The sequence below is a fragment of the Carcharhinus amblyrhynchos genome, chromosome 33, assembly GCF_965287045.1.
Source record: "Carcharhinus amblyrhynchos chromosome 33, sCarAmb.v2.hapA, whole genome shotgun sequence".
In the NCBI taxonomy this organism is placed as follows: Eukaryota; Metazoa; Chordata; class Chondrichthyes; order Carcharhiniformes; family Carcharhinidae; genus Carcharhinus; species Carcharhinus amblyrhynchos.
This window is the reverse complement of record NC_137356.1, coordinates 3,901,198-3,959,397: the sequence shown is the minus strand read 5'-3', so window position 1 is coordinate 3,959,397 and position 58,200 is coordinate 3,901,198. Positions and strand designations below refer to the sequence as shown.

At 47.5% G+C, this 58,200-nt stretch overlaps 3 protein-coding genes across 3 annotated transcripts in view; all 3 read left to right on the top strand.

Moving 5' to 3' along the window:
• Window positions 1–6,702: 6,702 nt before the first annotated feature.
• On the top strand, window positions 6,703–17,153 carry LOC145360881 (hepatic lectin-like). Its single transcript, XM_080216381.1, has 6 exons — window positions 6,703–6,843; window positions 7,727–7,840; window positions 10,474–10,548; window positions 11,727–11,878; window positions 15,540–15,649; window positions 16,616–17,153. Exons 1-6 carry the CDS (start codon window positions 6,753–6,755, stop codon window positions 16,755–16,757), a joined length of 684 nt encoding a protein of 227 aa, XP_080072507.1. The 5' UTR covers window positions 6,703–6,752; the 3' UTR covers window positions 16,758–17,153.
• A 5,619-nt stretch (window positions 17,154–22,772) lies between these two features.
• Window positions 22,773–41,102, top strand: LOC145361056 (uncharacterized). Its single transcript, XM_080216615.1, has 8 exons — window positions 22,773–22,898; window positions 26,260–26,361; window positions 27,403–27,477; window positions 30,022–30,093; window positions 32,517–32,594; window positions 34,935–35,086; window positions 36,734–36,846; window positions 40,647–41,102. Exons 1-8 carry the CDS (start codon window positions 22,793–22,795, stop codon window positions 40,783–40,785), a joined length of 837 nt encoding a protein of 278 aa, XP_080072741.1. The 5' UTR covers window positions 22,773–22,792; the 3' UTR covers window positions 40,786–41,102.
• A 7,444-nt stretch (window positions 41,103–48,546) lies between these two features.
• The window catches only part of LOC145360971 (C-type lectin domain family 4 member G-like), a 25,279-nt gene continuing 15,625 nt past the window's right edge, over window positions 48,547–58,200 (top strand). The window contains exons 1-4 of the mRNA XM_080216478.1: window positions 48,547–48,719; window positions 53,721–53,822; window positions 56,064–56,138; window positions 56,700–56,771. Coding sequence (XP_080072604.1) covers window positions 48,635–48,719; window positions 53,721–53,822; window positions 56,064–56,138; window positions 56,700–56,771 — 334 coding nt within the window. The 5' untranslated portion in view covers window positions 48,547–48,634. The remainder of the gene's footprint in view (window positions 48,720–53,720; window positions 53,823–56,063; window positions 56,139–56,699; window positions 56,772–58,200) is intronic.

Here is a 58,200-nt window from a genome sequence, read left to right as displayed (position 1 = left end):
TGGACGGCACGGTGGCTCAGTGGTTAGCACTGCTGCCTCACAGCTCCAGGTTCGATTCCCAGCCTTGGGTCGCTGCCTGTGTGGACTCTGCACATTCTCCCTGTGTCTGCATGGGTTTCCTCTGGGTGCTCCGGTTTCCTCCCACAGTCTGAAAGACGTGCAGGTTAGGGTGCATTAGGTGCATAAATTCTCCCTCAGTGTACCCAATGAAGTGCCAGAGTGTGGCGACCAGGGGAATTTCACAGTAACTCCATTGCAATGTTAATATAAGCCCACTTGTGATTAATAAATAAACTTGAACTTTAAAAATTAAGGATACACTATAAATGCTAGCCAGTGACACCCACATCCTATGTATAACTAAATTTAAACAATTATATTTTGATGCACTTGAGTTCAAAGATGTTTAATGGGCTCAGGAATGACTGAGGAAGACATAATCATGGCCCACCAATCTCCCATGGTGCTTAGAGTTGGGTAATAAACATCAGCATCAACCACACTTGGGAGCGAGTAATAGGGTGGGCAATGCCCATAAATCTAAAGCCCTTTGGGTGTCAACGTTAACAGAATACAAACACTTGGTGACGTCAAAATCAAGGCACTGGGTGAGATTTTCCAGCCGTGCTCAGCCCGAAACCAAAAAATCCCACGTCAGGTCAACAGACCTTTCCGTGGTCAGCTCCTCGTTCGCTACCATTCTTACAGCCGGCAGGACGAAAAGTTTCCACCCACACAGCTTTCTTTCTTTATCAAGGGAGTTCATTAACTTGTTGAGTCACACAGCTCTCCTCCCAGTCTACCTAGTGTCCCAGATATCCCCGATTTATACGTGCTCAATGTCCTGAGTTAAACATCACCCTTCTCCTGTGTATCCAAGCAATGAAACCATTCATCCTCAGAACAACGGGAGATGTGACAGTTAAAAAAGGAAAATAGAAGGGTCAGAAATCAAAAAAATAATAATTAGGGAAGAATTCTTTTCTCTCGGCGGAGGGGTGAATCTCTGGAACTCTCTTCCTCAAAAGGCAGTGAGAGCAAAGTCTTTGAATCGCTTTAAGGCAAAGCTAGATAGATTCTTGATTAACCAGGGAGTGAAAGGTTACTGGAGGAGTTGGTGAGAATGTGGGGCTGAGGTTAAAATCAGGACTTTTGGAATGGTGGAAAAGCTTTGAGGGGCCGAATGGCCTCCTCCTGCTCCTAAAAGTTAAAATTTACTTATTATTGTTATGAGTAGGCTTACATTAATACCGCAATGGAGTTACTGTGAAAATCCCCTAGTCGCCACACTCCGGCGCCTGTTCGGGTACACTGAGGGAGAATTTAGCTCGGTCAATACACCTAATCGGCATGTCTTTGAGACAGTGGGAGGAAACTGGAGCACCTGGAGGAAACCCACACAGACACGGGGAGAATGTGCAAACTCCACACAGACGGTGACCCGAGCCAGGAATCGAACCCAGGTCCCGGCACTGTGAGGCAGCAGTGCTAACCCACTGTGCCACCCAATTCGTATGTTTGTATGAGAGGCTGATGTCAGAAGGACACAGACAGATTATAACCGAACCGAGGGTATGGAACAAGTGCAGGAAAATGGGATTAGCATGCCTTTAGTGGTAGTTATTGTTGGTGCAGACTCAATAGGCCTGTATGGTATGGCTCTGTGGCTAAGTACGCAGCACCCAATCACCCTTAGAACTTCATCATTGATCAATGGGAGCGAAGGAGGAGCTGGGGCAGGTTGAGGATTGGCAGTGGAAAGTATTGTGAGCAGTTTTGGGCCCCATCTCTAAGGCCTTGAAAAGGGAGGTTCACAAGAATGATCCCTGGAATGAAGAGCTTGTTGTGTGAGGAACAGTTGAGGACTCTGGGTCTGTACTCATTGGAGTTTAGAAGGATGAGGGGCAATCTTATTGAAACTTACGGGATACTGCGAGGCCTGGATAGAGTGGGCGTGGAGAGGATGTTTCCACTTGTAGGAAAAACTAGAACCAGAGGGAACAACCTCAGGCTAAAGGGACGATCCTTTAAAACAGAGATGAGGAGGAATCTCTTCAGCCAGAGAGTGGGGAATCTGTGGAACTCTTTGCCGCAGAAGGCTGTGGAGGCTGGGTCATTGAGTGTCTTTCAGACTGAGATAGAAAGGGTCTTGGTTAATGAGGGGATCAGGGGTTATGGGGAAAAGGCAGGCGAATGGGGATGAGAAAAATATCAGCCATGATTGAATGGTGGAGCAGACTCGATGGGCTGAATGGCCTAATTCTGCTCCTGGTCTAATGGAAAGGTGGCGGTGAATTCTGAGCCTTTCTCGACTGTTCCAGAGGGACAGGTAAGAGACAATCACATTGCTGTGAGTTGGGACTGTGCAGGTGAGGACAAAGATTGCTTTGCTAGAAAGATTGTATGGAGCAGCTGGTGTTTTGGTTACAAGTGAGTAGATTTGCCATCACCATTACCGAGACAAGCTTTTTATTGTAGATTTACCCAATTAACTGAACTTACATAGCGTAGTGGGATTTGAATTCAGGTCTCTGGGATCATTAATCGCAGTGTCTGAGTTACTAGTCCAGTTACATAACCATTCTACAATTCTCCCCCATTCTTCTCATTGGACCATGCATTCCTAATGCATCCAATTATTAACACCCAGCCAGGTTCCCCATGTGGGCAGTCCCATCAGGACATTTACCGTCTGTAACACTGATCCGACCCAGCAGACAGCTATGAACTGCTAATGTACCTTGTCCTGGACGGCAGCTCTCGCCGAGCTGGTACTAAACAGAGGCTGCTCTTAAAATAGAACTGAAATTCATGTTGCGTTGTCGCTTCCGATTCGCTGGTGACGAAGGTGTTAGAACGTATAGGAAGTGACAGAGAAGGGAGTGTGAAGTCTCCAAGCCCAGGGAGAGAACACTCAGTGGTGGGGGGTTATCACAGAGCAAAGAACATAGAACAGGACAGCACAGGAACAAGCCCTTCGGCCCACATTGCTGTGCTGAACATGACCCAAGTTAAATTAATCCCTTCCATCCTGGACACACTCCCTTCCACCTTCTTCCATTGGGAAAAAGTCAGAGGTCACGTACCAACTGTCTCAAGAACAGCTTCTTCCCTGCTGCTGTCAGACTTTTGAATGGACCTACCTTATATTAAGCTGATCTTTCTCTACACCCTCGCTATGACTGTAACATTACATTCTGCACTCTTTCCTTTCCTTCTCCCCATGTATTCTATGAATGGTATGCTTTGTCTGTATTGCGCGCAAGAAACAATACTTTTCGCTGTACCCCAATACATGTTACAATAATAAATCAAATCAAATCTATGCTTCTCATAGTTTTATAGACTTCTATCAGGTCCCCCCTCAGCCTCTGGCACTCCAGAGGAAATAGCTCTAGTTTCTGGGAAGGCGGTGGCCTGGTGGTTTTATCATTAGACTATTAATCCAGAAACTCAGCTCATGTTCTGGGGACCCGGGTTCGAATCCCACCACGGCAGATGGTGGAATTTGAATTCAATAAAATTTATCTGGAATTAAGAATCTACTGATGACCATGAAACCATTGTTGGAAACACCCATCTGGGTCAGTAATGTCTCTTTAGGGAAGGAAATCTGCCGTCCTTACCCGGTCTGGTCTATATGTGACTCCAGAGCCACAGCAATGTGGTTGACTCTCAACTGCCCTCAGGCAACTAGGGATGGGCAATAAATACTGGCCCAGCCAGCGACGACCATGTCCCACAAATAAATTTTTAAAAAGTTTGTCCAGCCTCTCCTTACAGCTCACAGTTTCTAATCCAGACAGAATCCTCTTCTGCATCATCATACAATGTTCCTGTGGGAGGTGATCTCATCATCCTTTCCCAAGAACACAGGGTGTTTCTGAGTCACATGGTGCTAAATATTCCTTCAATGTGACTATGTCCTCCTTACTCCGGTTGGGGTTGGTTTCTCATCAGCACTGGTGGGTCATCAGTTAGAAGATGAAGACGCAAAGAGCTGGAGAAAAGCTCAGCAGGTCCGGCAGCATCAATGGAGAGAGAAACAAGCATTCCAGGGGTGTGGTGGCATGGTCCCTTTAAGGGGGTCATGTGACCGAGCCAGACCCTATGGGAGAGCCAGCACAGGAAGCCGAGCCAATCAGAGCTGGGGAGGAACCTCGGTTGGAGCCGAGGAAGTGGAGAGTGTAGTCTTGTCTTTAGTTCTGTCTAACTGTTCCTTGTATGTACAGATTTATTTTGTTGGTTAAAAAACCCTTCTGAATTTGTAGTCACAAGGAGTTGCTCTTAGGTTGATATCCTTGCGGCAGAACTGGAGACAGTTAGAGATGTGACAAGCTTCAGACAAGGGCAAGAGATACAGGCTGAAAGGAGGGAAGGAGAGGAGAAAGGAGAGGTTGATGCAGGACGGGGAGATTAAATGAGGAATGGGATGATGGTGTCAGGGGAAGGGAGATGGTGATGGGTTTGGGATAGGTATAAATGGGAACAGTAAATTCATTGATGGTTAAGGTAGGCAATGAATGATCTTTATAAAGAAGCCACAAATTGACTGAAGGTATCACTAAGGAAGATGATCCATGTCTCTGTGGTTAGATTAAGCTGGAAATCCATCATCACCATGGCCATGATACCTAATGAGAGAGAGAGAGATTTGTAGAATCCCTACAGTGCACAAGAGAACATTCAACCAATCAAGGCTGCACCAACTCTCTGACAGAGTATCTTACACAAACCCTTTGCCCCACCCTCTCCCCATAATCCCCACTTAGCATGGCCAATCCACCTAACCTACACACCTTCGGACACTAAGGGGCAACTTAGCGTGACCAATCTGCCTAATCTGCACAAAGCGGTTCGCACTGCTGCTTCACAGTGCAAGGACCTGGGTTCGATTCCCAGCTCGGGTCACTGTCTGTGTGGAGTTTGCACATTCTCCCCGTGTCTACGTGGGTTTCCTCCGGGTGCTCCAGATTTCTCCCACAGTCCGAAAGACGTGCTGGTTAGAGTGCATTGGCCGTGCTAAATTCTCCCTCAGTGTACCCGAACAAGTGCCAGAGTGTGGCGACTAGGGGATTTTCACAGTAACTTCATTGTGGTGTTAATGTAAGCCTACTTGTGACTAATAATAAATAAACTAAACTTTTCTTTGGACACTATGGGGCAATTTAGTGTGGTCAATCCCCCTAACGTGCACATCTTTGGACACAAAAGAGAATTTAGCACGACCAATCCACCCAAACAGCACATCTTTCAGAATGTGGGAGGAAACCCACGCAGACACAGGGAGAACATACAGACTCTGCACCGACAGTGACCCAAATCGGGAATCGAACCCGGGTCATGGGCGTGTGAGTCAGCAGTGCTAATCACTGTGCCACCGTGCCAGTCCTTGCTTCCCCCTCCCCTCTGGCGAATCGGGTGGAGGCAGCTGTGCCAGGGTCCTGAGCCACACAAGGTGATTGCAGATTTACCAGCAGGGAACGTAAGCCATCGGGTTATGAGTCAGAAGGCTGTCGATGGTAATGGGGAGGAAGGTGATGATCTGAGTGATTCAGTTCTCGGTCTGAGGGAGTTCTCACAAACTGTTCAAATCCACAACGTCCCTTTTCTAGGGTTTGTCTTTCACCCACAACCTCCCTAACCTCAGGATTTCCCAAGCTCGAGACGGCAGAGTGAAGTGTTGTAATGCAGGAAGATCACCAGTCAATTTGTGAATAGCAAGCTCCCACAAACTGCAACTCTGTGAATGCTACACAGGTAGATGTGGCAGCTAACATTTTCCACACAGTAAGATAATGGGCAGATTGTTTGACTGTGTTTCTCACCTTTCCCCACCAATCCTGCTTCCTATTTCATAAAAATCCCTACAGTGTAGAAGGAGGCCATTCGGCCCATCAACCCTGCAGCGACTGCAATCCTGTTCCCATGACCCTGCTAATCCCCCTGTCACTAGGGTCAATTTCACACTGTCAATCAACCTAACCTGCGCATCTTTGGAGTGTGGGAGGAAACCCAGGAAGACACGGGGAGAACTGATAGGAGTCTGCAAGATTATGAGAGGCATGGACAGGGTGGATAGTCAGAAGCTTTATCCCAGGACGGAAGGGTTAATTACTAGGGGGGCACAGGTTTAAGGTGTGAGGGGTAAGGTTTAAAGGAGATGTACGAGGCAGATTTTTTACACAGAGGGTGGTGGGTGCCTGGAACTCGCTGCCAGGGGAGGGAGTGGAAGCGGATACGATAGAGACTTCTAAAGGGGCATCTGGGCAAATACATGAATAGGATGGGAATAGAGGGATACGGTCCCCAGAAGGGTAAGAGGTTTTAGTTCAGTCGGGCAGCATGGTCAGTGCAGGCTTGGAGGGCTGAAGGGTCTGTTCCTGTGCTGGAATTTTCTTTGTTCTAACGTGCAGACTCCACACAGGCGGTGACCCAAGCCGGGAATGGAACCCGGGTCCCTGGCGCTGTGAGGCAGCAGTGCCAACCACTGTGCCACCCCTGTTTGTTACCCGTTTTGTCAGATTGAGGGACATTCTCAGGACGACACCGGCACCCAGCACTCCCGACCACAAGCCGACAGCAATCAGTTTCATTTCTGCAGAAAGGAGAAATGGATGTGTGGGCACGGAACTGGCTGGCGAGGCTCCTGATTGCAACACCAGAGACAAAGAGGAAATGAGACCCGGCAGTGATCTGGCGAATGGAAGCTGCTCCAACAACACCGCATCCTAGCCGGGGACGCTGTAAACATGTCTCACCCCAGCCTGTACGAAAACGTGGATTCCATCGAAATGGTGGATCAGCAAGACCGTAAGGACAAAGAAATGGCCCAAAATAAAGGTAACTGTTGACTCAAAGGGAGACTCTTTCCCCTGGGCAACATGGTGGCTCCAGTTTCCTCCCACAGTCTGAAAGACGTGCAGGTTAGGTGGATTGGCCGTGCTAAATTGCCCTTTAGTTCAGGAGGATTAGCAGGGGAAGTATGTGGGAATACGGGGACAGGGTCTGGGCAGCACAGTGGTTAGCACGGCTGCCTCTCGCGCCAGAGACCCGGGTTCAATTCCGGCCTCGGGTCACTGTCTGTGTGGAGTCTGCATGTTCTCCCCGTGTCTACATGGGTTTCCTCCGGGTGCTCCAGTTTCCTCCCACAGTCTGAAAGACGTGCAGGTTAGTTAGGTGGATTGGCCGTGCTAAATTGACCCTATCAGGAGGATTAGCAGGGTAAATATGTGGGATTGCAGAGATAGTGCCTGGGCAGCACAGTGGGTTAGCACTGCTGCCTCACAGCGCCGGGGACCTGGGTTCAATTCTGGCCTCGGGTCACTGTCTGTGCGGAGTCTGCACATTCTCCCCGTGTCTGCGTGGGTTTCCTCCGGGTGCTCTGGTTTCCTCCCACAGTCTGAAAGACATGGAGGCCTGGGGGATTGGCCGTGCTAAAGTGCTCCTTAGAGTCCAAAGACGTGCTGTTTAGGGTGAATTGGCCGTGCTAAATTCTCCCTCAGTGTACCCGAACAGGTGCCAGAGTGTGGCGACTGGGGGATTTTCACAGTAACTTCATTGCAGTGTTAATGTAAACCTTACTTGTGACCAATAAATAAACTGAAGGGTGATGCGATTCAGGGAACTTTCATCACGTAATGCCCTTGAACTTCCCCCCTCTCCAATCCACCCCCACCCCCACCCCCACCCACACTGATCAGGATGCTGTCATCTTGTCTTTCAGCTCAGTCCGAAGAGGAAATTTCTCGAAGGAAGAATTTGATGCTGTTTATCTCTGGTTCCCTGACTTGCTGCATCTTTCTGTGCCTGGCATTACTGCTCGTGGGACTGCTCCATGGTACGTCCGGTGTTCAAACTGTCACAGTGGGGGGTTCTGTCACTGACTAAAGTTCCAGCGCTCTCCCTGCAGCCTCACTCACATTGTCTCATCTAAAGGGTGGGATGGGGGGAGGGGGGGGGCAGTCTGCTTGCATTTTGCTAGCACCTGTCACCAATTCTGGACATCACAAATCGCTTCACGGTAAAGTACTACTGAAACTGTCCAAAGATGTGTAGGTTAGGTGGATTGGCCATGCTAAATTGCCCCTTAGTGTCCAAAGATGTGTAGGTTAGGTGGATTGGCCATGCTAAATTGCCCCTTAGTGTCCAAAGATGTGCAGGTTAGGGGGGATTGGCCATGCTAAATTGCCCCTTAGTGTCCAAAGATGTGTAGGTTAGGCGGATTGGCCATGATAAATTGTCCCTTAGTGTCCAAAGATGTGTAGGTTAGGGGGATTATTAGGGTCAATGCATGGGGTTACGGGGATAGAACCTGGGTGGGATTGTTGTCGGTGGCTGAATGGCCTCTTCCTGCATGGTAGGAATTCTATGATTCTATGAAATACAGTCGCTGGTGAAATGTAGGAAATTTGGTAGACAAGGGGCAGAGTTATCCTGGCTGGGTGAATGGGGGCGGACCACCCAAAGATCCATTGATCTCAGGCAGGATTTTCCAGTCTTGGGGCGAAGGTGCTGGAAAACCCCACCCTTTGTGTTTAAAGTTTAAAAGTTTATTGATCAGTGTCACAAGTAGGCTTACATTAACACTGAATTCACAATGAAGTTATTGTGAAAAATCCCCTGATCGCACAGCAAGCTCCCACAAACAGCCATGTGGTAATGACCAGATGTTTTTGTGATGTTGATTGAGGGGTTAAATGTTATCCAGGGACACTGGGGATAAACTCCTATCCCCATCCCACCCACTCTCCAAAATCCTGGGCCCAGAACTTTATTATAACCTGATTTCATATAAACCCTACAGTGCAGAAAGAGGCCATTCAGCCCATCGAGTTTCCTCCCACAGTCTGAAAGATGTGCTGGTTAGGGTGCATTGGCCGTGCTAAATTCTCCCTCAGTGTACCCGAACAGGTGCTGGAATGCGGCAATTAGGGGAATTTCACATTAACTTCCTTGCAGTGTTAATGTAAGACTTACTTGTTACTAATAAATAAACTTTAAACCTAACCTACATATCATGGGACACTAAGGGGCAATTTAGCACAGCCAATCCACCTAACCTGCACATCTTTGGACCATGGGAGGAAACCGGAGCACCCGGAGGAAACCCACGCAGACTCGGGGAGAATGTGCAGACTCCACACAGAGAGTGACCCAAGCCTGGAAATCAAACCCAGGTCCCTGGTGCTGTGAGGCAGCAGTGCTAACCACTGTGCCAGCGTGCCACCCCAGGTGGGGATGTTCAGCTGCCCAGATGTGGAGGTGTGCTCACATTCTGCAGTGTGATAAACAAGCCACCCATTAGCTGTGACACAGGACAAGAGCCGGGTAAAGTAGCTTATCATTGGCACCCCGGGTTGAGGGTTGGGAGTTCTCAATGGCCCATTATGAGGGTGCAGCCTCAGGCGATACCATTCTACTAGAACAAAGAACAAAGAAAATTACAGACCCTTCGGCCCTCCAAGCCTGCGCTGACCATGCTACCCGTCTGAATTAAGTAGAAAGGGACAAAGTAGAAAGGGTCGAGAGCTTCAAGTTTGTAGGTGTCCAGATCATTAACAACCTGACCTGGACCCCCCATGCCAATACTATAGTTAAGAAAACCCACCAACACCTCTACTTCCTCAGGAGACTAAGGAAATTTGGCATGTCTGCTACAACTCTTACCAACTTTTACACCATAGAAAGCATTCTTTCTGGTTGTATCACAGCTTGGTATGGGCTCCTGCTCTGCCCAAGACTGCAAGGAACTACAAGAGGTCATGAATGTAGCCCAGTCCATCACACAAACCAGCCTCCCATCCATTGACTCTGTCTACACTTCCCGCTGCCCTGGCAAAGCAGCCAGCATAATTAAGGACCCAACACACCCCGGACATTCTCTCTTCCACCTTCTTCCTTTGGGAAAAAAGATACAAAAGTCTGAGGTCACGTACCAACCGACTCAAGAACAGCTTCTTCCCTGCTGCCGTCTGACTTTTGAATGGACCTATCTCGCATTAAGTTGATCTTTCTCTACACCCTAGCTACGATTGTAACACTACATTCTGCACTCACTCGTTTCCTTCTCTATGAACGGTATGCTTTGTCTGTATAACATACAAGAAACAATACATTTCGCTGTATGTTAATACATGTGACAATAATAAATCAAATCAAATCAAATTAAAACTCCTTAACCTTCCAGGAACCATAACCATCTGGTCCCATCCTATTCGTGTTTTCGTCAAGATGCCCCTTAAAACTCACTATCGTATCTGCTTCCACAATCTCCCCCGGCAGCGAGTTCCAGGTACCCACCACCCTCTGTGTAAAGAACTTACTTCGTACATCTCCTTTAAATCTTGTCCCTCGCACCTTAAACCAATGCACCCTAGTAATTGACTCTTCCATCCTGTGAAAAAGCTTCCGACTATCCAGGCGATGATCAGTTATCTATTCTGACTATAATGCTTTAACCTTGTCCCTCAGTTGCAGGGATGTGTACGAGAATGATGTTGCTGCAGGAAAATTTGCAGGCGGAATTTACTCAGTTCAAGAACGAAGGTGAGCCAGCTGCCATTTTCTGTTGAGTTCAGGAGGATCGAGCTCTCTCTCCAAAGGGGTTTGATAGAACGGCCGTGGAGATAACAGGCAGGATTTTCCAGCCCCTTCCCCATCACCGGTAAAACACCGGCCATGGCAAGGAGAGACCCTTAAGCGGCCTTATAAGGCCATTCAGCCCAAGGGTGGGTGCCAGGGTGGACCCCCCCTCCACCCCTCCACCACCCCCCACCCCCCACCCCACCCCCCCCATGAAACTGCAGGTGGGGGTGAGCATGGAGCCACTCCCTGGACTTTACAATGTTCTTCCCCTCACCTTCAAAACCCAGCCCGTCTGCCCAAGACCGCAAGGAACTACAAAAGATTGTGAATGTAGCCCAATCCATCACACAAACCATCCATGCCTTTCACGCAACCCCTCTCTCCCTCCCCTGAACCCCCCCCTACTCTCAGCCCCGGTATCAACATACGCTTTTGAAGGGGTTGTAATCTGAGTAACAGAACAAGCCCATTGTGAAGCCTGAGGCACACGTCTATTTGTACACGTCTATTTGTACACTCAGAACAGCTCATGCCCACTCTGCTCCAGGGAACAAGGGACTGTTCATATGAAGGGGAGGCAATGGCCCAGTGGTGTTATCGTTTGACTATTAATCTAGAAGCTCAATTAACGTTCTGGGGACCTGGGTTCGAATCCCACCACAGCAGATGGTGGAATTCAAGTTCAGTAGAAAATATCTGGAATTAAGAATCCACTGATGACCATGAAGCCATTGTTGAAAAAACCCATCTGGTTCACTAATGCCCTTTCTGCTCTGATGAAGGGTCATCCAGACTTGAAACGTTGGCTCTTTTCTCTCCTCCCAGATGCTGTCAGACCGATTGAGATTTTCCTGTTTTTGTTTCAGATTCCAGCATCCACAGTATTTTGCCTTTACAGACCGTCCTTACCCTGGTCTGGCCTTCATGTGACTCCAAACCCATTGCGATGTGGTTGACTCTCAACTGCCCTCCAAGGGCAACTAGAGATGGGCAATAGATGCTGGCCCAACCAGCGACGCCCGTATCCCATGAATAGAAAAGATACTCAGGCATCAGGGGAGGGTACGTTCTCCAGTCTGGTGGAGTGTTTGATATTTCCTCTGTTTAATATCGTTACTCCCCCCCCCCCACCTCTCCAGAATGCCCCAGTCGCCGATGCCCCGGTAACTGGCATCAGTTCCAACAGGCCTGTTACTACTTTTCAACGCGGAAAGGCAACTGGCACTTTGCGACGCAGCAATGCTCCTCGGAATATTCACATCTGCTGGTGATCAGCAACGCGGTGGAACGGGTAAGGAGAAGGCTTCTGGGCTCAGACAGAAAGACAACTTCCCCTTTTTATTTGTGCTTTGCCACTTTTCACTGGGCTCACACCCCAGCCTTGTTGACCCCCCTTGTCCTTTCCCTGTGGCTTGTTGTCTTCTTGCCCCCTTTTCATTCTAAAAAATGATTGGTGTTAGTTTTTTCTGGTGTGGGGTGGTGAATGGGGGGGGGTACCCTCGTGTGAGGGGGGAGGGGAAGGGGGGTTGTTGGGGGGGTTAGAGGAAGACAGGGTGATGTTCTGGTTCTGCCGTATTTTAAGTAGTTAAGGGGAGATGGTTGTTGAGGGGGTGCGTGTTAGGGGGAAGGGACTGTTCAGTTGGGGGTTTATGTGTTTCTGGGGGTTGGGATGTCCAATCGGTGTGTGTGTGTGTTGGAGAGTTTTATTGGGGATTTCTTCGCTGGGGAGCTTTTGTGTCTGTTGGTGAGTCAGTCTCCTGTTTTTCGGGGGGAGTAGCAGGTGGGTTACTGGGGGGAGGTCAGGCAGTGGGGTGGGGGGGCGCGGGAAGTGTCCTTGGGGGTTTCCTGATCGGACGTTGCTGGCTAGTTTGCGGGTTGAGTCAAATTTATTAGTCACAAGTCAGTTAACATTAACACTGCAATGAAGTTACTGTGAAAATCCCCTAGCTGCTACACTCCGGCGCCTGTTCGGAGGGAGAATTTAGCACGGCCAATGCACCCTAACCAGCATGTCTTTCAGACTGTGGGAGGAAACCAGAGCACCCGGAGGAAACCCACACAGACATGGGGAGAACATGCAGACTCCACACGGACAGTGACCCAAGTCGAGAATTCAACCTGGGTCCATATGAGGCAGCAGTACCAATCACTGTGCCACCATGCCACCCCAGAAGGGTGGTTTATTGTCTTCCCATGTCTTGGTACTTTTGCCTCCAGTTAAGGTGGGTGGGTGGGTGGGAAGGGAAGGCTGGTGGGATGAGGTGACTTTTTATCTGTGTTGTGATGGGCTGGATGGTGTGTGGATTAAGGTAGCATGTATCAGGTTGGTGTGGGGGTGCTGCGGAGCGAGTAAGGGTTAGGGTTAGGGTTCAGATAATTGATTTATATAAACCTCTGGCAAAGATGTTGGCGCCTGCCTCCCATCCCTGGGTCTCACTGGTGTCAAACCCGGTTCAGCCAGTAAGTGCTGCGATTCTTGGTCACAGGGCTGCCAGCTCAAGGCCCGCCCCACAGATCATGACTACAAAACCTGGCGTGGCATTCGCAGTGCAGCGCTGCGGGAGTGCTGCACTGCCAGAGGCATTCCAGCTGGGATCCACAACCAAGTTTTCCCCTGAGGTGGATGTAGAGGACCTCAATTCTGAAGCAGAGCAGGGGAGTTATCCCGATGGCCCACATTTACCCCTCAACCAACATCACGAGAAAAACAGGTGAACTGGTCATAGTGTCACTGCTGTTTGTGGGAGGCTTGCTGAGAATAAATTGTTGCTGCAACTCCTAGTTTCCCCTACAGATCTCAAACAACAACGAGACAGAGTACAGGAATGAGATAGAGAATCTGGTGAACTGGTGCGGCAACAATAATCTCTTCCTCAATGTCAACAAAGCAAAGGAGATTGTCATCGCCTTCAGGAACTGTAAAGGAGAACATGCCCCTGTCTACATCAATGGGGACAAAGTAGAAATGGTCAAGAGCTTCAAGTTTTTAGGTGTCCAGATCACCAACAACCTGTCCTGGTCCCCCCCATGCCGACACTATAGTTAAGAAAGCCCACGAACACCTCTACTTTCTCAGAAGACTAAGGAAATTTGGCATGTCAGCTACGACTCTCACCGACTTTTACAGATGCACCATAGAAAGCATTCTTTCTGGTTGGATCACAGTTTGGTATGGGCTCCTGTTCTGCCCAAGACCGCAAGGAACTACAAAGGGTCATGAATGTAGCCCAATCCATCACACAAACCAGCCTCCCATCCATTGACTCTGTCTACACGTCCACAGCAGCCACATAATTAAGGACCCTATGCATGCTAGACATTCTCTCTTCCATCTTCTTACAACTGGAAAAAGATGCAAAAGTCTGAGGTCATGTATCAACTGAGTCAAGAACAGCTTCTTCCCTGCTGCTATCAGACTTTTCAATGGACCTACCTTATATTAAGCTGATCTTTTTCTACACCGTAGCAATGACTGTAACACTATATTCTGCACCCTCTCCTTTCCTTCTCCCCTGTGTACTCTATGAACGGTATGCTTTGTCTGTATAGCGCGCAAGAAACAATACTTTTCACTATATGTTAATACTCGTGACAATAATAAATCAAATCAAAAAAATTAATGATGTGGAGATGCCAGTGTTGGACTGGGGTGGGCACAGTAAGAAATCTCAACACCAGGTTAAAGTCCAATAGGCTTAGATGGCATCATGAGCTTTCAGAGTGCTGCCTGTTCATCAGGTGCTGTTCCTTCCTCACCTGATGAAGAGGCAGCGCTCCACAAGCTCGCACTACCAAATAAACCTGTTGGACTTTAACCTGGTGTTGTGAGCGTTCTTACTGTGTTTTATAACAGGAGCAGACATGTGACATTGGCCTGTGGAGTGTGTTGGGAGATCCTGGGATTGTAAAAGGTTCCATACAAAACACATTGATGCCCTCCCCAGTTTCCTGGGGGAGGCAGTGTCAGCATGGAGCGGATGGGCCAAAGGGCCTATTTCCATGTTGTATTGCTCCATGTCTGCTCAAAGGCTGAGCCAGTCACGTTAGGCTCATTGGGCAACTTTTGTGGTTCAGCTTCAGCTGAGCATCCACAACAAACTGGGTATGTCGAAAAATTCTGTAACTCAGCACAGTCGGAACCTCAGCTCATTACCCTCAGCGTCGCTGCTATTTCCAGCGGTTTCTTACAGCAGAGTGGCAAAAGAGCTCGAGGAAGATTACTAAGTTCCCCTTTCAGGAATGAGTGACCTTTTTTAAAAGAATGGTAGCGTGCATGGATATTGCTGAAGTAGGGGCAATGATAACCAGTGAAAGGTTACATTGGCATATCAGAGCCTGATGGTGCATCGGATGCTGGAGAATCCTTTCAGTTCTTCAATTTGCATTTGATTAGATTTGATTTATTATTGTCACATGTATTAACATACAGTGAAAAGTATTGTTTCTTGCACGCTATACATACAAAACATACCGTTCATAGAAAAGGAAAGGATAGAGTGCAGAATGTAGTGTTACAGTCATAGCTAGGATGTAGAGAAAGATTAACTTAGTCCAAAGTATATCGGTTCAAAAGTCTGACAGCAGCAGGGAAGAAACTGTTCTTGAGCCGGTTGGTACGTGACCTCAGACTTTTGTATCTTTTTTCCCAACGGAAGAAGGCGGAAGAGAGAATGTCTGGGGCGCGTGGGGTCCTTGATTATGCTGGCTGCTTTGCCAAGGCAGCGGGAAGTGTAGACAGAGTCAATGGGTGGGAGGCTGGTTTGAGTGATGGACTGGGCTACATTCATGACCCTTTGTAGTTCCTTGTGGTCTTGGGAAGAGCAAGAGCCCATACCAAACTGTGATACAACCAGAAAGAATGGCCTCCTTCTGCACTGCGGGGATTCTAAAACTCTGAGTGTGAAAGGATTGCTCCCTTTTCTGAGGATCTTTCCAATTCAATCTTTGTACAGGATTTTATAACAAAGAAAGCAAACAATAGTCTGTATTGGATCGGACTGAGAGGTGTCGGTGAAGGGAACTGGACATGGGTCGATGGAACAGCTTGTAGACCCTCATCAACGTGAGTATCAGTACGAGGGCACCTTCTCTTTGCTCATACTAATGGAGAATGTACTGCACCCACACTGTGCAGATAGATTCACGTCAGTGTGAATTTTCCAACACAACATCCTCCCAACTGACTTCACCTCACTCCACCCTCCTACTCATTCCTTTCTCCCTCACGTGTTTACCTAGCTTCCTCATAACTACGCTAACAATCCTCACCTCAACCATTCACTGTGGGAGCCACTTCCACACCCGCACCACTCTCTGGGTGACAAAGTTTCTCCTGAATTCCCGATTGGATTTGTCCGTGACTATTTCATATTTCTGTTTTCTTCTCTACCTATCATGAACTGAAAATCTTTTAGCACATCTCCACTCAATTTTCTTTCTAGAGAAAAAAGCTCCAATTTGTTCAATCCTTTCTGCTCACTCTTAGGAGTGTATCTTCACCCTTCCCGTAGTGTCTCTATATCCCTTTTATAATTGTAGTAAGTCTTTGGAGGCAAAGGTCCCTTCACCAAAACCCCTTCATTTACAATTCCAACAGCAGTGCTCGCAGCCAGCAGTCTACCTTCGGGAGTGCCAGGGGAACTGACACTCCCGGTTAAATACAAGGAGAAGACTCCCTGATTGGCCTATCAATTGGATTCTTAATCAGGGAGTTCATATTCCAAAAGGCCAACCTCAATGGCCTGATTAAAGCCATTACAATAATGTACAGCAATTCCCATTGCCAAGTGTGTGGACATAAACTACTGACCACAACAAGGTCCACTGCCACTGTGGAAACTCTCCATAACTCATAGAGTGGAGCAGTCATCACGCGTCAAGTCCAACCACTGCTGGTGAATAGACTTCAGACTCTTGCTACAAGTTGTTATTCTTCGAGTCCAAGCAGTGAGAAGTTCCAGAGTACAATTACTCCTGGGGTAATCTGTGTCACACCTACCGTCACCTCATTGTGTTTTTCTGTTGAAAGGTTCTGGACTGTCGGAGAGCCAAATAACTGGCAGGGTCACACTGAGGATTGTGTCCACATTGAAAAGGAAGGAAGATGGAACGACAACCAGTGCTCTGCAAACCTTTCCTGGATCTGTGAGAAAAAACTAAAGTCAGCATGACATTTCTGCTCTAGAACTCAATTATACAAATAAACACAGCATTGTTAGTGCCTGAAATATACCAGGCTGAGGAACAACACACATAACTTAACGCAACTCCACTCATTTCAACTCAATTCAACTCAACTCAGGTCAACTAAACTCAACCCTATTCAACCCAACTCAACTCCTCAGGTCAACTTAACACAACTCAACCCAATTCAACTCAACACATCAAATCAACTCAACCCAGGTCAACTTAACTCAGGCCAACTCCAGTCACCTCAGGTCCACTTAACTCAACCCAAACAAATCCAACCCAACTCAATCCAACCCAACCCAACAAATTGAACACAACTCAATCCAATTCAACGCAACTCAACACAATTCAACTCAACTCAACCAACTCAATTCAACTCAACTCAACTCAGCTCAATACAACACAACTCAACTCAACACAATGTAACTCAACAGCTCAACTCAACACAACACAATTCAACCCATCTCAACTCAATTCAGCTCAAAACAACACAATACAATTCAACTCAACACAACTCAGCTCAACACAAATCAACTCTGCTCAACACAATACAACTCAACTCAACACAACTCAACTCTCAACTCAACTAAGCTCAACAAAACACAACACAGTACAACTCAACACAACACAGCTCAACACAATTCAACTCAGCTCAACACAACACAACTCAACTCAACACAAACTCAACTCAACTCAGCACAAACCAACTCAACACAACACAACTCAACACAATGCATCTCAACTCATGTCAATTCAACACAACACAACTCAACTCAACTCAGCTCAACACAACTGAGCTCATCTCAACACAAACTTAACTCAACTCAACTCAACATAATTCAACTCAACTCAACTCAACCAACTCAACTCAACCCAACTCAACTCAATCCCACCTCAGTTCATCTCAACTTAACACAACTCAGCTCAACTCAACTCAGCTCATCTCAACTCAACTCAATCCACCCAACTCAATCCCACCTCAGTTCAACTCAACACAACTCAGCTCAACTCAACTCAGCTAAACCCACCCAACTCAACGCAACTCAACGCAACGCAACGCAACACAACATAATTCAACTCAACATAACATTACTCAACTCCACTCAACACAACTCAATTCAACACAACTCAACTCAATGCAACCCAACTCAACACGCCTCAACACAACTCAACTCAACTGAATTCAGTTCAACTCAACTCAACACAACTGAACTCAATTCAACTCAAGTCAACACAACTCAATTCAGGTCAACTCAATACAACTCGACTCAACTCAACACAACTCACTTTGGGTCAACTCAACCCCACTCAACTCAACTCAGGTCAACTCAACTTGCCTGAGTTGAACTGATTTAATTCAAGTCAATTTAGCTAAAGTCAGTTGTGTCTAGATTGTTAGTAGTCTGCACTTGTTTTTATAATGTTTATCTTGTAGCAAGTACTGAATAAAGGCAAATACGTTATCATTCTTGGGTTTAAATTAATTTCTGCCTTGTCCACCATGACCGATTTACTCCTGTAGTTTTTGTCAACTTGTTGGATTTGTGAGATAATAAAACTCTGTGTGCCATTTTGAGTTGAGCAGCAGCAGAACCAGTCTGGCTAATTTTAACTTCACTCGGATCCAATATTGAATAAAGAATGAATTGGATAGAAAACCAATTGTAAAACCAGCCATCGTTCCAGCAACTTTCTGTTCTCAGGATAAAATGTTGCTGCTTTTCTCCACAGCTTTGCTATCTGATTATTAGGAATGCCTCTCTCTTTTCCTTGCACCCAAACTTTAATTTGTAAGCACAGGTTCTCTTTTATGTGGGATCTCCAATGAAACCCAGTCCCAGACAGTCCAGGGTCCCGATTCACCAACTGATGCAGGGTTTAAGTTGGCACAGATGATAGAAGATGATGGAAGATGGCCTCCTACGTGACAAAACCCAGTCACACAACAGGTGATAAACCACCAAATGTCCCTTATTTGTAAACCTCTTCTACCAAAGTTATCTTAGATCATTCGATATCCTCCCCACCAGGGACTTCAGACTGAAAGGTTGATCATCATTTCAAAATACATCAGTAATTGCAATTCAAAGAGCAATTCATTGGCTGTCAAGTTTTTTAGGCCATCCTGAGATCATGAAAGCCGCTATATAAATGTAATTCCTTTCCTGATGGAAGATTCCAGTTTGCCATTAAAAGCCTAACTGAGTCATGAGCCCCCCCCCATGAATGGCACGCTGACACAGTGGTTAGAACTGCTGCCTCACAGCGCCAGGGACCTGGGTTTGATTTCCGGCTTGGGTCACCGTCTGTGCGGGGTCTGTACATTCTCCCTGTGTCTGCGTGGGTTTCCTCCGGGTGCTCCGGTTTCCTCCCACAGTCCAAAGATGTGCGGGTTAGCTTGATTGGCCGTGGTAAATTGCCACTTAGTGTCTCAGGGTGTGTAGGTTAGAGGGATCAGTGGGGTAAATGTGTGGGGCTGTGGAAATAGGGCCTGGGTGGGATTGTTGTCAGTGCAGATTCAATGGACTGACAGGCCTCCTTCTGCATTGTAGGGTTTCTATGATTTCCATCAAGTCTTGGCCTATTCATCTTTCCAGTTAGCTCTTAGAATTAAAATCGTAGAATGCTACAGTGCGGAAGGAGGCCATTCAGCCCATCGAGTCTGCACCAACAAGCAATCCCACCCAGGCCCTATTCCTGTAACCGTATATATAAAAACCCAGCTTGCAGGTGCAGCAGGTGGTCAGGAAGGCGAATGGGATGCTGGCCTTCATAGCGAGGGGGATTGAATATAAAAGTAGGGAGGTCTTGCTGCAGCTGTATAGGGCATTGGTGAGGCCGCAGCTGGAGTACTGTGTGCAGTTTTGGGCGCTGTACTTACGCAAGGATATTTTGGCCTTGGAGGGAGTGCAGAGGAGGTTTACTAGGCTGATGCCGGAGTTGAGGGGGTTGAGCTATGAGGAGAGGCTGAATAAACTAGGCTTGTACTCGTTAGAGTTTAGAAGAATGAGGGGAGATCTCATTGAGACGTATAAGATGATGAATGGGATGGATAGGATAGAGGTGGAGAGACTCTTCCCGCTCAAAAAAGACACTAGGACTAGGGGGCACAGCCTCAAGATAAAGGGGGGGCGGTTTAGAACGGAGTTGAGGAGGAACTTCTTCACTCAAAGGGTGGTGAATCTCTGGAATTCTCTGCCCGTTGAAGTGGTGGAGGCTACCTCGCTAAATATTTTTAAGACGCGGGTTGATGGGTTTTTGATAAGAGAGAGGATTAAGGGTTATGGGGAGAGGGCGGGAATGTGGAACTGAGCCACGACAGATCAGCCATGATCTTATTGAATGGCAGGGCAGGCTCGAAGGGCTAGATGGCCTACTCCTGCTCCTATTTCTTATGTTCTGATGTTCTTATATATTTACCCTGCTAATCCCTGACAGTAAGGTCAATTTAGTATAGCCAATCAATCTGGCCTGCACAATTAAACAGGACAGGGCCCCATTTCAATAGAAAAGAGTTGGGTAAAGTTTTATAAGTTTATTTATTAGTGTCACAAGCAGACTTACATGAACACTGCAATGAAGTTACTGTGAGAATCTCCTAGTCACCACACTCCAACGCCTGTTCGGGTACACTGAGGAAGAATTTAGCACGGCCAATGCACCTAGCCAATCTTTCAAACTGTGGGAGGAAACCAGAGCATCCGGAGGAAACCCACGCAGACATGGGAGAACTCAGCACAGACAGTGACCCAAACTGGGAATCGAACCCGGGTCCCTGGTGCTGTGAGGCAGCAGTGCTAACCACTGTGCCGCAGTGCCATCCACTAGGGTGACCTGATTAAAGTTTTAAAAATGAAAGCTTTGATAGAGAAGGGTGTTTTCAATTTTTTGGGAGAAATTAGTCATCATCAATTTAAGGTAATTGGTAATAAATCCCAATGGGAATTCAGGAGAAACCTCTTGCCCAGAGAATGATGAGAATTGCGGAACTCACTTCCACCTGGAATAGTCGAGGTAAATCAACTCAAGGTTGTCTAGGATTGGAACAGGATCTTGATCAATTGGGCCAGTGGGCTGATGAATGGCAAGTGGAGTTTAATTTAGATAAATGTGAGGTGAGGCATTCTGGTAGATTGAACCAGGGCAGGATTTACTCAGTTAATGGTAGGGCGTTGGGGAGAGTTACAGAACAAAGAGATCTCGGGATGCATGTTCATAGCTCCTTGAAAGTGGAGTCACAGGTGGACAGAGTGGTGAAGAAGGCATTCAGCATGCTTGGTTTCATCGGTCAGAACTTTGAATACAGGAGTTGGGACGTCTTGTTGAAGTTGTACAAGACATTGGTGAGGCCACACTTGGAATACTGTGTACAGTTCTGGTCACCCTATTATAGAAAGGATATTATTAAACTAGAAAGAGTGCAGAAAAGATTTACCAGGATGCTACTGGGACTTGATGGTTTGAGTCATAAGGAGAGGCTGGATAGACTGGGACTTTTTCCCCTGGAGCCTAGGAGGCTGAGGGGTGATCTTATAGAGGTCTATAAAATAATGAGGGGCACAGATCAGCTAGATAGTCAATATCTTTTCCCAAAGGAGTCTAAAACTAGAGGGCACAGGTTTAAGGTGAGGGGGAGAGATAATTTTTCACACAGAGGGTGGTGAGTGTCTGGAACAAGCTGCAAAACGTAGTAGTAGAGGTGAGTACAGTTCTGTCTTTTAAAAAGGGCAGTTACATGGGTAAGTTGGGACTAGCTTAGTGGTTAAAAAAAAGGATGGGATGGACAAGTTGGGCCGAAGGGTCTGTTTCCACGCCGTAAACCTCTGTGATTCTATAACACTGGAATGAAGTTACTGTGAAAATCCCCACACTCTGACGCCTGTCCGGGTTCACTGAGGGAGAATTTAGTACGGACAAAGTGCCCTAATTAACACGTCTTTCAGACTGTGGGAGGAAACTGGAGCATCCGGAGGAAACCCACAGGGAAAACATACAGACTCTGCACAGACAGTGACCCAAGCTGGGAATTGAACCTAGGTCTCTGGTGTTGGGAGGTAGCAGTGCTAAGCATTGTGCCACCGTGCCACCCACTTCTTGTAACAAGAAGACTCTGAGTTCATTTATGAATTGAATCCAACAGGCTGATCAGCTCCACCAGGATGGGCAGGCTTTGTGTTTTTCAGGCAGTCAGCTTAGCTTGGGGAAAATCAAAGAATCATACAGCACAGAAGAGGCCATTCCGCCCATTGAGTCCACACCGACACATGCGAAACACCTGAACTCCCCTGAGTTAATTTAATTTATTGTGTAAGAGTAGTTTACTTAACTGAGGATTTTCACAGTAACTTCATTGCAGTGTGAATGTAAGCCTTCTTATGACTGATAAATAAATAAACTTTAAATAAATTCTGGAACCATCTCCCTCCCGGAACCATCTCCCTTCTAGAACCATCTTCCTTCTAGAACAATCTTCCTTCTGGAACCATCTCCCTCACAGAACCATCTCCATTCTAGAACAATCTCCTTTCTGGAACCATCTCCCTTCTAGAACAATCTCCTTTCTGGAACCATCTCCCTTCTGGAATCATCTCCCTCTCGGAACCATCTCCCTTCTGGAACCATCTCCCTTCTGGAACCATCTCCCTCCTAGAACCATCTCCCTCCCAGAACCATCTCCCTTCTGGAAGTATCAATCTTTGTGTAGAATATCCAGGAGCTGGGTTGTCTGAGATCCTTGAGTTCAAAACATGAGAAAACCTATTTTTCTGGAATGTTTTGGTTAATATTGCTGTCAGGCAGTTTAAACAATCGGAACATTTGTCACCATTTCCTTCCTGCTGCGATATTTATATCAATTCAGAAAACTCCGTGTCAGCTTTACACGTGTTGGTTTCGATTCTGCAAATGGGAACACGATGGGTGGGGTGAAAATTGGTTTGGATATTAGGATGTTTGATGTAATAGATGATATAAAGCTCTCCATTCCCGCACCAGCTCATTGTCCAGCTCTGCATCCATGTCCACACTTTCTGGCAGAATGTCTGGGGAACGAGCTTACGATGATTTGGACAATTTCAGTATTGACAATGAACCCAAACAGAAACAGGCGAGGCGGATTCCAGGTAAGTTTTCACTCAGTGAAGGTAGGAATCAGTGTGTCAGAGAGAACATCCTTCTGATTTGAGTATCTGGTTGTGTTACGAATATGAGTTTCTTGCTGTATTGAGTGAAGGAGGAATGGTGGTGAGAAATAGTTTCCACGGAGACGTTTTGTTGGTTAGGAACTCCTTTAATAACATCCTCTTGTGGTCTGGGCAATGTCCACATAAAAGTTAAGATTGCGAAGGACCATTCACTCCCTTCACAACCGATGCATAGTGGCAGCAGTGTGTACCATCTCCAAGGTTCACTGCACCAACTCACCAAGGCTCATAGAACCTTATCTGCAGAAGGAGACTGTGTGGCCCATTGAGTCTGCACCAATCACATTTCTACCCAAGCTTTATCCCCCTAAATTTGCACATTTAATCCCTGACACTAAGGGGCAATTTAGCGTGGCCAACCAACATAACCCGCATATCTTTCAACTGTGGGATGCAACCGGAGTACCTGGAGGAAACCCACACAGACATGGGGAGAATGTGCAAACAGACAGTGATCCGGAATTGAACCCAGGTCCCTGGCGCTGTGAGGCAGCAGTGCTAACCCACTGTGCCACCGTGCCGCCCTAGGCTCCTTAAGCAGCATTTCCCCCATCCTACGGACAAGGGTAGCAGGCGCCTGGGAACAACCACCACCTGGAAGTACCCACCACCCCCCCAACAATGTCACTCCCCATCCTGACTTAGAAATATATTGGCCATTCCTTCACTGTCGCTGGGTCAAAATGCTGGAACTCCCTCTCTCTAACAGCACGGTGGGTGTACCTACACCACACGGACTGCAGTGTTTCAAGAAGGCAGCTCACCACCACCTTCTCAGAGGGCAGTTAGGGATGAGCAATAAATGCTGGCACAACCAGTGATGCCCAGGTATCATAAATGAATTAAAAAAAAGATAGATTTTTGTTGTTTCTGATACCATGTACTCTTAGCTCCACTCTTGTTTGTTCTATTCAGCAACGTGAACCTGGATAATGTACCAGTTTATTGGAGTTAAATGAATCAAGGTGCTTTAGGGGAACAATTGTCAAATAAAGCTTAACACTGAACTATACAAGATAACAGGACAGGTAACCAAATGTTTGGTTCACAGTACATTTATAACGGAGTGACAGAGGAGGATTTGATTTGAGTTGACAGCAGCAGGGGTGAAGCTGTACGTGACCTCAGACTCTTATTCCCGACGGAAGAAGGTGGAAGAGAGGCGGGGTCGTAGGGTTCCTTGTGGAGGTTGAGAAGCAGAAAGATTTAGGGAAGGAATTCCAGAGCCTGCGGAGGTTGAAGGTTCAGACAGCAATGATAGAATGATGGGAATCCGCAGGGAAGGGGTAGAGGCGTGATTTCAGAGGGTTGGAGGGTGAGAGGAGGTCACAGGGACAGGGATAGGGTTTGAAAACTGGAGGAGATAACATTCACAATGAAGATGTGGTCAGATACCCTTGAGTCATCCCATCCCACAGTAGGATAACGTGAATGATGTTTTCAATGTAATCAGAGACCGGGGGGGGGGGGTGGGGGGGGGGATTGGGAATTAACTGCTGAAAGTCTCAGTGTGACCTTATACACATCCTGTGACACCCAAACTTTTGTGCTTTGTAGTTGATGGAGCCTGTCGAGTGTCAGTCCTAGTCCCAGAGTAACACCCTTCCCCCTGAGTCAGACGTTTCAGGGCACGGAATCTAAGATGATGCTCCAGGGAGGATGAACTGAGGGAGTGCTGCGCTGTCAGAGGCCCCAGCTACAGTCCCACCAGGCCAGCAACAATCCCAGAAACCTGGAATCATAGAATTCCTGCAGTACAGAAAGAGGTCACTCGGCCCATCGCGTCTGTGACGACTTTCCAACAGAGCGTTCCGCCCAGGACCTGCCCCCGTAGCCCCACATATTCACCCACTAATCCACCTAACCTGCACATCTTTGGACACTAAGGGGCAATTTAGCATGGCCAATCCCCCTAGCCTACACATCTTTAGACCAAGGCATTATTCCAAAAGGAGGTGGCGGGGTGGGGTGGAATGTTCTATCTGGTGTCTTGGTCAATATTTACTCTTTATCCATCGCTAAAATGAATTATCTCGCCATGATCAGGTTACTATTGGTGGGATCTTGCTGTGCTCAAACCAGCTGACCCTACATCAAATTGATGACATTTGAAAAGCACACCATTGGCTGTAGAATGCTGTGAGCTGTCCTGTGGATGTACCAACCAGGAGCAGGAGTAGGCCATTCTGCCCCTTGGGCCTGCTCTGCTGTTCAATAAGACGGTGACTGATCCGATTATAACCTCAACCCCACATTCCTGCCAACCCCCCCCGATAATCTTTCACTTCCTGGTTGATCAAGAATCAACTCGCTCTGCCTTAAAAATATTCACAGACTCTGCTCCCACTGCCTTTCGAGGAAGAGACTAACCCCCCACCTCCCCCCAGGACAAAACATTTCACCTCATCTCCGTCTTAAACTGGCAACCCCTTATTTTTATACAGTGACCTCGCTAGGTCTAGATTCTCCCACAAGAGGGAACATCCCCTCCACATCCACCCCGTCAATATCCCGCAGGATCTTACTTATTTCAGTCAAGTTGCCTCTTACTCTTGTTGCTCATGGGAACAAGTTTTAATTTTCCAACCTTCCGTTGTAAGACAACTCCCTCAGCCCAGGTATTAGCCTGGTAAACCGTCTCTGAATTGCTGCCAAAATATTTACACCCTTCCTCAAGTAAAGAGACCAATCCTGTACACGGTGTTCCGGATGTGGTCCCACCAATGCCCCGTACAACTGAAGAACAGCCTCTCTACTTCTGTATCCTGAGGATGTAGAAGGCGCTATGGAAATGCAATTCATGCATTCTGATGGGCTTGTTCCCCCGTTTTGGTCTTCCCAAAGCTACAGCTTTAAAGATATAAGAGCACTCAATTTCAGGGAGGCCACGGCCTATTAATCCAGAAACTCAGCTAATGTTCTGTGGACGCGGGTTCGAATCCCACCACGGCAGATGGTGGAATTTGAATTCAATAAAAATTATCTGGAATTAAGAACCTACTGATGACCATGAAACCATTGTCGGAAAAACCCATCTGGGTCACTAATATCCTTTTGGGGAAGGAAATCTGCCGTCCTTACCCGGTCTGGCCTACATGTGACTCCAGAGCCACAGCAATGGGGTTGACTCTCAACTGCCCTCGGGCAACTAGGGATGGGCAATAAATGCTGACCCAGCCAGCGATGCCCATGTCCCACAAATAAAAAACACATGCTCACCCCATTTTGAAGGTGTTGATACTATTTAACGCTCTAATCAGTGCCGTGTTTGAAATCTCAGGGAGCCGATTGAAGTCAATCTTCTCTGGAAAGGTGTTGGTGTTCCTCATTTTCATCCTTCTGAGTGTCTTCTTCATTCTTCTGGTGACTGGAGTCATTAAATGTAAGTAACTGTACACTTCCTGCCCTCGTTGCCTTTGTTTCAATTGATTTTTGGGGTGTGGTCAGCATTGCGATGGTTATCAGTCATTGCCTATCCCCTGGCTATCTGAGAGCTGATGGCAATGGGCTTTCCTCTTCAATCATAGAGTAATAGAATCCCTACAGTGCAGAAAGAGACCATTCAGCCCATTGCACCAGCCACAATCCCACCCAGGCCCATAACCCCATGCACTTACCCTAGCTAGCCCCCCTGACACTAAGGGGCAATTTAGCACGGCCAATCCACCTAACCCGCACATCTTTGGACTGTGGGAGGAAACCGGAGGAAACCCACGCAGACACGGGGAGAATGTGCAAATCCTGCACGGACAGTGACCCGAACCGGGAATCGAACCCAGGTCCCTGGCGCTGTGAGGCAGCAGTGCTAACCACTGTGCCACCACCAATCCATGGAGTCCAAGCTGCGAGGATGGGGTGATGCCAAATTCCCGTTAAAGATCCGAATCTACTAATCATTCTCACCTCAAAGAACAAAGAAAATTCCAGCACAGGAACAGACCCTTCGGCCCTCCAAGCCTGCACTGACCATGCTGCCCGACTGAACTAAAACCCCCTACCCTTCGGGGACTATATCCCTCTATTCCCATCCTATTCATGTATTTGTCAAGACGCCCCTTAAAAGTCACTGTCGTATCTGCTTTCACCCCCTCCCCCGGCAGTGAGTTCCAGGCACCCTCTGTGTAAAAAATCTGCCTCGTATATCTCCTTTAAACCTTGTCCCTCCGCACCTTAAACCTGTGCCCCCCTAGTAATTGACTCTTCCATCCTGGGAAAAAGCTTCTGACTATCCACTCTGTCCATGCCTCTCGTAATCTTGTAGACTTCTATCAGGTCGTCCCTCAACATCCATCACCGAGAACTGTGGGTCTGTACGGTCAGGGTGATTGCCACCGTGTGGAGTGTTTGTTGCTGGTAATTGGGCTTTGGGGGATCTTGCGGCAGCTAAATTAACTCTGCGATCAAATCCTTGCTGGTTCCTCAGGTTCAGAGACCAATGAGACGGTGGAGGAGTTCCAGGCACAGGTCCAGATGCAAGTCTCTCACGCACTGAATAACGGTGAGTGTGGTGTCTGTGATACAGTCAAATAAGCTTCAAGTTTCACCTGGGAAAGCCCAAGAATCCAGAGCAAAGTTAACAGCTAATTACTCACTAATTCCAACACTATTTATCATTTATTCTTGGGCTGGAATATCTGGATGAGTTTGGAAAATATCTTCAGTCTAACAATTGTTCCAGCAGACTTTCTGGGTGGAATTCTCCAACCGCACTGGTCTAAAAGTCGGAAATTCCTGCCTGACCGTCAATGGGATTTCTCGTTGTCCGTAACCCCCCCGCTAAAATTCTCGAGGCAGGTGGGATGGGAGAATTCCGGTCTCTGTTCCTGCTTATAGAAATGTAAACCTTAGATCGGGGGTAATTTTGGAGTAACTCTTCACCACTCAGATGTGAAATTTCAGAGAAGGATATTGCGGCATGTCTGAATTCTAATCCACGTTGGAGCTTTCCAGAAACTGGTCACTGGTAATAACAGACATGGTGGAAATGATAAGCAGGAGTAGGCCATTTGGCCCTTCGAGCCTGCTCTGCTATTCACTGTGATCATGGCTGATTATCGAATTCAATATCCTGATGCCCCCCCCACCATATCCCTCAATCCCTTTAGCCCCAAGAGCTTTAGTTGAAGTGTAGAAGGTGACGTGTGGCAGTCACCTTTAGTCAGTGTCTTTTGCTGCCTCTCAAAGGACCTTTTGGTGTTTTAGCCAGTGTAATTACAGATTGATATTATTTGTGCACATAATCGTAACAATCTCCATAACCTCTGGCAGTTCCTCTCAAATAGCCCAATTTAATTGCATACTTTACAAAAATTAATACGTGGGACATTGTCCATCGCTGGCTGGGCAAGCATTTATTGCCCATCCCTAACTGTCCTTGACCTGAATGTCCCACTGGGCCAGTTCAAAGTCAACCCCATTGCTGTGGCTCTGGAGTCACATGTAGGCCAGACCAGGTAAGGACGGCAGATTTCCTTCCCCAAAAGGATATTAGTGACTCAGATGGGTTTTTCCAACAATGGGTCATCAGTAGATTCTTAATTCCATATATTTTTTATTGAATTCAAGTTTCACCATCTGCTGTGGCGGGATTCGAACACGGGTCCTCAGAACATGAGCTGAGTTTTGTGGACTATTAGTCCAGTGATAATACCACTAGGCCGTCACCCCCACCCCATGGTGAGATTTGAAATCAAACTCTGATTTGACTTTAAGAAAAAACTCCCAAGTCCCGCCATTGTAACCTGCCACATAAATAGCAAAACAGCTTCCTATCAGATAGCTTCACTGGGCAGAGCGAAGGGGATAATGACAAGGAGGATTAAAGATGGAGGATCTGTAATGGAGGACAGCAAGGGCTTGGAGAAGGGGGGATGGACACTGAGGAGAGAGATGCCTATCGATCGTTCCACAGCTTCCAGTGACCTCCACACTGCTGAAATCCTCACACATCACCAATCTCCGTCATTCCACCACCAGGGGCAGTGTCTTCTACCCAAGGCTCAGAACTAATCAACTCCACAAATCTCTCCATCTTCCCTCCCTCTCCTCCCTTCAGACACCTCTTGACCTGTCCGAATATCTCCTCCCGTGTTTCGGTGTCGAACCTTGCTGACACCCCTGTGAAACCATCTTGGGACACTTCACTACGACAAAGGTGCTACATAAGTGCAAGTTGTTGTTGTCTCGTGTTCCAGATATCCGTCTTGTATCATCTTCCTGGAGCTGCGATCAGGATCCTATCATTCTCTCCTCCACTTTACCTCTCCCAGCACCTCAAACCTGGAGGGAGGGGAGGGGGGGGGGAGAGAAGTATTGGGGGCAGTTTTCCCACCCCGTCTGCCACGGGAAGCGTAACGGACGGGGGTGGGGGGTGGGGGGTGGAGGGGGAGGACCCCGCAAAGTTCTGTTGATCTTGGTTGGAATTTTCTGCTTCTGGGACGAGCACGGCTGGATAATCCCTCCCTTTATCTTTCCGAATCTCCCCATCCCCAACATTGGAGGCCGAGGGGAGGTAGAAATCTGTAAAATTATGAGGGCCAGAGATAGGGCTGACAGTCAGAATCTTTTTACCCCGGGGCTGAAATGTCTAATCCCCGGGGGCCAGGCGCTGAAGGTGAGAAGGGGGAAAGTTCGAAGGGGATGCGAGGGGCAAGGTTTTTACACTGAGAGTGGCAGGTGTCTGGAACCCGCTGCCAGGGCTGGTGGTGGAGACACAGGGGCATTTAAGGGGCTTTTAGACGAGCATATGAATACGAGGAACAGAGGGATATGGGCCAAGGGCAGGCAGAAGGGATTAGTTTAATTTGGGTTCAGCACAGCCAAAAGGGCCTGTTCCTGTTCCACGTTCTAATGTAAATCCCTTTCGAGGGACCAGCCAATCCTGTTTACTTCCCTCGGAGCCAATGGTGTTAGTTGAGATTCTGTCATGAATTCTTTCCTGGGAGTTAAAGTTTGTAACTCACCAGAGACAAACATGATCAGGTCAATTCTATTTTGTTTAATTCTAATTCTGTCCTGGAGTCTAACTCCTTCCTGATCTTAGTTTCAGAGAAGTCGGATGTGGAGGAGATTGGGTTGCGTATTCAGGAATACGTTTCACAGATGGGTACGAGAGGTGAGTGGGATTTTGGATCACGTGTGAACAGGAATATCACGGCGGCACAGTGGTTAGCCCCGCGGCCTCACGGCACCAGGGTTCGATTCCCGGCTCGGGGTCACTGCCTGTGCGCGTTCTCCCCGTGTCTGTGTGGGTTTCCTCCGGGGTGCTCTTATTTCCTCCAGCATTTTGTTTTGATAACGGTCACTGTTCCTGAAACTGCATTCCAGATTAAATTTGGGATTTGAACGTGTGTCGCTGGAGTTTGGGGCTCTGATTACTGAGTGACGTTAATCTGAATGGTCAGGGTGCATTGGCCGTGCTAAATTCTCCCTCAGTGTTACCCGAACAGGCGCCGGAGTGTGGCGACTAGGGGATTTTCACAGTAACTTCATTGCAGTGTTAATGTAAGCCAACTGGTGACACTAATAAATAAACTAAATCTCCAAGGCCACTCAGCAAGACATTTGACATAATTCATTAAAACAAGCTGAATTCTGGACGGTAAAATATTCTATCCCACTGTCACACATTCCAATTGTGAAACCTTCAACAAATTTCTAATAATCTTCCCAATGCCAGGCAGGGGCTGAACAGAGTGTTTGACCCGATTGTAGACATCAGCCTTGGTCATGAGTGGGTTTAATTGGTGTTTTTGAGCCTGGAGTGTGTCTCAATGTCCTGCAGGTGGCAGCAGATCTCAATCTTCCCCCGCAACCTCTGTCTGGGCAGGTTACTGTCTTGATGTGGAGATGCCGGCGTTGGACTGGGATAAACACAGTAAAAAGTCTGACAACACCAGGTTTTAGTCCAACCGATTTATTTGATAGTAAACGCACAAGCTTTCGGGTTAGTCCCTTCGTTAGGTGAATGGAGAGTTCTGGCCTCAGACAGAGCATATAAAGCACAGACAGTTTACAGATTACTGATTAGAATGTGAATCTTTACACCTAACCTGCTGTTCAAGTCTTGAAGTCTTGAAGTCTTGAAGCCACTTCAAGACTTGAACAGCAGGTTAGGTGTAAAGATTCGCATTCTAATCAGTAATCTGTAAACTGTCTGTGCTTTATATGCTCTGTCTGAGGCCAGAACTCTCCATTCACCTGACGAAGGGACTAACCCCGAAAGCTTGTGAGTTTACTTTCAAATAAATCGGTTGGACTAAAACCTGGTGTTGTCAGACTTTTTACTGAGGTTACTGTCTACCAGACAGAGAGAGCTTTACAGTGTCTGAGTGTTAGTGTGTGTGAATGTGTGTGAGTATGAAGTGTCTGAGTGTGAATATGAGAGTGTGTAAGTGTGCGAGTGTGTGTGTGAGAGTGTGTGTGAGTGCGAGTGTGCAAGAGTTTGTAAGTGTGTGTGTGAGTGTGTTTGTGAGTGTGTGTGTATTCTCACTCTTTGTGATCCATTCTTTCTTTCCCCTTGCTGTTTAGTGATGGAAAAGCTCTCGAGGAATATTACTGATTTAATGAACACAATATCCAGGAAACTGGAATCGTTGCCTTGGCCTGGTGAGTTATCTAAAGATTCATTGGTTTAAATAAAGCCATGATGCGGAAATGCTGGAGTTGGACTAAGGTAAATACAGTAAGAAGTTTCACAATACCAGGTTAAAGTCCAACATAAGTGTGTGTGTGTGTGTGTGTGTGAGTGCATGTGGCTGTGCGTCTGTGTGAGATTGTGTATGTGAGTGTATGTAAATCTGTGTGAGTGTGTGTGAGCACATAGGTGTGTTTGTGTGTGTATGAGTATGAGTCAGTGTGTATGGGTGTATGTGAGTGAATGTGTGTTTGAGTGTGAATGAGTGCGAGTGTGTGTGAGTGTCTTTAAGTGAGTGTGTGTGAGTGTGTGTGTGTGCATGTGAGTGTATGTATGTGCATGTGTGAGTGAGTGTGTACATGTGTGAGAGTGTGTGTGTGCGTGTGAGAGAGATTTTGTGTGTGTGTGGGATTGTGTGTGTGTGAGAGTGTGAGTGAGTGTGTTGAGTATGTGTGAGTGAGAGTGTGTGTATGTGAGAGAGTGTGTGTGAGAGAGAGTGTGTCTAGTATGTGTGAGTGAGAGTGTGTGTATGTGTGAGAGTGTGTGTGTGAGAGAGTGTGTGTGTGAGAGACAGTGTGTGTGTGTGTGTGTGTGTGAGTTTGTGAGTGAGTGCGAGTGTGAATGTGTGTGTGAGAGAGAGATTGTGTGAATGTGTGTGTGTGAGAGTGTGTGTGTGTGTGTGTGTGTGTGTGAGTGTTGAGTATGTGTGTGAGTGTGCATGAGCGTGTGTATCTGAGTGTGTGTGTGTGTGTATCTGAGTGTGTGTGTGTGTGAGAGAGAGTGTGTGTGTGATTTTGTGAATGTGTGTGTGAGAGTGAGTGAGTGTGTATGTGTGTGTGTGTGTGTGTGTGTGTATATTCTCACTCTTTATGATCTATTCTTTCTTTCCCCTTGCTGTTTAGTGATGGAAAAGCTCTCGAGGAATATTACTGATTTAATGAACGCATTTTCCAGGAAACTGGAATCATTGCCCAGGCCTGGTGAGTTATCTAAAGATTCATTGGTTTAAATAAAGCTACAGTCTGTTTATATGAAGCAGGGGGATTAAATAATGATCAGTCTGGTAGAATGGGGGTGGGATTGTCCATTCGGATAAACTGCTCTATCCCCTCTCCAAGATTTGAACCCTCAGGTTAATGGGTCACCCATTGAGAGGGGCAGCTGTGAGTCCAACATCTGCTCCAGGAATTTTTGTGTGAAAATCAGATTTGGATTCTACTGACTGGTCAGGACAGTCCACACTCGCCAGACCAACCACACTCACTGTGGGAGGGGGGGGTCGGGTCCCGGATGGGAATGGGTTCCAGGTGGGGTCAGGTCCCGGATGGGAATGGGTTCCAGGTGGGGTCGGGTCCCGGATGAGAGTGGGTTCCAGGTGGGGTCAGGTCCCAGATGGGAATGGGTTCCAGGTGGGGTCGGGTCCCGGATGGGAATGGGTTCCAGGTGGGGTCAGGTCCCGGATGGGAATGGGTTCCAGGTGGGGTCAGGTCCCGGATGGGAATGGGTTCCAGGTGGGGTCAGGTCCCGGATGAGAGTGGGTTCCAGGTGGGGTCGGGTCCCGGATGGGAATGGGTTCCAGGTGGGGTCGGGTCCCGGATGGGAATGGGTTCCAGGTGGGGTCAGGTCCCGGATGGGAATGGGTTCCAGGTGGGGTCAGGTCCCGGATGGGAATGGGTTCCAGGTGGGGTCGGGTCCCGGATGGGAATGGGTTCCAGGTGGGGTCAGGTCCCAGATGGGAATGGATTCCAGGTGGGGTCAGGTCCTGGATGGGAATGGGTTCCAGGTGGGGTCAGGTCCCAGATGGGAATGGGTTCCAGGTGGGGTCGGGTCCCGGATGGGAATGGGTTCCAGGTGGGGTCAGGTCCCGGATGAAGATGGATCCCAGATGGGGTCAGGTCCCGGGTGAGAATGGGTCCCGGATGGGGATGGTCTGGGATGGGGGACATCCCGGATGGGGATGGGTCCCGCATGGGGTCAGGACCTGGATGGGTCGGGTCCCGGATGGGGATAGATCTGGAATGGGGTCATGTCCCGATGGGGACTTGTCCTGGATGGGATCAGGTCCCAGGTGGGATCAGGTCCCGGATGGGGATGGATCCGGGGTGTGGGTGGGTCCCCTAATACCTGAAGCAAAGCATTCGCAACAACAGGGGTGGTGAAGCTCCAGATTCAGTGTCGGAAACATTGTCCCAGCCGAATTCTGAGATTTGTCTAACCTACAACCCCTCACTCCACCACCCACCCCCTTGGCACCTTATACCATTCATGCCAACCCATGTGAACTGATCACCAACGACCCTCCTCCCCACCTCCACCCATCCCCACAATTCCTTATTCGCCCCAGGATGTTACGATCACACCTGATGTTACCATTAGACAAATCAGATCCTAGGGTGTAACCAGGCCAGATAAATCCTCTTATATCAATAGCAGATGTTCCAAGCATTTCTCAAATCATAATCTTGCCCAAATAAACACTGAGACATTGACAAAAGAGACCACAGAGAGAACAACTTATCGTAACCACTTAAAGATGAAGCAAAATGCACAATTCACTTTAGTTGTCAAATCAGAGCCCCTGCTGAGATAATGCCTTTATTGATCTGGGTTCATATCAAAGCATACATAATGAGGCTCTGTCAGGGTCACCATTGGTGAAGTGATGGAAATCTGGGTCCATAATTAGAGGAGAATCATTAGAGGGAGCCCCTCTTAAATTTGAAAAGTGTGGTTAAACTAGAGAGAGAGCAGAAAAGATTTACTAGAATGCTACTGGGACTTGATGGATTGAGTTATAAGGAGAGGCTGGATAGACTGGGACTTTTTTCTCTGGAGCGTAGGAGGCTGAGGGGTGATCTTATAGAGGTCTATAAAATAATGAGGGGCACAGATCAGCTAGATAGTCAATATCTTTTCCCAAAGGTAGAGGAGTCTAAAACTAGAGGGTATAGATTTAAGGTGAGAGGGGAGAGATACAGAAGTGTCCAGAGGGGCAGTTTTTTCACACAGAGGGTGATGAGTGTCTGGAACAAGCTGCCAGAGGTAGTAGTAGAGGTAAAATTGTTTTTTAAAAGGGTTTAGACAGTTATATGAGTAAGATGGGTATAGAGGGATATGGGCCAAATGTGGGCAATTGGGATTAGCTTAGGGGTTAAAACAAAATGGGCAGCATGGAGAAGATGGGTCGAAGGGCCTGTTTTCATTCTGTAAACCATGTTGACCCTATGAGTGAAAGTAATTCCCGTCGTGCGGTGTTAGTTCCGTAGCATCGATGATCCTTGGCCTCTCAGTGTTCCAGGGAAATGTTGAATGTTTTCCAGAGTACCAGTACCCTCAATGCCCTGACGATTGGACCTACTTCAATGGCAGCTGTTACCTCTTCTCGACTGTGAAAGCTTCGTGGAGCGACAGCCAGAAATATTGTTCCATCCAACAGGCCCACCTCCTGGTCATCAACACCATGGAGGAACAGGTGAATCCAAGCTTACCAAACCAACTCAATTGGCCGTCCAGTCAAGATTTGGCCGCAAAAGTTTTCCAGAACCGAATCGGGCTGCTATTGGTTAACAATATGAACGATTATGGATCCCAGGCGGGTTGGGGCGGAGCCCAGATACACTCCAATTATGATCCAATCGAATAGCAGAGCAGGTTCACAGGTTCAACCTCATTACACTGCATCTGCCACGCAGATACCCACACACTCAGCCTGTCCAAATCACACTGAACTATCTCTGTATCCTCCTCACAGCTCACCCTCCCACCCAAATCTGTCTCATCCACAAATTTGGAGATAATACATTCACTTCCCTCGTCTAAATCTCTCGGGGAGAGATACAAAAGGGTCCAGAGAGGCAATTTTTTCACACAGAGGGTGGTGAGTGTCTGGAACAAGAGGTAGTAGTAGAGGCGGGTACAATTCTGTCTTTTAGACTGTTACATGGGTACGATGGGTATAGAGGGATATGGGCCAAATGTGGGCAATTTAAGGGTTTAAAAGAAAGGACAACATGGACAAGTTGGGCCAAAGGGCCTGTTTCCCTGCTGTAAACCTCTCTGACTCTATAAATCATAAATATATAATATACAGCCTGGGGTCACAGCACTGATCCCTGCAATACTCCACTAGTCACCACAGGGAAACAGGCCCTTTGGCCCAACTTGTCCATGCTGCCCTTTCTTTTAAACCCCTAAGCTAGTCCCAATTGCCCACATTTGGCCCATATCCCTCTATACCCACCATACCCATGTAACAGTCTAACAGACAGAACCGTACCCGCCTCTACTACTGCCTCTTGTTCCAGACACTCACCACCCTCTGTGTGAAAAAATTGACGCAGTGACGGTTTCCCTGTGACAAGGGCTATTCACTGACCGGGACCTTTGGCATCATCACAGTTGTGATGGTGGGTGCAGTTCACCCGTAGAAATGTTGGCATTGAGTCCAGGGGGTAGACCCAGGCCCGGGTTGGTAACGCGCGGTTTAGTTAACTGTGCCAACACGCAGAAACCCTCTCCAGTGACGCGCCAAGTGGCAAACGGCCTCTGGCACAAAGGGCCGGATTTTCCAACCACACACATCCCACGGACAGGAACCCCCACCCGATGTCATTGGCGGGGGAGGCTTGGACCTCTGCACGGCCCACTCCCCCAGCCCGCTCTGATTCCCATGGCGGACCGCGCAGGAACATCCCGCCCCCAAGTGTCGGGAACTCTGGGAGGTAAGTCAGGTTGCCAACCCTGCTCGGACACATTCCTGGAGCTTACATCACATGACTTCCTGCCTCCCCGCCCCCAAACTCCTCCCATTGGCTGCCCCCAGGATCATCCGCATCCAATCAGAATGCTGGTGGGCTCCGATGATTTGATTGGATGGCTTTTGACTGTCGGAATGATTAACTTTCCTTCCCATTTTTATGACGAGGGAGCAAAAGTATTCAGTGAAGGTTATATTTCACCGCGATAGTTGTTAGTTTCCTGTTATTGCTTTTGTTATTTTTTAGTGGCTGGGAGCTCCTGGGCAGCCTTGGAGAGACACGTAACAGCCTCTGTAAAGAGGGTGAGGTATGAAATATTCCCCTGTTCTTTCATGATTTATTCCATGTCCATCTTTATGCAGTATTTTGTTGCAATGAAAAGCAAGACCAAAGAATCCTGGTTCGGTCTGCATGATCGCGGCACTGAGAACAAGTGGGAATGGGTGGATGGCACAGATTACGAAGCAACTGCAAAGTAAGTCCCTCTGACGTTTACTCATCGTTGGATACCCTTCATCTCGTCTGATTTATTATTGTCGCGTGTAGTGGGATACAACGTTAAAGTTTATTTGTTCCTCACAAACAAGGCTTACATTAACACCGCAATGAAGTTACTCTGAAATTCCCCTCGCCGCCACAGTCCAGCGTCAGTTCGGGTCAATGCACCCTAACCAGCATATCTCTCGGACTGTGGGAGGAAACCGGAGCACCCGGAGGAAACCCACGCAGATACGGGGAGAATGTGCAGACTCCGCACAGACTGCGACCCAAGCCGGGAATCGAACTTGGGTCCCCGGCGCTATGAAGCAGCCGTGCTAACCACTCTGCTACCGTGCCGTCCCGTCCCAGTCAAAAGTACTGTTTCTTGCGCACCGTACTGACAAAGCATACCGTTCATAGAGAAGGAAAGGAGGTTGCAGAATATAGTGTTACAGTCATAGCTAGGGTGTAGAGAGAGATCTGCTCAATATATGGTAAGTCCATTCAAAAGTCTAACAGCTGAAGGGAAGAAGCTGTTCTTGAGTCGGTTGGTACGGGACCTCAGACTTTTGTATCTTTTTCCTGACAGAAAAAGGTGGAAGAGAAAATGTCCGGGGTGTGTGGGGTCCTTAATTATGCTGGCTGCTTTGCCAAGGCAGCGGGAAGTGTAGACAGAGTCAATGGGTGGGAGGCTGGTTTGCCTGATGAACTGGGCTACATTCACGACCTTTTGCAGTTCCTTGCTGTCTTGGGCAGAGCAGGAGCCCAAAATTGTACCCGCCTCTACTACTGCCTCTGGCAGCTCGTTCCACACACTCACCACCCTCTGTGTGAAAAAATTTCCTCTCTGGATACTTTTGTATCTCTCCTGTCTCACTTTAAACCTATGCCCTCTAGTTTTAGACTCCCCTATCTTTGGGAAAAGATATTGACTATCTAGCTGGGCTGTGCCCCTCATTACTTTATAGACCTCTACAAGATCACCCCTCAGCCTCCTACACTCCAGGGGAAAAAGTCCCAGTCTATCCAGCCTCTCCTTATAACTCAAAGTCCCGGTAGCATCTTAGTAAATCTTTTCTGCTCTCTTTCTAATTTAATAATATCCTTTCTATAATAGGGTGACCAGAACCACACACAGTATTCCAAGTGTGGCCTTACCAATGTCTTGTACAACTTCAACAAAACCTCCCAACTCCTGTATTCAATGTTCTGACCAATGAAACCAAGCATGCTGAATGCCTTCTTCACCACTCTGTCCACCTGTGACTCCACTTTCAAGGAGCTATGAACATGTACCCCGAGATCTCTTTGTTCTGTAACTCTCCCCAGCACCCTACCATTAACTGAGTAAGTCCTGCCCTGGTTCAATCTACCAGAATGCATCACCTTGCATTTGTCTAAATTAAACTCCATCTGCCATTCGTCAGCCCACTGGCCCAATTGATCAAGATCCCATTGCAACTGGGGATAACTTTTTTCACTGCCCAGTATGCCACCAATCTTAGTGTCATCTGCAAACTTACTAATCATGCCTCCATATTCTCATCCAAACCATTAATATAAATGACAAATGACAGTGGACCCAGCACTGATCCCTGAGGCACACCGTTGGTCACAGGCCCCCAGTTTGAAAAACAACTCTCTACAACCACTCCCTGGCTTCTGTCAAGAAGCAAATTTTGTATCCATTTAGATACCTCACCCTGGATCCCATGAGATTTAACTTTATGCAACAACCTACCATGCGGTACCTTGTCAAAGGCTTTGCTAAAGTCCATGTAGACAACATCAGCTGCATTGCCCTCATCTACCTTCTTGGTTACCCCTTCAAAAAACTCAATCAAATTTGTGAGACATGATTTTCCACTCACAAAGCCATGCTGACTGTCCCTAATCAGTCCTTGTGTCTCTAAATGCCTGTAGATCCTGTCTCCCAAAATACCTTCCAACAATTTACCCACTACAGATGTGAGGCTCACCGGCCTGTAGTTCCCAGGCTTTTCCCTGTAGCCCTCTTTAAACAAAGGCACAACATTTGCCACTCTCCACTCTCCAATCGATAGCGTGACTATCGATGATTCAAATATCTCGGCTAGGTGATCTGCAATTTCCTCCCTAACCTCCCACAGTGTCCTGGGATACACCTCATCAGGTCCTGGGGATTTATCTACCCTGATGCACTTGCAGCATCTCCTTCTCTGTAATATGTACACTCCTCAAGACATCAATATTTATTTCCCCAAGTTCACTAACATCCATGCTTTACTCAGTAGTAAATACTGATGAGAAATATTCAGCTAGGATCTCACCCATCTCTTGTGGATCCACACATAGATGATCTTGTTGATCCTGAAGAGGTCCTACTCTCTCCCTTGTTACTCTGTTGCCCTTTATGTATTTATAGAAATGGATTCTCCTTTGCCTTATCTGCCAAAACAATTCTTTCTCTCCTAACTCTACTCTTACACTTAATCCCAGCTGCCTATGTCGGTCATGTGCCTCTTTCTTCTTCTTGACCAGGGCTCCATATCCCGAGTCATCCAGGGTTCCCGACTTCTGCCGGCCTTGCCTTTCAATCTAACTATTCTTCTAGAATTTGTTTTATTTATTCGAGGGATGTGGGCATCACTGATTGGGCCAGCGTTTATTGCCCACCCCGAATTGCCCTTGAACTGAGTGGCTTTCTCAGCCGTTTCACATGTAGGCCAGACTGGGTAAGGATAGAAAATTTCCTTCAGGACATGAGTGAACCAGATGAGTTTTCCGACCATGGTTTCATGGTCGTCAGTAGAATCTTAATTCCAGATATTTTTTATTGAATTGGTCTTATAGAGATTTATAAAATTCCAACAGGACCAAACAGGGGAGATGCAGGGGGGATATTCCCGATGGTGGGGGGAGTCCAGAACCAGGGGTCACAGTCTGAGGATTGGGGGTAGACCATTTAGGACGGAGATGAGGAGACATTTCTTCACCCGGTGAGCCTGTGGAATTCATTCCCACAGGAAATAGTTGATGCCAGAACATTGAATATATCCAAGAGGCAGCTGGATATAGCACCTGGAGCGAATGGGATCAAATGGAGAGAAAGTAGGATTAGGCTATTGAGTTGGACGATCAGCCATGATCGTAATGAATGGCGGAGCAGGCTCGAAGGGCCGAATGGCCTCCAAATGGTTCAATTGCCCCTTGGTGCCCAAAGATGTGTAGGTTAGGGAGATTGGCCATGCTAAATTGCCCCTTGGTGCCCAAGGATGTGCAGGTTAGGGAGATTGGCCATGCTAAATTGCCCCTTGGTGCCCAGGGATGTACAGGTTAGATGGATTGGCCAAGCTAAATTGCCCCTTGGTGCCCAAGGATGTGCAGGTTAGATGGATTGGCCATGCTAAATTGCCCCTTGGTGCCCAAGGATGTGCAGGTTAGATGGATTGGCCATGCTAAATTGCCCCTTGGTGTTCAGTAAATACATGGGTTTATGGGGATAGGGTGGAATTGTTGTCGATGCAGGCTCGACGGGCCGAATGGCTCCTTCTGCATCTTCCTATTTCAATGAATTCAAATTCCAACATCTGCCATAGCAGGATCCGAACCCGGGTGCCCAGAACATTAGCTGGGTTTCCATAGAACCATAGAAAATTACAGCTCAGAAACAGGCCTTTCGATCCTTCTTGTCTGTGCCGAACCATTTTTTTTCTGGCTCAATAGTGTAGCGATAATACCACTAGGCCATCGTCTCTCCTAACCTTGGTCTTCGGACTATGCCATACTTACTGTGTGGGCCTTGTTTTTTTCAAGGTATTGGGCTCCTGGAGAGCCTAACAATGCCAACTCTGGGGAAGACTGTGCCCAAACTGATGTGAGCGGAAGATGGAATGACAATGACTGCTCCAAAAATTTGTTCTTCATTTGCGAACATGAGGCCAGATCAGCTTGATCTTCCTGCCAGAGATCTCAGCTTCATAAAGGGTCTTTTCTGAGTCGCTGGGTTAGTATGTGGAATGGACAATGTGGCACACTCAACTAAACTCAAGACAACCCTGCAGTGAGTCACCAAGTTTCTCTATCATCCATTCAATGAATCAACAACAACAACTATATTTCAAAAAGAAAGAGGTCACGAGGAAGAGAAGGGTTCTATATAAATGCAAATCTTTTCAGTTGGATGTGACTCACATCACACTGTAATTAACACGTTATTAACAGGTTGATTTGGACTCACGAGCTTTCGGAGCACTGCTCCTTCACTAGGTGAGTGGACAGGTTAGCTCACAAACTCGGCATATATAGACACAGACACAATTGCAAGATAATTACAGACTGGAATGCGAGTCTTTACCATTCTTCACATTCTAATCTGTAATTATATTCCAGTTGTGTCTCTGTCTATATATGTCGAGTTTGTGAAACCTACCTCTCCATTCGCCTGATGAAGGAGCAGCGCTCCGCAAGCTCGTGATTCCAAATAAACCTGTTGGACCTTAACCTGGTGTTGTGAGACTGTGTCAATGCTGGTATCTCCACTTCATGTTATTAACCGTAAAGGTATTTTCTATGTTGAGTTTTTTTTTTACAGCCTTCTTTATCTTACAGCTAACAGAATAAAGCTGAATATGTTATATTTCTTCAATACATTTTCATCTCTGCATGATTTATTTACTAGTGTCACAAGGAAGGCTTACATTAACACCGCAATGAAGTTACTGTGAAAATTCCCTAGTTGCCACATTCAGGTGCCTGTTCGGGTACACTGAGGGAGAATTTAGCACGGCCGATGCACCCTAACCAGTACGTCTTTTGGACTGTGGGAGGAAACCGGAGCACCCGGAGGAAACCCACGCAGACACGAGGAGAACGTGCAAACTCCACACAGACAGTGACCCGAGCTGGGAATCGAACCCGGTTCCCTGGAGCTGTGAGGCAGCAATGCTAACCACTGTACCACCCCACAAATATTCCTGTTCCTCGACCTCACATGATTAGTGTATTCCTGTAATATTTCCAGCTGATTTGTCCATTCATTAAATTTATGGGATAAAGTCCCTCGGTATAAATGCGGATCATCAGTTCCCATTAATTTTCTGTCTGTTGGCTGCTCACATCATTAACCTTTTCATTTCAGTTTCAGTTGGCACTGCGTTGATAGAGCACATACATCTTTTTTCCATGCAAAACAATTAAACCACAGGGGCAAAGCAAGAAGGGCACCCCCCCTCCCCCCACCGCTCCCAAAAGAAAGGAACCATCCAATCCAAAACTTAAGACATCAAACCAAAATGTGATTAAAAGGGTCAATATTACACCTGTTTATGGTGAGTTTGGCCAGGTCCAGGGGCAGGTTCATGACAAGTTTGTTTCTCTGCCATTCCCCCCCCAACCACACCACACCCCTGTACCCTCCCCCCACCCCTCCCTCCACACCGACCCTCCCCACACCACACCCCGTACCCTCCCCCCCACCCCTCCCTCCGTGCCAGGTGGCAGTAGCACAGGCAGAGATAATGAAAATATTCTTAACCAAGACACACCAGAAATCAAAGCAGCTCTCATGTAACCATAGAAATTACACTTCCATTTTACTATCAATTTTAACCACATTCGCACACACAAACACACACACGCACACTCCCACTCTGACACTCACACATTCACTCATTGACACTCATACACACACACAGACGCACACACACACACTCACACACACAAACACACACACGCACACTCCCACTCTGACACTCACACATTCACTCATTGACACTCATACACACACACAGACACACACACACACACTCACACACACAAACACACACACACACACTCCCACTCTGACACTCACACATTCACTCATTGACACTCATACACACACACACAGACACACACACACTCACTCACACACACAAATTCACATCCCTACCCACACTCACAAACACACATAAAGAACCCACACTCTCCCCCCATTCTCCTCCCTCTGTAAATCCGTCACCCGGAAAACCAGGAAACGAACAAAACGTGATCCAATCTTAGATTCCCAGATTCTGGAATGCACAATTCAATTCAACCATTCTGATAAATCTTGGGACAGCAAACTCGAGGTGGGGAAAGGATTCGGCAGATTTCAAAGCAAACAGGTCCAGGAGAAAGAAACCGATCAAAATAAAATGTGTTTGAAAAGTGAACGAGGAGGAATTTCTTTCGGGAAATATGCTCCTGGTTGGAATGCTCATTGTGTGACTGCTGTCAAGATTACACTGATTGAGAGGGAGCTGTTACACACAGAGGTTAATCCCCTTTCCCTCGCTTTGTAACCTGCTACAATTATTGGGGAAGGTGTTAAGTGTTCTTAATTAATTAATTTGAGGTTCATTAATATAAAGGTCTGACACTCACTTTAAATGAATCATAGAATCCCCACAGTGCAGAAGGAGGCCATTTGGCCCATCGAGTCTGCAATCCCACCCAGGCTTTATCCCCATAACCCCACATATTTACCCCACTAATCTACATGTCTAAGCAGAAATTTAGCATTGCCAAACAACCTAACCTGTACATCTTTGGATTGTGGGAGGAAACGGTATAGGTGGCACAGTGGTGAGCACCGCTGCTTCACAGCTCCAGGGACCTGGGTTCGATTCCCGGCTTGGGTCACTGTCTGTGTGGAGCTTGCACGTTCTCCCCGTGTCTGCGTGGGTTTCCTCCAGGTGCTCCGGTTTCCAACAATGTGCGGGTTAGGTTGATTGGCCGTGCTAAAAATTGTCCTTAGTGTCCTGAGATACATTGGTTAGAGGGATTAGTGGTAGATGTGGGCGTAGGGCATGGGTGGGATTGTGGTTGGTGCAGACTCAGTGGGCCGAATGGCATCTTTCTGTCCTGTAGGGATTCTGTGAAACCGGAGCACCCCAAGGAAACCCAGGCAGAGGCAGGGAGAATGTGCAAACTCCACACAGACAGTGACTCCAGCTGGGAATTGAACACAAGTCCCTGGCGCTGTGAGGCAGCACTGCTAACCACTATGCTGCCGTGCTGATATCTTATTTAAATAACCAGGAGCTTTAACTAAACAAGTAACACATTAACTAAGGTACAGTTCGACTGAAATGCTGTTCAAATAAAGACAAGGGTCATTCAATATTAAAACATTAGGGACAGAATCTTAGTCACTCTCAAAGAAATGATACAACTAGACTTGATGGAATTCGGCCATTTTTTGGAGTTCTTCTATAGTTGTCCACTGTCTGTAACGCCTTACTGACTCAGTATCCTTTAGTTAGATAGCTGGATAATTCTCTCAATAGGTATTTAAACTGGCAGGGATGGAAGGCTGCTGTACTGAGTAATGCTGGCTGTTTCACTGGCTTCCCTGGCCTCTGGACATTTTCCCCCAAGACGTTCTCTCCTGAAATGACTATTGCTTTTGCCTTTATACCTATGACGACTTCACACTTTTCTTTAACAACCTGATTGGGTTGATGCTGTCAACACTGCCAAATGCAGATCTGATAGGCTCTTCGTACTTGAATGTTCTCTTTAAACTCATAGGCTAACAGGAATGCGAAAACCTGCAGAACCGGTTACCCTGATGCTTTTGATTCCTAGGGGATTTTCACAGTAACTTCATTGCAGTGTTAATGTAAGCCTACTTGTGATTAATATGTAATTAACTTTAGAAGAATGAGGGGAGATCTCATTGAGACGTATAAGATGATGAATGGGATGGATAAGATAGAGGTGGAGAGACTCTTCCCGCTCAGAAAGGACAGTAGGACTAGGGGGCACAGCCTCAAGATAAAGAGGGGGGGGCGGTTTAGATTGGAGTTGAGGAAGAGTTTCTTCACTCAAAGGGTGGTGAATCTCTGGAATTCTCTGCCCGTTGAAGTGGTGGAGGTTTCCTTGCTAAATATTTTTAAGACGCGGGTTGATGGGTTTTTGATAAGAGAGGGGATTAAGGGTTATGGGAAGAGGGCGGGAAGGTGGAACTGAACCACGACAGATCAGCCATGATCTTATTGAATGGCAGGGCAGGCTCAAAGGGCCAGATGGCCTACTCCTGCTCCTATTTCTTATGTTCTTATGTTCTAACTTAAAAAACTTTTATAAACTTTAAAATTTTTGGGCTGAAACAAATGTTGCCTTTTGTGTACTCTGCATACCTGTATTTTAAACATTCCAGCATTGGACACAAAACAGCTTTTTAAAGAGACCACACACTGTTTTTTCCCGCTAACAGTTTTTACAATTCTTTCCCATCTTTATAAATATTCTTTACATCTTTGTAAGCACAGCAGAGCAGCTCTGAGCAAATGCCCAATCAATGCTGTACGGCACAGGGCGGTGCTGGCACAGTGGTAATATCGGTGGGTTAGCAACCCAGAAGCCCAGGATAATGCCCCCAGGGGCATGAGTTCAAATCCCACACAGGAGCCCACTTAACCAAACCTGGAATTGGTGACTATTCCCGATTGTAAAAACCCATCTGGTTCACTAATGTCCATTAGCAAAGGAAAGCAGCTGTTCTTATCCTACAGCAATGTAACTGGCCTTTAACTGCCCCCCTGGTAAACCACCCAGTTCAAGGGCAATTAGGAATGGGAACTAAGTGCTGACTTTGCCAGTGATGCCCACAATCCATTAAAGAGTGTAAAAAAATCACCATTGTTAATGTCCTCTGCTTTCTCTTTAGTTGCCCTCACCCTCTGCACCAATCCAGGATTGAAATAGTTAATGCTCTCATGGGCTGTGGATGTCGCTGGCCAGGTAAACATTTATTGCCCATCCCTAATTGCCCCTTGAGAAGGTGGTGGTGAGCTGCCTTCCTGAACCACTGCAGTCCCTGTGGTGTAGGTACACCCACAGTGCTCTTAGGGAGGGAGGGAATTCCAGGATTTTGACCCAGCGACAGTGAAGGAACGACCGATATATTTCCAACTCAGGATGGTGAGTGTCTTGGTTCCCAGTCAAGCAATATTTCAGTTTTAAAATTTGCAACTTGGTTGTCAAATATACAGCTTTGCACGTCCTTCCCCACTCCCCTCATCTTTGTAAATCCATCTAACTCCAAAACCCTCTGCGATATCCTCAAATACTGGCCACTCGATCATCTACAACTGTAATTGCTCCATCATTAGTGGTCATGTTGTCATTCCTTCGGCCCCAAGCCCGGGATTTGCCTCCCTCCTCCTCTCTGCCTCCCTATCTCACCTTCCCTCTTCAAGATTCTGCTGAAAATTTACCCCTTCATCTGACCTAATATCACCTGTGCCTTGTTTTAATTTTAATTTGATTTATTATTGTCACATGTATTAACATACAGTGAAAAGTATTGTTTCTTGCGCGCTATAAAAAGCGTACCATTCATAGAGAAGGAAATGAGAGAGTGCAGAATGTAGTGTTACAGTCATAGCGAGGGTGTCGAGGTAGATCCATTCAAAAGTCTGACAGCAGCAGGGAAGTTCTTGAGTTGGTTGGTATGTGACCTTAGACTTTTGTATCTTTTTCCTGATGGAAGAAGGTGGAAGAGAGAATGTCCGGGATGTGTGGGGGTCCTTAATTATGCTGGCTGCTTTGCTGAGGCAGCTGGAAGTGTAGACAGAGTCAGTGGATGGGAGGCTGGTTTGTGTGATGGATTGGGCTACATTCACAACTTTTAGTCGTTCCTTGCAGTCTGGAACAGAGCAGGAGCCCCATACCAAGCTGTGATACAACCAGAAAGAATGCTCTCTACGGTGCATCTGTAAAAGTTGCTGGGGGTCATGGTGGACAGGCCAAATTTCCTTAGTCTTCTGAGAAAGTAGAAGTGCTTTCTTAATTAGTATTTCATTTTATGATGCCCTTTGGAGAGTTTCATTATGATAAAAATGCGATAGAAATTGTTGTTGGAGATGGTGATGTTCCCAATTCCTGCTCCTGACAGAGGTGGCAGGCAGGGGATGGGGTTGGGGGTGGGGGGGTGGGGGGGCGGGTGAGGCTCGGGAACATTCTGAATGTTCCTCAATTTCTGAAACAATTTGTTAATTCCACTGGGTCCCCCCTGTGATCTCCGCGTGGCTATTCCGAACATCTTTATTTCCACATTCCCAGAGCAGAATGTGGTATTAATATTCGCACCAGCCAAACCATACCGGATTCAAGCAATGCCCACCACATTCCAGCGAATAAAGGACAGAAATTTTACTGACGTGTGAAATGGAACAGAATGTACCACCTTAATCGAAATCACCCAGCAGAACCCTGCAGGTATGAATGGAGTCCCGGTTACTCACTTGCCCAATATTGCTGGCATGTGGGATGATTAGCATCTGCAAACACACACTAGTGGGAGAGGCTCGAAGGGGATAAAGCTACAAGATAAAGAGCCGCTCATTTAAAACTGAGGCGCGTAGAAATTTCTTCTCACAGAGGGTGGTGAATCTCTGGAATTCTCTGCCCCAAAGGGGCACGCTGGCACAGTGGTTAGCACCGCTGCCTCAGGATCCGGGTTCAATTCCGGCCTTGGGTTACTCTCTGTGCAGAGTTTCTCCCCGTGTCTGTGTGGGTTTCCTCCGGGTGCTCTGGTTTCCTCCCACAGTCTGAAAGACGTGCTGGTTAGGGTGGATTGGCCGTGCTAAATTTTCCCTCAGTGTACCCGAACAGGCGCCGGAGTGTGGTGACTTGGGGATTTTCACAGTAACTTCATTGCCGTGTTAATGTAAGCCGACTTGTGACAAAAATAAATAAACTTCAAACGATATTCTGCCAAACACACACTAGCTGTAACTCGTCTGTTCAGCTGCCACAATCCTAGCTGTACAGGAACAGGAGGAGGCCATTCCACCCCTCGTACCTCCATTCGATTGGATCAGAACTGAAATGCAGAAGGGCTCCGCCTCCCCCTGCCTTGATTCTGTGGAGGCTGGATCATTGGAAGTATAAAAACCATCTCCCTTCCGGAATCATCTCCCTCCCAGAACCATCTCCCTTCGGGGACCATCTCCTTCCCAGAACCATCTCCCTCCCTGAACCATCTCCCTTCCGGAACCATCTCCCTCCCGGAACCATCTCCCTCCCAGAACCATCTCCCTCCCAGAACCATCTCCCTCCCGGAACCATCTCCCTCCCGGAACCATCTCCCTCCCAGAACCATCTCCCTCCCAGAACCATCTCCCTCCTGGAACCATCTCCCTTCTGGAACCATCTCCCTCCTGGAACCATCTCCCTCCTGGAACCATCTCCCTTCTGGAACCATCTCCCTCCTGGAACCATCTCCCTTCTGGAACCATCTCCCTTCCAGAACCATCTCCCTTCCAGAACCATCTCCCTCCCAGAACCATCTCCCTCCCAGAACCATCTCCCTCCTGGAACCATCTCCCTTCTGGAACCATCTCCCTCCTGGAACCATCTCCCTTCTGGAACCATCTCCCTCCTGGAACCATCTCCCTTCTGGAACCATCTCCCTTCTGGAAGTATCAATCTTTGTGTAGAATATCCAGGAGCTGGGTTGTCTGAGATCCTCGAGTTCAAAACATGAGAAAACCTATTTTTCCAGAATGTTTTGGTTAATATTGCTGTCAGGCAGTTTAAACAATCGGAACATTTGTCACCATTTCCTTCCTGCTGCGATATTTATATCAATTCAGAAAACTCCATGTCAGCTTTACACGTGTTGGTTTCGATTCTGCAAATGGGAACACGATGGGTGGGGTGAAAATTGGTTTGGATATTAGGATGTTTGATGTAATAGATGATATAAAGCTCTCCATTCCCGCACCAGCTCATTGTCCAGCTCTGCATCCGTGTCCACACTTTCTGGCAGAATGTCTGGGGAACGAGCTTACGATGATTTGGACGATTTCAGTATTGACAATGAACCCAAACAGAAACAGGCGAGGCGGATTCCAGGTAAGTTTTCACTCAGTGAAGGTAGGAATCAGTGTGTCAGAGAGAACATCCTTTTGATTTGAGTATCTGGTTGTGTTACGAACATGAGTTTCTTGCTGTATTGAGTGAGGGAGGAATGGTGGTGAGAAATATTTCACAAAGGGAGGTTGTTTCTCTCAGATTCTTGCTCTCTAAGTTACCGTGCTGTATTTGTGAAACCTCTTTGCAGCTTATTGTTTGCTTCTTTGTCTCAACTGTTTGTACAACCTCACAGTCACTTCACATTCCACCTCCATAGGCAGTACCTTAGAAACTTTACCCTACAGAAGGAGGCCATTTCGCCCATTGAGTTTGCAAAGATTCTCTGAAAGAACATCTCACCCAGGCCAACCACTTCCTGCCATATCACCCTAGCCCCATGCATTTCGCGTAGCCAATGTACTGAACCCACACATCTTGGGGCACTAAGGGGCAATTTAGCCTGGCCAGTGCGACTAACCTGCACATTTTTGGACACTAAGAGGCAATTTAGCATGGTCAATCCATCTAACCTACACATCTTTGGCCACTAAAGAGCAATTTAGCATGGCTAATCCATCTTTCCTGCACATCTTTGGACATTTTAGGAGCAATTTAGCATGGCCAATCTACCTAACCCGCACATCTTTGGACATTAAGGGGCAATTTAACACGGCCAATCCACCTAACCTGCGCATTGTTGAAGTGTGGGAGGAAACTGGAGTACCCAGAGGAAACCCACGCAGACACGGGGAGAACATGCAAACTCTGCACAATCACCCGAGGCTGGAAGTGAACTCAGGTCTTTGGCATGTGAGGCAGCATTGCTAACCACAGTGCCACCGTGCCCACACTTAGATACGTCACAGGTTAAAGCAAAATATGACACCAAGGCACATAGGAGAGATTAGCACAGGTGGCAAAAAGCTTTGCCAGAGAGGTTGGTTTTTAAGTGGTGTTTAACAAGAGGATGGAGAGAAGCAGAGGGGGTTCGGGAGGAGATTGTAGAGTTAAGGATGCAGGTACCTGAAGGCACAGTTACCAGTGGCACAGTGACTATGGTCTGAGATCTGAGAAGGTCACGAGGCCAGAAGATGTTACAGAAATAGGGGACGGGTCCACATCAGGGAAGGATGTGGAAATTTACAAAAATGTGACGAGTGCAAAGCATATCTGACTGCAGAGGGACAGGAGTTAGAGGGGAGACGGCGGTTAGTGATCATGTCACCAGATTAGTAATCCAAAAGCCCAGGTTAATGGTCTGAGGATGTGGGTTCAAACCCCACCACTGCAGCTGGTGGAATTTAAGCTCAGTTCAAAAACCTGGGATATAAAACCATGAAATCATTATTGTGAGAATGAAGCTGTTCTTGAGTCGGTTGGTACGTGACCTCAGACTTTTGTATCTTTTTCCCAACGGAAGAAGGTGGAAGAGAGAATGTCCGGGGTGCGTGGGGTCCTTAATTACGCTGGCAGCGGGAAGTGTAGACAGAGTCGATGGATGGGAGGCTGGTTTGTGTGATGGATTGGGTTACATTCATGACCTTTTGTAGTTCCTTGTGGTCTTGGGCAGAGCAGGAGCCCAGACCAAGCTGTGATACAACCAGAAAGAATGCTTTCTATGGGGCGTCTGTAAAAGTTGGTGAGAGCTGTAGTCTCCTGAGAAAGTAGAGGCGTTGGTGGGGCCTTCTTAACTATAGTGTTGGCATGGGGGGACCAGGACAAGTTGTCGGAGAACTGGGCACCTAAAAACTTGAAGCTCTCAACCCTTTCTATTTCATCCCCGTTGATTAGACATTTGACAAATTGGATCCTGAATTGGCAGGAAGCAGAGGGTGATGGCGGAAGATTGTTTTAGTGACTGGAAGCCTGCATCCAGTGGTATTCCGCAGGGATCAATGCTGGATCCCTTGCTGTTTGTTATGTACATTAATGATCTGGATGTGAATGAGGGGAGCATGATCAGTAAGTTTGATCATGATCAGTAAGTTTGTAGGTGACGCAGAAATTGGTGGTGTGGTAAATGGTGAGGAGGAAAGCCTTGGGTTACAGGACGATATAGACAGGGGGGGTCAGATGGGCAGAACGGTGGCAAATAGAATTTAACCCTGAAATGTCTGAGGTGATGCATTTTGGGAAGAAGGCAAAGGAATGCATAATGAAGGGATGGACACCAAGAAGTACAGAGGACCAGTGGGTGTGTATGTCCACAGATCTCTGAAGGCAGCAGGACAGGTAGATAAGGTGGTTCGGTCACAGCTGGAGCACTGTGTGCAGTTCCAGTTGCCACACTGTAGGAAGGATGTGATTGGACTGGAGGGGGTGCAGAGGAGGTTCACCAGGATGCTGCCTGGGATGGAGCGTTCCAGTTATGCAGGGAGACTGGATAGCCTGGGTTCTTTCTCTTGACAAAGGGGCAAGCCCTGAAAGCTCGTGGCGTTTACTACCAAATAAACCTGTTGGACTTTAACCTGGTGTTGTGAGACTTCTTACTGTTAATTTTTCTTGGAGCAGAGGTGGCTGAGGAGAGAGGGACCTGACCGAGGTGTGTAAAAATGATGAGGGGCAAAGATGGGAGAGATAGGAAAGAATTTTTCCCCTTAGTTCCACCCCATCAGTCTACTCTTGGCCATCTGTACAGTGATGGACCAGCAACACTTACTCAGCAAGAACAGTTCCTGTTTCGCCAGGGTCACTCAGCCCCTGACCTCATTATAACCCTGGCCCAAACACGGACAAAAGAGCTAAACTCAAGAAGTGAGGTAAAAGTCATTGCCCTTAACATCAAGGAAGCATTTGACCAAGCGTGGCATCAAGGCGCCCCAGCCAAACTGGACTCAATGGGAATAAGGGGGAAACTCTCTGCGTTCCCAGCACAAAGGAAGGTGGTTGCGGTGGTTGGAGATCAATTATCTCAGCTCCAGGATATCTCTGCAGGACTCCCTCGGGGGAGATTCCGAGGCCTAACCATCTTCAGCTGCTTCCTCAATGTCCTTCCCTCTGTCATAAGATCAGAATGAGGATGTTCGCTGATGTTTGCACAATGTTCAGCACCATTCACAACTCCTCAGGTACAGAAGCAGCAAATCCTGGGTAATATCCAGCTTTGCTCAGAGGGTGGTCTGAACACAATAACCAGGCAATGATCATTTCCAACAACAGAGAATCTAACCATCTTACCACCATCGCTGAGTCCTCCCTATCAACCACTGAGCAGAACCTCAACTGGACTAACCAGATAAACACTACCAGAGCAGGTCAGATCCTGTGGCGAGTAACTCACCTCCTGACTCCCCAGAGCCAATCCGCCATCTAAACACAACATAGGGACATGGTTCGATTCCCGGCTTGGGTCACTGTCTGTGTGGACATTGCATGTTATCCCCGTGTCTGCGTGGGTTTCCTCCGGGTGCTCCGGTTTCCTCCCACAGTTCAAAGATGTGCGGGTTAGGTGGATTGGCCATGCTAAATTGTCTGTAGTGTAAGGGGAATTAGCAGGGTAAATATGTGGGGTTACAGGAACAGGGCTGGGTGGGATTGTGGTCAGTGTAGAATCGATGGGCCAAATGGCCTCTTTCTGCACTGCAGGGATTCTATGAACTTGCCTGGGTGGGTGCGGCTCCACTCAACACCATCCAGGACAAAGCAGCCCCGCTTGATTGGCACCCATCCTCAAACATTCACTCCCTCCGCCACCGACACTCAGGGGCAGCCCTGTGTACCATCAACAAGATGCACTGCAGCAACTCACCAAGGCTCCTTCCATCAGCACCTCCTCACCGCTTCCACATGATGTGGAAACCTCGGAACACCACCACCTGGAATTTCCCCTCCGAGTCACTCACCATCCTGACTTGGAAACGTATCGGTTGTTCCTTCACTGTCACGGGGTCAAACTCCTGGAAACCCCTCCCTAACAGCACTGGGGGTATACCTACACCACGTGGGCTACAACAGTTGAAGGTGGCAGCTCACCACCACCTTCTCAAGGGGACAATAAGGGGCAGATAATAAATGCTGGTCTAGCCAGCCACACCACATCCCGTGGAAGAAAGTATTGACCAGTCCAGCTGATTTAGCAACAGCAACTTTCCAGATTTGTTTTACATTTCACATAAATAGTTGAAGGAGCATTGGAGCTCCTGCAGGGAATCACTCCTGTCTCTGTGACAGCACTCTTGTCTCTGAATCAGAGGTTTTAGATTCAATATCCAGTCCAGGAGCATTTAATCTAAACTGACAACCTACTGCAATGCTCAGGGAGAGGTTGGCAATGAGAGGCTATGGGTGGCACAGTGGGTTAGCACTGCTGCCTCACAGTGCCAGGGATCCTGTGTTCGATTCCCAGCTCGGGTCACTGTCTGTGCGGAGTATGCACGTTCTCCCCGTGTCTGCATGGGTTTCCTCCCACAGTCTGAAAGATGTGCCGGTTAGGGTGCATTGGCCGTGCTAAATTCTCCCTCAGTGTACCCAAACAGGCGACTAGGGGATTTTCACAGTAACTTCATTGCAGTGTTAATGTAAGCCTACTCGTGACACTGACAAATAAAGCTAAAGGGAGCCTCCACCTGCCCTCTCGGGGGTGGGGGCTAAAAAGATCCTAAGGCTTTGTTGCAAAATAAGAAGGGAGTTCTTCCAGATCTCCTGGGCAATATTTATCCCTCAAAAACAGATAATCTGGTGCTTATCTTGGGACGGTTTTGTGGGATCTTGCTGTGCTCAAACTGGCTGCTGCATTTCCTCCCTGAGAGAAGTAGCTACATTTTAGGAGAACCTCACTGGTTGTAAAGTGGTTCAGGACATTGTGAGGAAAGGGAAGCCACTGTTTCTCTGTTATTTTGAGATGAGCAAGCTCCTGTGATTTGCTATTGACCTTTCCAACACAAAGCTTTGAAAGAATCTCGGTGACCAGGGAGTTAATATGGCAGCAATTATATTTACCCGTCATTTTGAAGGTTTTGATACTATTTAACGCTCTAATCAGTGCTGTGTTTGAAATCTCAGGGAGCCGATTGAAGTCAATCTTCTCTGGAAAGATGTTGATGTTCCTCATCTTCATCCTTCTGAGTGTCTTCTTCATTCTTCTGGTGACTGGGGTCATTAAATGTAAGTAACTGTACACTTCCTGCCCTCGTTTGCTTTCTTTCAATTGATTTTTGGGGTGTACTGGTGTTGAATTAACATAACATAGAATCCTTACAGTGCAGAAGGAGGCCATTTGGCCCATTGAGTCTGTACCATCAACAATCCCACCCAGGCCCTATCCCCGTAAGCACTCATCTTTCCCCTGCTGATCTCCCTGACACTAGGGGCAATTTAGCACAGCCAATCAACTTAACCCACACATCTTTGGATTGTGGGAGGAAATCGGAGGAAACTCAAGCTAGTGGGTGGAGTTTGAGGCTTGACGCCAAGGGGAGGAATTTTTTGGCCGTGCTCGCCCCAAGATGAGAAAATCTCTCCTGAGGTCAACGGCATGTTACATGGTCCTGTCCCGCCCGCTACGGTTCCCCTGGAGAGTGGGACAGGAACGTTCCGCCCAAATACTTTCCCTGATAACTGATTTAGTCACCAAATTGCAGCATTACACGCACTTTGTAGTCTTTTGGAGAAAGCAGTAAGCAAAGAGTTAAACAAATTAAAGAGAGAGTGACAGCCCCGATGGAATATTCTAACTAAAACAAAACATCAAAAGGAAACTTAACAAACTAAACCAAAACAATGATAAACTCCAGCGGTCTCGCTTTATAAGTACTCTATGCATTTTAACCAATGCTCTTCAATTGTGTGTCATTCAAACACACCCTTAACACCTGGGCATTATTGTCCCTCATTAGTTGAGAAAGGCTGATGGATGTTCTGTCAAATCACTGGAGGGCCTGGGTGGGATACTCTATGGGAGGACCAGCACAGAGCCAATGGACTGAATGGCCTCTTGCTGATTCTATGATTCGTGTGGTGAAGGTTCTCCAACAACAGACTCAGACTTGTTCAACGTAACACGAGGTTCCAGTAACAGCATTGTGTCCAAGTCCACTCTGGTGTGACTGATGGAATGACCAACACCATTTATTGAGACAAGTCTCCAAGAAACATCTGTGACACATTCTCCCAGTTTGAGACTAAGGCTAGTATTTTACCAGCTTGCCCGTGTCACCTGCAGATTCGTAATTCCAAATATTTTTAATTGAATTCAAATTCCACCAGCTGCCGTGACGGAATTCGAACCCGGGTCCCCAGGATGTTAGCTAACTTCCTGGATGAATATTTGAGTGATAATACCACCAGACCATCGCCTCCCACTTCTTCACCTTGGCAAAATTGCAGATATCAATCAATCATCCCAACTGTGGCCTTGGCGCATCTCAGAAAATAACTCAGCAAACTGGAAGAGAAAGAAATGAATCCGAATGTGGGTGGGGGAGTTGGTGGGGGTTGTGGGGGGGGGGGGGGGAGAGGAAGGGGAGGGGGAGGGAAGGTGAGGGGGTGGAGGAATGGGGGGAGGGTGTGAGAGGTGGGGAAGATGGAGGGAGTGGTGTATAGAGAGGGGAGGAGAGGGTTTCAGATTCCCAGTGTAATAATCTCACCAGGGCCAGTCTTCCAATATCACACTGCTTTATTAACGTAAAGAAGAGGGGATTTCAATGGCTTCCAGCAACACAAATCCTGAGGTCCGGGTGTGTAACACTCATCCTAGGCTAAAACCGCTGAGTTTAAACTCATTTCTCACTGGGAAAACTCACCCGTGCCAAATAGGGAGATCTCCACGAGATCTGTTGATGGTCACCCCCCCTCCCCCATGTCAGTCACAGCCGCCATAACATCCACTTCCCTCAGTGTTTTGCTTTTATTAACATATCTGAACCCCAATATTAATTCAGGACCTGGTTGATGGACATCAATAAATTACATCTTGACTGTCTGCTATCTCACGGCGCCAAGGACCCATGTTCGATTCCCAGCTCGGGTCACTGTCTGTGTGGAGTTTGCACATTCTCCCCGTGTCTGCGTGGGTTTCCTCCAGGTGCTCCGGTTTCCTCCCACAGTCCAAAGATGTGCTGGTTAGGTGGATTGGCCGTGCTAAATTTCCCCTCAGTGTCAGGGGGACTAGCTAGGGTAAATGCATGGGGCTACATGGGTAGGATCTGGGTGGGATAGTTGTCAGGCTCGATGGGCCGAATGGCCTCCTTCTGCAGTGTAGGGATTCTACGAATCATTCTCACCTCCCTGTAGGGTCACGGTGATTGCCACCATGTTTGTTGCTGGTAATTGGGTTTTGGGGAGTTTAATTTACAATCTCGCGGCTGCTAAATTAACTCTGCGATCAAATCCTTGCTGATTCCTCAGGTTCAAAGACCAATGAGACGGTGGAGGGGTTCCAGGCACAGGTCCAGATGCAAGTCTCTCACGCACTGAATAACGGTGAGTGTGGTGTCTGTGAATACAGTCAAATAAACTTCAAGTTTCACCTGGGAAAGCCCAAGAATCCAGAGTAAAGTTAACAGCTAATTAATCACTAATTAGCTTTCTGGATTAATAGAGCAGTGATAATACCCCTAGTCTGTCGCCTCCCCAAATCCTGCTATATATTTAAAAGGATGGCAAGTTGCTTTAAGAGCTGTTTGTATGATTTGATGGTGATGTCGTTAGGGTGCTGGCACAGGCAGCTCTGATAATTTTGGTTTGTACTCTGTACAATGCAGAGAATATCTCTTCCAATAAATCTGTCGTTAGTTGAATCTCTGCGGACAAACCACATCATTTCTTTTTTTATTTGACACCCACCTCCGCCCCCCCCACAACATAGTTAGAACATCACAAATCCACACATTGCAAATCTCTGGTGTTAGTTAATATCCTGTTAGGACTTGGTCGATAAGTGATAGAGAGGTGATGGAACTCATTTTCCTCGCATCGCGGCTCGCACCGTAGCTGGTTTTGTAAATTCCGATCTCGAATTCTGACTCGTTCCTCACATTTCAGTTTCGGACAGATCAGAGCTGAGGGAACTCGAGGAGCGTATTCGGAACGAAGTGTCACAGATGGGTGAAAGAGGTGAGAGGGACACAACGTTGGATGAGTCAACTGGCCGGTATGGTTCAATCACTGGGAGCTCAGTGAAACAAAGCCCCAGCCTCACTCAGAATTAACTGGGGAACACATTTCCACCAGACCATAAGACATAGGAGCAGAATTAGGCCACTCGGCCCATCGAGTCTGCTCCACCGTTCAATCATGGCTGATATTTTTCTCATCCCCATTCTCCTGCCTTTTCCCCATAATCCCTGATCCCCTTATTAATCAAGACCCTATCTATCTCTGTCTTAAAGACACTCAATGACCCGGCCTCCACAGCCTTCTGCAGCAAAGAGTTCCACAGATTCCCCACTCTCTGACTGAAGAAATTCCTCCTCATCTCTGTTTTAAAGGATCGTCCCTTTAGCCTGAGGTTGTTCCCTCTGGTTCTAGTTTTTCCTGCTAGTGGAAACATCCTCTCCACGTCCACTCTATCCAGACCCCACAGTATCCTGTAACTTTCAATAAGACCCCCCCTCATTTCCTCATTCCCATTCTAGCTCTCTGCAATGGGTGAATGTGCACTGGAGGGTATTAACTGAGGGAAGGATCTGGATTAGCTGTGATGGCCCCCATGCCCAATAAGCCAGCCTGTTGTTCCTGCCTGACCCACATGGTCTGCAACGTCTGGGGAACAAGTTCTCCAGAGACCTGAACAGTGCCTTCCAAGCAAAGAGGAAGCGAAGTTCAGGGAGTTCAGTCGGGAGCAGTGAAGGGCCAGCTCCTGTAGGTGGCAGCAGTGCCCAACCCCTCCCCAGCCTGGACCTCCAATCAGAAATGACTCAAACTCCACAGGAACCCAGTCCCCTCGCTCCCTCGCTCAGTGGAACCCAGTCCCCTCGCTCCCTCGCTCAGTGGAACCCAGTCCCCTCGCTCCCTCGCTCAGTGGAACCCAGTCCCTCGCTCCCTCGCTCAGTGGAACCCAGTCCCCTCGCTCCCTCGCTCAGTGGAACCCAGTCCCCTCGCTCCCTCGCTCAGTGGAACCCAGTCCCCTCGCTCCCTCGCTCAGTGGAACCCAGTCCCCTCGCTCCCTCGCTCAGTGGAACCCAGTCCCCTCGCTCCCTCGCTCAGTGGAACCCAGTCCCCTCGCTCCCTCGCTCAGTGGAACCCAGTCCCCTCACTCCCTTGCTCAGTGGAACACTGTCCCCTCTCTCCCTCAGTCACCTCTCTGCCCTCAATAATACCCCTCCCTCAGCCAATACCTCCAATAACAGCCCCCCCTTCACTAAATACCCTTCCCTCAATCAGCTCCTTCCACCAACACCTGCAGGAGCCGGTTGGCTCATTGCTCCTGGTCAGTGATCCTGTCACGGTCGAACAGCCACATGTCATCATGGTTAAAATTCATTAACCGCGTAAATCATCTCAGGATAATTTGTGTAAAAGAATAAGTGTGAGTGAGTCTGTG

What these genes read in the sequence shown, in the direction of transcription:
- LOC145360881 (XM_080216381.1), top strand. Translation starts at nt 6,753, where the DNA reads ATGTCTCACCCCAGCCTGTACGAAAACGTGGATTCCATCGAAATGGTG. An exon ending in TCAGCAACGCGGTGGAACGG is followed by an intron (nt 11,879 to 15,539) that starts GTAAGGAGAAGG and finishes ATCTTTGTACAG; the next exon opens with GATTTTATAACAAAGAAAGC. An exon ending in GCTTGTAGACCCTCATCAAC is followed by an intron (nt 15,650 to 16,615) that starts GTGAGTATCAGT and finishes TTCTGTTGAAAG; the next exon opens with GTTCTGGACTGTCGGAGAGC.
- LOC145361056 (XM_080216615.1), top strand. Translation starts at nt 22,793, where the DNA reads ATGTCCACACTTTCTGGCAGAATGTCTGGGGAACGAGCTTACGATGAT. An exon ending in TTCACAGATGGGTACGAGAG is followed by an intron (nt 30,094 to 32,516) that starts GTGAGTGGGATT and finishes CTTGCTGTTTAG; the next exon opens with TGATGGAAAAGCTCTCGAGG. An exon ending in TCAACACCATGGAGGAACAG is followed by an intron (nt 35,087 to 36,733) that starts GTGAATCCAAGC and finishes ATCTTTATGCAG; the next exon opens with TATTTTGTTGCAATGAAAAG.